Here is a 52,025-nt window from a genome sequence, read left to right as displayed (position 1 = left end):
CTGCACGCCCTATACACGACGATCCGACCGCTGGGCACCTCGGATTCTCCCGGACGCTGTCGAGAATACAGGAAAGGTATTACTGGCCGCGTCTGACCGCCGACGTCGCCCGTTACGTCAAGACATGCCGAGACTGTCAACGACGCAAGACACCACCGACAAGGCCAGCAGGATTACTACAGCCGATCGAACCTCCTCACCGACCATTCCAGCAGATTGGGATGGATTTGTTGGGGCCGTTTCCGATATCAACATCCGGGAATAAGTGGATCGTCGTGGCGACGGACTATCTCACCCGCTTCGCTGAAACTAAAGCTCTACCGAAAGGCAGCGCAGCCGAAGTGGCGAAATTTTCCGTCGAGAACATCCTGCTGCGACATGGTGCCCCAGAAGTCCTCATCACCGACAGAGGAACGGCTTTTACAGCAGAGCTCACCCAAGCCATTCTGCAGTACAGCCTGACAAGCCACAGGAGGACAACGGCCTACCATCCGCAGACGAATGGTCTCACGGAGCGCCTGAACAAGACCCTCGCCGACATGCTAGCAATGTACGTCGTCGTCGAACACAATACGTGGGACGCGGTCCTGCCGTACGTAACCTTTGCGTACAACACGGCGGTGCAAGAAACAACACAGATCACGCCGTTTAAGCTGGTCTACGGCAGGAACCCAACGACGACGCTTGACGCCATGCTGCCGCACGTAATTGACGAAGAGAACGTTGACGTCGCTAGCTATCTCCAGCGCGCCGAAGAAGCCCGACAGCTCGCCCGCCTGCGAATCAAGAGCCAGCAGAGGACCGACAGCCGACACTAAAACCTCCAACGACGCTTCGTCGAGGACCAGCCTGGCGACCGTGTTTGGGTCTGGACCCCGATACGCTGATGAGGACTCAGTGAGAAACTACTCCGACGCTATTTCGGACCCTACAAGGTCATCCGACGTATTGGCGCTCTGGACTGTGACGTCGTGCCAGACGGCATTTCGCATTCACAGCGGCGCCGCGCACGATCTGAAGTGGTCCACGTGGTGCGCCTTAAACCCTTTTACGGACGCTGACGAACTTCGTCATTTTTGTTCTTTTCTTTGCTACGAGTGCTTTTGTTTATTACCTTCGTTTGTTTGCAGCATCGGGTCGATGCTTTTTAAGAGGGGGGTATTGACACGTGTACTTATCTTTATCGAGCGACTACGTTTCGCCGCTTAACAACTGTAATCGCACAGCGAGGGATGCGCCTGCATGTATCCGACGTATCTGGAAAGTTATCGATGCTTCTACACGGCTGTCTGTTGTCGCCGAACCTTGTGTTATATCTGATTTCATCGCGTAACGCGAATGGTGTAGAACTTTGTGGAAGGCACGCGGGTCTGAACGATTAGTCTGGAACATTCGACGACTGCTCTATAAAAGCCGACGCGCTTGACCCGCTGATCAGATTTACGACGATCGCCGACTGTGTTCGCCGCTCTCGTTGTGCTTTAAGTGTAGCCTGTTTTGTGGGCACAGGTTCGCCCAATAAAAGCTAGTTTTTGCCTTTCACAGTATTGCTACTGTGTTCTTTGACGTCACGACCACGTGGCAATATATATATATATATATATATATATATATATATGCGCAACTTTGTAAAGTATGCGATACTATTACAAGAAACTGAAACATTTATTGCAGCTGTTCCAAAGAAACAGCTTTGCTATAAATTGGGTTGTAATTCTCCAAGGTCGCACACATCTGATGTCTTGTTTTGTTGTGAATATTGCAATTATTTACGTTGATTGTACTTCTTTGCGTATAACGTCGACAATGCCGCTACCTAAACTAGCGACACATTTATGCTGTAGACTTAAATAGGAAGTAAAGTTCTTTGTTGAATTGTTCAAATTCTGCGTAGCAAGTGTGCATTTTGTATGCGCGCTCTTCTGCTGCTACTGGACGGGATCCGGGACTAGTGTGGGACACTCATTGCCATTTGTCCCTGTATCATCGTGAGGTTTTATATATTTGCAAGAGACAAGTGAAAATTCGGCTCATTTTTGGGGCCCCCATGGTTCAGCATATGTGCGATTGATAAATAGGTCCCTGTCTGTTAAATATACATATAACTCACAGAAGCATTACCAGGCTTTTACACTTACTTTAATAGTAATTCGCAACACACACCATATATATATATATATATATATATATATATATATACATATATATATATATATATGGTTTCTTCAAAGTTCAGCACGCAGGACCTGACGTTACATATGCAGGAAAGAGACGACGAACCTTTTGGAAGTAAGAAGTGTTCAGTTAACGTTTTCGGCTGGTGAACCAGCCTTCGTCTGAGTACAGTAGCGCATGAACGGTTCATATACAGCTTTAAAAGCACCGTATCAAGAGCAGAGGGCGCACTATCTGCGCATCATAAATCATTATCGACATGACACGCATATTGGAATACAAAAATGAAATTCAGATGTGTTCAGGATACACTATATACAAATACAAGAAAAATAAATAAATAAAACATAAAACATGTCTGTGCCAGCGGTTACCATGACTATGCGTCGTGAAAACAAAATTACGTACATATACAAATACAAAATCGCGATGTCAGCACATGGCATCTCTAAGTGCAGCTTCGAATTATCTAACAATGGAGGTGTTAAGCGTGCAACTTCAACAAGTCACATGCATCAGAAAGCCACATGAAAAAAAAAAAAAAAAGAAAAGAAGACGCAATGAAACCATATATGTATTACACTGCGCGGTGAGTGTATGTTTGTGGTCAATCTAAAGTTAGACAGGTTAGTTTTCCTTTGTTTTCATTTATTCCAGGTGAGACACTGTTAAATTTATGAATAAGATAATATTCGCGAAGTTCGCGGTCATGGCTGGTGCGGAATCCAGATTCGAGTATTGTTACTTTGAGATTGCTAAAGGAGTGGCCCGGCATGTTAACATGTTTCGAGAGTGGTAGGTTTGGTTGGGATTTGGCATGCGATCTGTGATTGTTAAAACAGATCCTGAAAGGTGTTTCAGCCTGGCCTATGTATTGCATGTGGCAAGTATTGCACTCAAGCAAGCATGTTACATGAATCACAGTTGAAACTGCCTTTAATTGTGAACATCAATTGGCTGGCTGTGTTGGTGGCAGTCAATTTGTATGGGTCATACGAGGGCAGACTTTGCAACGTGGTTTATTGCAGCGGCTGCAACCGGTCGGGTTAGAAGTGGCGATTTCTGAAGAATTTAGTACGTCACCTATGTTTTTCGAGCTCCTATTCACGACACGAGGTGGCTCGGCAAAAACGACCTTGAACCTGTCTCTTTGGGCAAGAAGGTTGTAGTGTTTGCGGAGTACGCCTGAGACCATAGGGTTAGACGCGGAATGTGTGAGTATCAAATTAGCCGACTGGGAGCCACTGGGCTTGTTTGTGCCCTTCAGAACGTCCATCCGCTCGTGTCCTGCCGCATCGGTACGTCATTTCGTTTTCACTACGCAGTCATGGTAATGGTACCGCTGGCATCTGAGAGTCATGTTTGTATATATTGTATCCTGAACACATATGCATTTCATTTTTTTATTGCAATATGCTTGTCATTGATATTAAATGGTTTATGATGCGCAGTGTAAGTTCTAGCAGAGTCCTTCCATGTTTTTTCTGGTCACGAAACTGCCGCCTCAGTTTCATATAGCGCCAGCGCCCGCCGCTAGAGGCGCAACCGTGCATGAGAGGGCATGCGAACGCCGCTGCCGCTGTGGTTGTGTGTGGGGCAGCCTCGGTATTCTAGCTTTCTCAACTTCCTCAACCATCGCTTTAGTTTCACGTAACTATTTTTAACATTGAATATAATTAAATTACTGCCTGAGCGTGTCTTCTGCGATGATATGAGCGCACGGGACGGAAAAAAAAAAGCCGCTCATAAAATGGAGCTTGTGGTGGTCTCAGACCGAAAAAAAGAAAGATCTGGAATTTTAAGAGCCAGAACCGCGATACGATTATGAGGCACGCCGTAGTGGGGGACTCGGGATTAGTTTTGATCACCTGGGATCCTTTAAAATGCGCCTAAATTTAAATAAATGGGTGTTTTGCATTTCGCCCCCGTCGAAGTGCGTCCGCTGTACACGGCCGGGCGGTCTCGGTCCGGATTTCTTCTTCATCGCCGTTCGCCTCAACGCTTCGGTGGGCTCCGCTTTTTAATATTTGCCTTAAATTAAACACCGCGCATTCGCAACAAAACGCCAGTGGTCCCACTTATCACCAGATGAGTAAGCGCCAATTCTCCGTTGCGCATAGCGCCAGATTGTTCGCCGAGCACAGCTGTTCAGTTTCTGTTAAACTGTGGCAGAGAAGGACTCTGTGGGCAGTATCTTATAACGAGATCAAAAGAATGAAATTGCTATTGCAAAGGGCTGCTACCGTAGAATACTTCATGACAAAGAAAAGCGAACTGAGCTGCTCCATGCGCTTAAGATTTCTTGCAAAGCGATGCCATTTCTGAATAAGATAATGCAAGACGAACTTCGCTACTAAATGTCTTCGGTGCGGCTTTTAACAACGGATCAAGGCGAACCTGAAGTGTTAGGTTCAGTTGAAACTAGCTGTAATTAGGCAATTGCCTTAGCAAGCAGTCGTTTAGAAGCGTCAGTAAGCCCAGCACTTATTCACGCTGCTCGTGGTTTCGACGCAGAAACGACGAGACTAGGTATTTTGGTTCTTAATTCGCAACTATTTACAATGTGTTAAAATGTTGCAATCACCGGTCCTGATATTCTTATCATGGTCGAAAAATGAAAAAAAACACTTTATAATTCGATTAAGAAAAGAAATAAAACGTGTTGGTGCAAAAACAAAATACAAGCACGATCATTTATTTATCATGTAAAACAATGGAGCGAAATACAGATAGTACAGAGGCGTCCGGTCATAAATGGTCCACCATTCACAATGCAAGAAGTTTGTTAAAAGCATCTTTGAAACGGCGTTAGTCTTCAGCGTCGGCTTCTCACGCTCCAGGGACACGTCGTCGCCATTGATGTTGAAATTGTACGCAGTGACGATGTCCGAGGCATCAAAGTGTTTCGCGCACACACGCGTATACTTCGATTCGAAATTAAAACCGCCACTTTCCTGCCGCGGTATGGCCCGCTTCCATTTCTCGCGCTGCTCCTTGTTATTAGGTAAACAGAACAACGACACCTTTTCGGTCGTGCCCTTGTAGCCGGAACGGCACCCAGGCACGCAACACGTGTTCGGCATCGTTGTCCCACCCCGCCACTTCAACCAAACAGCCCAGCACTCGAAAAATAGCGCAGCACATGTACATAACGCACCCGATCACTCAGCTTGCCTCGCACTGCGCGCGCGTTTCGGTACGCGAACGATGCCCTCTGTGGCACAGTGGCGCCGCGTCGCGGCACCTTTGGGCAGCATATGAACCCCCCCCCATAGCGTGACGGCGGAGTTTCGTGACCAGAAAAACATGAAAGGACTCTGGTTCTAGTCAGCGTGCTGCACACACACACGCGCGCACACACACACGCACACACACACGCACGAAAAAACACGCGCACACACACGAACACACGCGCGCACGCACAGACATACACACACACACACACACACACACACACACACACACACACACGAACACACACGCGCACACACACACACACACACACACGCACGCACGACATTAAAGTCGCCACTGTAGGAACCCGCAAAGGGCAGACAAATCAGCGGATCTCTTAGGCACGTAGGGCCCTCTGGGCCGCACTTTTCAGCAACAAGGTAGCCTAGCCGTCTGCGGGATTGTCTTACTGAGCTATGTCTTATGCTCGGCTGCGGTTGTCGGAAGTTCAAATCCCTCCCCCCCCCTTTTTTTTATCTATGATTGTGTATCTGCGTATGACATCCTCCAGTGCACTACATCTGTAGGCTTGGAGTGGCACCTGACAGCGGCGAAACATGACGCGAGTTAGTGGGGCTATACTAATCCAGGTACAACTAAATTAAGAAGGCCCACTAAGCTTGAACAAAGACCCTCCCTCACCAGAACAGGAATTGGCCTCCCTAGTGCAGCATTCGGCCACAACCTCCCCAATGATACCTACAATTAACCAATGGCCCTGAGTCCCAGCAGCTGCGGAGCACCTGTCCAAGGTGGTGGAATACCTGTAACGCAGCAGAGGGTGCTAAGAATCTCTGGGTCCGCACAGTCCGCCAATGGAAACTGACCCTGTCAACCTTTAATTGCCGAACTCTGTCGAGTGAGGCTAGCTTAGCAGTACTGTTCGAGGAACTATCAGACATTGTTTAGGATATCGTCTACCTTAGTGAGATTAGAAGAACTGGTGAGGCTTATATGTTGTTGAATAACAGCCATGTCCTCTGCTATAGAGGTCTCCCTGATAAGACGCAATACAGAGTAGAATTCTTAATCCATAAGGACGTAGCGGGCAACATTGACGAATTGTACAGCATTAATGAGAGGGTAGCCGTAGTCGTAATCAAACTTAATAAAAAGTATAGATTAAAGGTAGCACAAGCCTACGCTCCAACATCCAGCCACGACGATGAGGAAGTAGATCACTTTTATGAAGATGTTGAATTAGCGAAGAGGAAAGTGCAAACTCGGTATCCAGTTGTAATGGGCAACTTCAATGCAAAAGTGGGGAAAAAGCAGGTGGTTGAACAGGTAATTGGCAACTACGGCGTCGATTTTAGAAACGCTAGAGGAGGTACTAGTAGAGTTCGCAGAAAGGAATAAGCTCAGAATAATGAACACCTTTTTCAGGAAGCGCAGCAACAGAAAGTGGACCTGGAAAAGTCCTAATGGTGAAACAAGGAATGAAATTGATTTCATACTTTCTGCCGATTCCAGCATAGTGCAGGGTGTAGAAGGGATATGTAGGATAAAGTGCAGTGATCATAGGTTAGTGGAGGGCTAGGATGCACCTCAATTTGAAGAGAGAAAGAGTAAAATTGGTCAAGAAGAAACAGGTCAACTTAGAGGCAGTAAGTGTAAAAGCAGACAAATTTAGGATGCTACTTGCAAACAAATTTGCAGCCTTAGAACAGAAAGATGATGATGATGATGATGATATAGAGCTAATGAATGAAACCGTAGCAAGGCTGGCTTCACAGGTAGCATCTGAAGTGGGAGGCAAGGCACCAAGGCAACCGGTAGGCAAGCTCTCCCAAATAACAAAGGACCTAATAAAGAAATGACAAAGAATGGAAGTGTCCAACCTGTTGGAATTTCAGCGCTGACACCCGTTATTGCAATCGCACCGCTGGCACGAGTTGTTGCAAATGGGTTGCAAGCCCCAAGGGTAGCGTTGGCCTGGCGGCCTGGGGCACAACTGGAAGCATCCGAAGGTCCGAGCAAAGCATGAGTCGACTGGTAACAAAACAACTTGTTTATTCTAGCATCGCAAAAGAGCGGGCGGTCAGGTCGACCGAAGTGGAGAGACGGGAGGGCACGTAACTCGACAGAAGAAATCGGAGCCTCTCTAGGCGTCCGGGAGCAGCTGCTTTTATACTCTCGGAGTCGAGGGCAAGAAGGAACGCCTCGTCACAGGCGCACGTGACGGCGCCACGGACACGTTGAGACGAGTAGGTGACGCATCCGCCGGGCCGGCGCCGCTCAGACCTCCTCGCTTCAGAGTTGGGGGAGCTCCTCTCCCCGGCTGCCGCGCTTTGACAAGCGTGGGCACCAACATGCACACACACACACGCGCGCACACGAAGACACGTGGCATTGGAACATGCCTGGGCGCGCTTGGCGGGGAGGCGTAGCGGCGGCGCCGAACGGGCCAAAATGTCCGCCGCTTTGAACCACGACCGGCTTTATAAAGCCGGTCGTGCTTTGAACGAAGCCCCGGCGTCCGCTGCATCCGCGCCGGCTATACCGCGCGTCGTAGGAGAAACGTAACAGACCGCCCCGCCGGGGGAAGGAGATCCCGATGGTCAGGGGACTGCATCCGCTGTCCGGAGGGATGTCGCTCGATGATGCTCATAACCGAAGTCGGGCGTCCTTCAGCATTTCTTGAGCGCAGCGCACAGAGAAGGCCTCGTTCTCTCGTTCAGGTTCACACAGGACACTGCAAAGTGACTTCGGGAGAGTTGACATTTTTGTTCTCGTTCCCGGCACGCGTTAGAACTACGCCGAAACTCAACCGCTCAGTCAGCAAGCACGAAACAACCCTCACTAAGCCATGCCAGGCTCTTTCCCCTTTTATACTACTGCCTAGTTCCTTACAGTAGTCTAGCAGCACTCAGAACGCGTCCACAAATTGGAAAATTGCACTAGAAAGCACGTCATCACTTTGAAACACTAAACAAAAGCAATATGTTAAACATCCTGCCTCAGGAAGAAAAACATCAGTAACAAACAACTCTGAGGCTGATTCCTACGTTAGGGGCTTCGACTTAAGCCATCGGCGTTACCGTTGAGACTCCCCTTTTTGTAACGCACCTCAAAGGAATATTGTTGCAAAGCGAGGCTCCAGCGCAGGAGGCGGCCATTTGTGGAAGAGATGGTCTGCAGCCATTGGAGAGGGCAGTGATCCGTCTCGAAGCATGCGAAGCGGAGAACGCAGCGAGCGACCGTACACTAGCTCAGCTGGCGAAAACCCCGTAGCCGCATGCGGCGCGGTCTTTAATGCCAACGTCACCCCAGGCAGACACAGCTCCCAGTCAGTTTGTTGTTCAAGCCACAATGCTCTCAACACGCGCTTCATGACGGAGTGGAGCTTCTCAACGGAATTCGACTGTGGGTGGTACACTGAGCTGTGTAACAGCTTTACCCCGCACCTTTCGAGAAAGGCTGTCGTCAAAGCGCTCGTAAACACCGTGCCCTGATCTGACTGGATTTCCGCAGGAAAACCAACTCGCGCAAATATGGACAGTAGTGCATTGACTATCTCAACTGAGCTGAGTTCTTTAAGCGGCACTGCTTCAGGGAACTTTGTCGCTGGGCAGAGCACAGTCAAAATGTGTCTGTACCCCGCGGCTGTTACCGGCAGAGGTCCCACTGTATCAATAACGAGCCGTCTAAAAGGCTCCGTAATGATAGGTACCAACTTCAACGGCGCCCTCGATTTGTCCCCTGGTTTGCCCACCCGCTGACAGGTGTCACATGTCCTCACAAAGTGGTCTGCGTCCCGAAAACACCCTGGCCAATAGTACTCTTGCAAGAGACGGTCCTTAGTTTTCTTAACTCCTAGGTGTCCGGACCACGAACCCCCATGCGACAAGCGCAACAGATCCTGACGGTAGCATTGAGGCACGATCAGCTGATCGAACTCCACTCCCCTGCGGTCTAGATACTTCCGGTACAGGACCCCACCTCTTTCCACAAAGCGAGCATTTTTCTTGGCGATACCTTCCTTAACAATGCAGCGTATGTTTTCTAGGCTGCCATCCTTTTTTTGTTCGGCTATCAAAGCCGACCGGCTGACTTTTAGCAACCTATTAAGTCCGTCTGACGTAGGCGCGATGAGCAAATCTGCAGATAGCTCTTCTAACTTTCCCGTGTCGGGCATTTCCTATCCAGTATCTGGTGCCTTCAACGCTACAGGCTCAATTTTATTCAGTTCGGGCGTGCTCTGAATATCAGCTTGCTGCGCCTCTGACCCTTTCTCATTGTTCGACAACGTCGGCCCCGCAACTACCGCCTTTGCAGCGAGCTCCCGAACCTTCGATCTGGTTAAGGCCTGAACGCTAGCCTCACCAAACAAAAGCCCCTTCTCGCGCAGGAGGTGATCGGACCTGTTCGAAAATAGGTACGGGTACTGGGGGGGGCAGCATAGATGACACTGCCGCCTCCGTCTCAAGTGCTCCGAAAGGTCCTTCAATAAGCACTTTTGCTACGGGCAGACACACGCTATGAGCTTCCACGGCTTGCTTGATCCATGCGCACTCGCCCGTGAACATATCGGGTTCTACGTAAGAGGGTGTAACTACATCCATCGTAGCTGCGGAATCGCGAAGCACTCGGCACTCTTTCCCGTTCACGAGGCGGTCTCGCATGTAAGGCTCGAGAAGCTTCATGTTCTCGTCAGTGCTGCATAATGACAAAAACACGACTTTTGTTTTTGTTTCTGGACACTGCGCCGAAAAGTGACCCGGCTTCTGGCACGTATAACACACGCGCGCTTGCCTCGTCTCGAACCGCTTTCTGCGTTCGGCTTCTGCTGCCGCCGTCTCCTTACGTTCGGTCGGACTGCTTTCACTCACATCCGCACTACGTGTGTCGCCCCTTGCTCTCATGGGTGTGAACTTCGGCCTCTCAAACTTGGAGCCAAATTCACCCTTTTGACCGTCCTTAGCTCCGCGAGCCCGACGCGTCACAAACTCCTCGGCTAGCTCGGCGGCTTTAGCCACCGTACAAACGTCTGGCCTATCCAAGACCCAGTACCGCACGTTCTCAGGTAACAGACTATAGAACTGTTCCAGCCCGAAACACTGCAGAACTTTCTCGTGGTCACCAAACGCTTTCTCTTCTTTGAGCCACTCCTGCATGTCTGACATAAGCCTGTAGGCAAACTCTGTATATGACTCCCTTTTGCCTTTCTCATTTTCCCGAAACTTCCGACGGAACGCCTCCGCTGACAGCCTGTACTTTTTTAGCAGACTCGATTTCACTTGGTCGAAATCCTCTGCCTCCTCTCTCTTCAAGCGAGCGACTACGTTGGCCGCCTCGCCGGGTAACAAAGTGAGCAAGCGCTGTGGCCACGTTTCCCGAGAGAACCCCTGCTTCTCGCACGTTCGCTCAAAGTTAACCAGGAACAAACCGATGTCCTCTCCAAGCTTAAACGGCCGCATCAGGTCAGTCATTTTGAACAATACCCGATCTCCTGCACCGTGTGCCTGACTTCCATTACGAGCGCGTTCCATCTCTACCTCGAGACGCTTCATTTCCAAAGCGTGGTCGCGCTCTTCTTTTTCTTTCTCTTTTTGTTCTTTTCGTTCGCGCTCCTGTTTCTCTTTTTGCTCTTTAAGTTCGCGCTCCTGTCTTTTTGCCGTCTCCCTCTCCTCAATGGTCTTAAGGCATTCCGACAGCTCGTCATCCTCAGCCTCTAACTCAAGAATAGCCCTCAGCAGTTCTGGTTTTCTGAGTTTGTCTGAGACATCCAGACCCAACTCTCTTGCAAGCTCCAGCAATTTCGGTTTGCGCAACGACTTCAAATCCATGGCTGCTCTGAATGCTGCTTTCTCTACTGCCTACTATTGTCTTGCCGCAAACTAACCCGGCAGCAACGACAACCACAATTACCAGCTCTGTTTCTGACACTAACAAAAGCCTGGCAAAACTCAGAAGAAGAAAGTCCCGCACTCACCAAACCTCGCAGCCAAGAATTCAGCGCAGTCGTTCCGCTGCAGGCAACCAGTCATCACACAGGGCTCGTTGCACTGCTCCCGGATGGTCGTTGTGCTGCTCAGCATACAGTCAACTGCATATCTTCGCTGCTGGCCATCGTTGTCGCGATCTCACCGCTGGCAGACAGTTGTTGGAATTTCAGCGCTGACACCCGTTATTGCAATCGCACCGCTGGCACGAGTTGTTGCAAATGGGTTGCAAGCCCCAAGGGTAGCGTTGGCCTGGCGGCCTGGGGCACAACTGGAAGCATCCGAAGGTCCGAGCAAAGCATGAGTCGACTGGTAACAAAACAACTTATTTATTCTAGCATCGCAAAAGAGCGGGCGGTCAGGTCGACCGAAGTGGAGAGACGGGAGGGCACGTAACTCGACAGAAGAAATCGGAGCCTCTCTAGGCGTCCGGGAGCAGCTGCTTTTATACTCTCGGAGTCGAGGGCAAGAAGGAACGCCTCGTCACAGGCGCACGTGACGGCGCCACGGACACGTTGAGACGAGTAGGTGACGCATCCGCCGGGCCGGCGCCGCTCAGACCTCCTCGCTTCAGAGTTGGGGGAGCTCCTCTCCCCGGCTGCCGCGCTTTGACAAGCGTGGGCACCAACATGCACACACACACACGCGCGCACACGAAGACACGTGGCATTGGAACATGCCTGGGCGCCACGTGCTGGGCGCGCTTGGCGGGGAGGCGTAGCGGCGGCGCCGCCGAACGGGCCAAAATGTCCGCCGCTTTGAACGAAGCCCCGGCGTCCGCTGCATCCGCGCCGGCTATACCGCGCGTCGTAGGGGAAACGTAACAAACCCAAGATAGAATTTGTGGAACTGTCAAAATTGATCAACAAGGCAAAAACAAGTGGTATTCGAAATTATAACGTGAGAAAGACTGAGCAAGCCGTAAAAAATGGTCGTAGCCTGACATCAGTGAGAAGGAAACTTGGCATAGGACAAACCAAGATGTATGCACTGAAAGATATGCAGGGTAATATCATCCGCAGTCTCGAAGGCATAATAAATGCCGCAGAAGAATTCTATGCTATCCTGTGCAGTACCCAGATGACTCAGGAGAACTCCATTCGGAACGATAATGAAGATACAGGAACTACTCCCATAACTAGAGATGAGGTCAGAAGGGCCTTACAAGACATACAAGAGGCATAGGTGGCAGGAGAAGATGGAATCAAAGATGGAGGAGACATAATGCTTGAAAAACTGGTGGCTCTCTATACGGAATGTCTCTCAACTGCAAGGATCCCAGAAAATCTCATGAGCATCTTTGGTTATCAGGTACAATGAGTGGGAAAAAACTTGGCTGGGCGTTACGTATTTGCGGACTGAAAATAATTGCACATAGAATAAAGAGTTAGTGGAATGCATAAGCGCTGATATTAAAGGTTTTGGGAATGGTGCTGAAAATATCCTATTAGGTGACATGAATGCCCAAATACAGGATTTCAATGGCTACACCGACAACAACGGGAAGTCAATGCTAGACCTTTGTGAGCAACATAACCTCGTTATCGGGAATACAGGGCCCAAGTGTGAACGGCAGATCACGTGGGGAAGTGGGAAACCGGCAATCAACCATTGATTTCTGTCAGACGATAGAAGGAATTAATAAGTTGAGATAAATGGTCATTGATGAGGAAGGGTATAGCAGCATAGGGAGTTACCATAAACGCATCATATTGAAAATGGGATATGTAGTCGGGAAAGAGAGCAAGGAGTGCAAAATGGCCAGTACGAATTTGAGCGCTGAACAAATAACAAATATAGTCACTAGAGTCGAGGAAGAACTTGGCAAATGGCCAAATAAAGAGTGGAAATATAGTGAGCTTCTAAGTGTAATAACGACAGAAATACGGAAAGAGAAACAACATATTTGTTGGAAAGGAAAAAAGAAACCGAAAAGCTGGTGAAACAGGGAGATACGGGAAGCGATCGCGGAATGACAGAAAGCATCCCGAGAACACAAGCAGGCAAAGAAGGCGCAGTTGCCGCAGGATGAAGTAGCCAGTAAATGGCAAATATGCCGGGAGAAAAAGTCTATGGTTCAAGTACTGGTGCAAGCAAAGATAGAAGGTGAAAGTAAACGTTGGTTGTCAGAAATACGTGAGAAAAAGAAGGCCGCATTGAGAATATTTTGGAACCACATAAAATTATTAGGCAGGCAGTCAACAACAATACAATAAAATATCCTAGACAAAGATGGAAACAAAGTTTAAGGGAAAGCGGCATTAAATTACATAAAAAAAATAACAGCTGAATCTTTCCAAGGCGATGACGAGGTTGTACTTGAAGAAAAAAGGAGCATGAAAGAGACCCAGGTGGAAAAGGAGCTCGTGCTGACAAATTGAACCTGGAAGAAAGCGGAAGAGAAAATTCCTACACGCACAGCCACAGGGCTAGACGAGGTTCCCGTTAGGCTGATTAATGAACTACATAGGACCAAAAAGTATAAGCAAGCTCTGGTGAAAGTAGTGGAAAAAACTTTAAATTAGATGAATACCAGACAGTTGGCGACAAAGTAGAATGAATTTAATTTATAAAGGTAAGGGGGAGAAAGATAGAATTCACTCGTATAGACCGTTGACTATTACATCGGTAATATACAGGCTAGCAATGCAGGCAATCAAATTAAAGCTACAAGCTTGGGCAGAGAATAATGGCATTTTGGGAGAACTTCAGAATGGCTTCAGAATAGGTAGGCGTTTGGATGATAACTTGTTTGTGCTTACTCAGTGCATTGAAATATCAAAAGTAGAAAGCAGACTGTTATATGTGGCCTTTTTAGACATTACAGGAGCCTATGACAACGTAGACGTGCAACATTTGGTGGGTTATTCTGAAAGGGGAAGGCTTAGGTGACGATTGTCTACAGCTTTTGAGAGAGATTTACCTAGAAAATACCGTTTGCATTGAATGGGAAGGAATGAAAAGCGAGGAGAAAGTTCATGTCAACGAGGGACTGAGACAGGGGTGCGCTCTATCCCCGCTGCTGTTTATGATGTGCATGGTGAGGATGCAGAGGGCGCTAGAAGGAAGTAATATCGGGTTTAATCTCTCATACAAACAGGCGGGTACAGTAGTAAAGCAGCAACTCCCAGGTTTATTTTATGCGGACAACATTGTGTTGCTAGCTAATAAGCAAAGCGGTTTGCAATGTCTGGCTAATATCTGTGGACAGGAAGGCAAGAATTTAGGTTTGAAATTTAGTGTTAGAAAATCAGGTGTTATGGTATTCAGTGAAAACAGTGAACAGGGAGTGACAATATATGGCCTGGAAATACTTCTGGTAAAAGAATATAAATACCTTGCTATATGGATAAACGAAGGCAATAGATATGTGCAAACACAGGAAAAAACAAAAGTAAAGGTGAAGAGAAATGAAGAAGCACTGAGCACTATGGCGATACAATAGGTACGAAGTCCTCCGAGGTATGTGGAAAGGTGTAATGGTTCCAGGACTTGCTTTTGGAAATGCGGTTGTTCGCTCTAAATCAGGCGTACAATCAGGACTTGAAGGGAACCAAAGGTCAGTCGGTTGCCTCGCATTGGGCGCTCACGGGAAGACTACAAATGAAGCTGTGCAGGGTGATATGGGCTGGACTAGTTTTGAAGTGAGGGAAGCTCGCAGTAAAATTGAGTATGAAGAACGGCTGACGAATAAGACAGAAAGTAAATGGGCTGGGAGAGTGTTCAGGTATCTGTACAGGAAAAACATTGATTCACAGTGGAGGAAAAGAACTAGGAAGCTTACCAGCAAGTATGCGGCCTGTAGGGTGGGCAACACAGCAACAAAGAAGGTCAAGTGGAAAGTCAGAGAGGCTGAATTAATCTCATGGGTGGCGGCAGTGGAAAAGAAACCTGCCATGAGTAACTAGTTAAGAGGAAAAACTGAAATCAGGAAAGAAACCGTTTATGATAACTCAAAGGGAAGCCCATTACTTTTCGAAGCGAGATCAGGATGCCTTAGAGCACGCACCTATAAAGCTAGATATAAGAAGGAAGAAGAAGGATGTGCTTGCTGCGGTAAAGCTAGGGAAACTATGAAGCATATTTTATTAGAATGTGAAGACGTCTACCCAGCGGTGAATTTAGGCACCACTGGCCTCCTTGAAGCCATGGGGTCCAGTGAGAGCAGTGGAAAAGTAAAGATGTCCGCAATAGGCATTAGTAAGAGGCGATTAGAGGATTGGTGGAATAAAAGTAAGGAAACGACAAAAAACGAAGATGTACAAAAGCACAGTTCGCAAAGGGGATCAGAAAATTTCGTTGTGGGAGTTCATAGTGCTTTTTTTTTAATTGTTGAACCTACGTAGGACATTAAGCAGTATAATAGCAAGAGCTTGGTGGAGCAACCTACGGCCCCGTTCCAAAGAGGACGCTCATAACCACGACCTACTGTATATATACAGTATATACTGTATATACTTTATACAGTAGGTCGTGCTCATAACATCCATCAATCCTTCCAGCCCCCAAAGCAAAAGCGTGCAAAAGCCCCAGATTTTCTCTCTCACCCCCGCTCCTACTCGCGCCTGCGCACGAATGGCTGGTGATCCCTCAAATGAACGTTTCGTCGTGTGCAGCATGTGTGCTGCAAGTTTGTTGCACTAAAACAGGCGATACCGCTTAATTCGGCTATAAGAGAGCGCGCATGTGTGCAGCGGAAATTATCAAAGGTTATTACATCAACTGGTCATTATGGCAAATTACGATGCGATAACATGTGATACCGTTTCTTTTATTCTGTTAATCTTGTTCATTATTGCAGAAGAAAACCACAAGTATTTTCCGACATTTTGTTCTTTATTTTCGCTTCAGAAATGAGAAATTTTTGGTTTTTCGTACAATGGCTACTTGTTTGGCTAATAATTAAAGAATTGAGGAATTCCTCCATAATTAAAGTTCTTTGGCGATATGTCGGAATTTTTCGGCTACTTTTTCTCCCGAAGACCTGGCAACCTCGCTAATGGAGGCGCAGGCAGCACAGTGTAAACAAAACGAAGCTCTTGCCATGCTTTATGGAAGGTAAGTTGATTTGCTGGTCTGTTTGTCTATGTAAGGTTTGTCCGTAGAACCTAGAATCGCAAACTTGTCCGCATGTCCGTGCAAGCTAGAACCATCAGTTTCGTCTGCGATCGGAATACCTGCTAATAAGGTACTGCTAAACGAGTTACTGCGAAACTGCTTGCAGTTGTGGGGCCGCGTGTTGTACCGTTTAATATTATCTAATTTAAATAACCGTTATCGACGATAGCGGGAACGCGATTCCTTATCATTCCTTTCGAAATGTGACCGTTCGTGACGATAGCGGGAACACGACTTAGCATTTGCGGAGGGCAAAAGGAATCGTTGCAGAACACGGCCTCCGCGCTACTGTTTCTGTCGGATGAGGCATCGCCGCGAGCTGGCACATTGTACACATGTCTGAGATCGTGCCATGTCTCGATACTCTTGGAATGGCTGTAGACGATGCTAGCCACCCACGCGAACGCATCGAAGAACCCGTGCTGCTAGCCCAGGTTCGTGCGCACAATGCAATCCGCGGCGTGCTGCTTGAACGAGAGGCCAGTAATTCACACTGCTGAGCTAATTCCGTTCCTATCGAGCGCTCTTATGTTCCCACGTTCAAACCATATTCATAGGTGCTTGTTTCAGTGTCAAAGGACTCGAAACGAAATGACGTAGAGACTACCCAAAAGAGCGTCACTCCTGGCTAATATCCCTGTCCAGCGGCAGTCAGAAATTTATTTCGGGGGGTTCAGTGCCGACAACTAACACTCCGCCCCCTCCTTTACCTCCCCCCCCCTCTCTCTCTCTCTCTCTCTCTCTCTCTCTCTCTCTATATATATATATATATATATATATATATATATATATATATATATATATATATATATATATGAGGTAAACGAAGACTGGTGAACGTGCTTGCAGTCCCGAGTGGGGAACAGAAGAGAGAAGAGAACGACGCTGAGATCATCAACCAGCCAGCCGCTCTTGCACTCACCTTCGCGACCTAAAGTAAACGGCCCCCATCATCCGTAAGGGTGATAAATGGTCTCCTTCGCGTGTAACAAAGTGGTGGAGGTGCTGGGTAGCGCTCACAACAGAACCGTCACTGCCGCAGCTTCGTTGAAGCCGTCGACTTGCCGGCCTCCCGCGATCAGCCGTGACCATCTTCGACATGCCAGAAGACGTAGCCGCTCCGAGGGCAGCGCCTAGCAGTCTACTGCCATACTACCGAGTTCCACCCACCTTCGGAGGCAAAACGGGAGAAGATGCCGACGATTGGCTCGTCCACTACAAACGAGTGAGCAAGTCCAACGGGTGGGATGCAACAACCACTCAGCTCACCAATGTAGTGTTCTCCCTGACCGATACGGCCCTCGTGTGGTACGAGGACCACGAGGACGCTCTTACGACGTGGAAACATTTTGTGGACGAGTTAAAGGCGTCTTTTGGGGACTCAGTCGCCAAAAAAAAGAAAGCGTTCGGAGCAGACACTGTCGCAACGGGCGCAGCTACCAGGTGAGACATGCACCACATATATCGAAGAAGTGTTAAAGCTGTGCAAGGTGGTCAGTGCTCGCATGTCGGAAGAAGATATTTGCTGAAAGGAGTGGCTGAGGATGTGTACAATTTTCTAATGGAAGGAAAGCCTCAGTTCTGTGTCCGACCCCACTCGGCATTGCAGAACTTTTGAAATGCTCAAGATGCGTCAGGTTGCGCCAAAGTTTGGTCGGTTGGAAAACGTTACGATGGTTGCCAGTGTGGACATGAGCCCTTGCCTTGAGCTTCCTTCGACTATCCAACAGATTGTCCGAGAGGAACTTTCCCGCTGCGAAGAGGTGTTGCATTTAACTGCTGACCACCATGTGTGTACACGTTACCTGAGACTATGACGGCGCCACATTCGGCCCCTTGGCAACCAATGGTTAGTGCAACAGCCGTAGAGTACAGTGCAGCCCTACATTCGAGGATGACAACATGCCCCCCGACTCCGCGCTATGACCAACGTGCTCAAAGCACGCCTTCTCGATGCCCGATGTATCATCGTGACACACGCCACGAACCAACCCACTACACGAGGGAAAATGATAATATCTGGTTCATCGACGAACAGCCAAGATTTCGACCTCTCCCAGTGTGTTACTTCTGCGGTGTCCCAAGTCATGCATAGCGGTTTTGCAACCAGCATATGACCACGTGGTATGGCCAGCGCTCAGAGTTTTCTCAACCCTCCGAACGGCTACACGGTGCCCTGTGGCCAGCGCACGTATCATCTGGCGATGAGTATTGGCCGAGCAGCTCCAGGAATCAGTCCCTGGCATCCGACAGGAGTTTGACATCCCCACTGCAACGTCATGCTCTCCCTTCTCCCTCACCGCTGCGTCGTACCACGTCCCCTTCGTCACTAGCCAGCGCGGCCGATGGAGGTGTGGTCACTGGAGATGTGCTACTGACAGAAATACCTCCTGTAGTGATGCTTAAAAACAGAGTGCGCGTTCTAGTAGATAATGTGCCTGTGATGGTTCTGGTGGACACAGGCGCAACAATTTCGATCATGAATGTCTCTTTTAAACACGTGTTAGGGCAAAAGGTTTTGTTTAAATGGGACGAAGATTCAAAGTTTTGTGGAGTGAGTGGCAAGCCGTTGCGACCTATTGGGGTGTGTAGTGCTGACATGTTTTTGGGAGGCCATGTTGTTACGACAGAGTTTGTAATTATTCCTCGGTCGACCCATGATGCTATTCTCGGCATGGCCTTCTTGCAGGAGTGTGGTGCTACTGTCGACTGCCGCACAGGGAAGGTATTCATAAGTGATAGGATTCCGTCAGGACTCCTGGAGAACCCTGTAGATAGCGAAACTACACTGTGTGTTTGTGGTGATACGGTCATACCTGCATCATCTACCGTTTGTGTTCCCATTGTTGCAGCACTGATTCCGACAGCTTCGTTGCTACTGTAGAACTGATGCACATTAACTGTGTGAAGAAGAATGTGTTGGTGCCTCATTGTGTGGCGTCGATCAAAGGTGGACACACTGGCTTACGGACCATAAACTGTTCTAAGGAGCCCATTATACTACCAAATGGCCTGAAATTAGTCTTCGCCAGGGAACACGCATCCTTATTAGTGGCTGAACTTGCAGATGTTCCGGAAGAGCCTCATGGCCACAGTTCGGAAACGGCCCTTTTGTCAACCGTTAATAAATCGCTCAGCACGAGTGAACGCTGAACATTAGTGGGTGTGCTTTCAAAGCACGTGTCAGTATTTGACTTTGTGCAGAGGGACTAAATACCTCCAATTCCCGCGCCTTGAACACGCCATACCATCAACACGGGTTCGGTAAATCCAATTAGACAAAAGCCATATTGCGTTTCACCATCAGAGCGCCAGATTATCAATGAACAAGTGCACAAAATGAAAAAGGGAGTCGTACAAGAGTCAGCGAGTCCGTGGGCAGCTCCAGTGATTCTTGTTAAAGAAAAAAGATGGATCTTGGAGATTTTGCGTCGACTATTGCCATTTGAATGCTGTAACAAAAAAAGATATGTACCCACTCCCACGTATTGATGACGCAATAGACTGCCTTCATTCCGCCTCTTACTTTTCCTCAGTAGATTTACGATCCGGCTATCGGCTCTTGATGCTGAAATTCTGTCGCCCTCTACAGGAACCTCCGATTCACTGACTCTCGCAGACGAACTTAGCAAGATGATTGCACCTGGTGTTCTTCTGGCACAAACTGCTGACCTCCGCCGTCTCTTGGATACATCGCAACATTTTTCACCTTGACCGCTGCCCTTTAGCCCAGATATTGGCGGTCACGCATTGTATTTGCACCGTAGACACCAATCCGATAGGCCGCCGGCTGTACCGTGTTTCATATGCTGAACGACAAGTGATACGGCGAGAAGTCAAGATGTAGACTAAAGGCGTTATCGAGCCATCTTGCAATTCCTGGGTGTCCGCTGTTGTCCGTGTCAAGAAGGACAGCATTTGGCGCTTTCGTGTGGATTACAGACAACTCAAGAAAGTCACATGCAAGGATGTCTACCCCTTGCCGCATATTGATGATGCCATGGACTGCTTGCCCGGAGCCCGATGGACCTCCGATCAGTCTATTGGCAAATCTTTGTAGATGACATGTACTATGAGAAAACTGCCTTTGTAACACCTGACGGCGTCTACCGATTCAAGGTTATCCCATTCGGTCTTTGTAATGTCTCGGCAACCTTCGAAAGAAGGATGGAATCCTTACTTCGTGGCTGTAAATGGTCCACATGTCTATGTTACGTAGACGATGTCATAATCGTTTCACCAACTTTCACGAGTCATCTAACACGTCTATTGGCTATTCTTGCTGTTTTCCGATGTGCTGGCCTGCGATTGAACTCATCCAAGTGAGTGCCACTTTGGACGTCATCAAATCACCATTATTGGCCATTTTGTCAGTGCCACTGGCATTCAACCTGACCCTAACAAGATTTGCGCTGCCCAGAACTTCCCTGTTCTGTCTACCACCGCAGACGTAAGTAGCTTTCTTAGGCTATGCTTGTATTTGCATTGTTTTGTAAAGAATTCCACCGAAACCGCTCGTTCACTCACTGACTTACTTAAGAAGGACGTTGCTTTCACATGAGGCCTTGCTCAAACCAAAGCCTTCGCCCTCATACGCTTGCTCATGGCATCCCCATTGCTGACTCATTATGATCCCTCTCCACTGAACTTCACATGGATGCCAGTGGCCTTAGAATTGGGGCTGTACTTGTTGAGTGGCAGCGTAATGCAGAGCGCGTAATCACATACGCCAGCCGCCTCCTGTCACCAGCCAAGAGGATTTTTTCAGTTACTGAACGGGAGTGCCTGGTGTTAGTTTGGGCAGTTGCCAAGTTCTGCCCTTACTTGTACGGCTGCAAGTTTTGTGTGGTTACTGGTCACCATGCCTTGTGCTGGCTGTCCTCACTTAAAGACCCCACTGTACGATTGGGTAGGTGGGCACTACGGCTCCAAGAATATTAATTTATATTCATATGGTGTTTTATACAAGTCAGGCCACTAGCACAAGGACACCGACTGCTTCTCCCGTCATGCTGTCGATCGCCCTGAATATGAAGAACGGCAGATTAGGCCAGTTGGTGGTTTTCTATAATGTTTAAAAAACAGCGCTAATAGTGTACACTGGACAACAGGATAGAGGATGGGACACAGACGGCGCCGTGTGTGCACCATCCTCTATTCTGTTGTGTGGTGCGTGTCCTTAGTGCTGTTTTTTTTTAAACATTATGGCCTTGAATATGATGCACATGATACCGACTCTTGCGCCCTGGCCATTTCTGATCTGCACGACATCTGCATTGAGCAACGGCATGATCACTGCTTACATATTCTGATTGATTGTCTCAATTGTGGACATTTGCAGCCCACGCTGTGCATGTTCATGCTCTGCGATGACGTTCTCTACCATTCCAGCTTACGCCCTGAAGGACCAAAATTTTTACTACTTGTACCACGCCATCTCCGGATATCAGTTACTGAGCAGTTGCATAACGCCCTTACTGCAGGCAACCTCGGCGTTTCACTTACTTGTGACCGCGTACGTTGCCGCTTCTGCTGGCCAGGCCTGTGTCGCTATGTGCGCCGCTACGTTGTGGCCTGTGTACTTTATGATTGTCTCAAAAAAACCTGCTGTGCTGCGTGCTGGACACCTTCAACTCATCGATGTGCCCTTGGAACCATTCTTATGCGTCAGTCTTGATCTTTTCGGCCGTTTTCCGACGTCAGAAACTGGCAATAAGTGGGTCGTTGTTGTGACTGATTAGGCGACCTGGTACGCAATCATGCAAGCTTTGCGCACAAGCTGTACAACTGAGGTGGCAGATTTCCTTTTACATGACGCCATCCTCAATCATGGCGCACCACGGCAGCTCCTTGATGATTGCGGCTGCACCTGGTCCCGAGTAGTTGTAGTCAAGGTTTCGACGAAAATTGGTCTGGTCAGGCATTGAAGTGAAAAAGGTTTGCAGTCACTGCTGTTTGACTTGGTCATTGACTGCAAACCTTTTTCACTCCTGAGTAGTTGAAGACCTACTTCCCTCCTGTTCTGTTAAGCACCAGCTTTCCACCGCCTACCACCCGCAGACAAACAGACTGACAGAGCGACTCAATCGCTCACTGACGACGACAGTGATTGGCCACAATATAAAAAAAAAGTAATGTTGTGTTTACAAATAGACGCATTTTTATAACGTATGTCAGTGACCTAGCTGATACATGACAAAATGAACAGTGCTAAAAACGGGGCCAAACAAAAACAAGACAGCGCACTATCGTCTGTCTTCTTGTTTGCAGGCCAGACTTGTTGCAGCCCAGGTAACAGTGGAGATAATCGTTGTTTTCCAGCCACATTTTCTAGTGAGTGGTACGGCCACAGCTGTGTACCGAAGGGGGCAGGCACTATTTTCCAAGCCGCCTATCACTCAGTCGTCCTTTTGGCGTTCAGGGCATGCTGTTAAGCGAACTTTCCTGGCCTTTTCCTATGACTTTTGAGCTGCTGCTGCTGCAGCTGTTTCCTTGTACGCCATGTTGGGCGGGTGGTTCAGTCTGTACGTGCATGGCAGGAGCATGACAGAGAGGATAGGTGACGTTAGAAACTCGGTTGGACTTTTGCACTGCGTCGAATGTGCACAATGCCCTCTAGAGCTTTCTGGGCGTCACCCCAGTACCCTCTTGTACGATGTAATTATCCATGACCCCCCCCCCCCCCTCGCAACAGCATTGCAGAGACTGCAATGCTTTCTACCTACATGCTATCGTCCAGAGGGGAGGTATATAGAACAGTAAAGAGGAGCGGAGACAGGAGGCAAAGAATGGGTAGAAACGACACAGCCACAAAACTCTTGGCACTCTTCGCTCGCAACTTGTACCCCTGTCCTTGATATATTTTGCTATGTACAAATCAGCATTCTGTAGGTCTTTCTTTCCTGTCCTGTTTTTTGGCCTGTTTTCATTCTTGCCAGCATGTACAAACTAGCCTAACTGCAAGCTGTTCTCAAGTCTATTAACATAATGAAGGTCAGAGACATAAGAAAGAAAAAGAAGAAAAAGGAAGGGGGTGCTTATTATGCATTTCCAAGACAAGCAAGTCGTAATATTTTCGGAATGCTTTTCTTCTGCTCAACGTGATTGAGGATTCGGCCAAGTACCAGAAATGAGAAGCTCTTCGACGACACGAAGGCTTGGTGGGGAATGACAATGCTTTGCGCAAGCGCTCGTCCCATATATATCTGTGTGTGGAATATTTAGCGTTGATCCTCCCATACCAGTTGTGGTTGTGTGATCTGGATTGAGGTAGAGGTGCGCCATGAGTGGGGCCACAATATTCTGTGCATGGGAGAGAGGATCGCCCCATGAGAACCCCCTCCCCTCCCTTCGAACCACCACTAGCCCTCGCCTTGCTTTCACATTCAAGCTTTTCCTTTCATCCATGTTACTCTTTCAGATCCCACCGCCTGAAACTTTCTGTTTCGTGGGTAAGGGGAGGAAGGGGTTCTACCAGAAAATTTGGCGGGGGGGGGGGGGGGGTTCGACCCCTCCTGCTGGCTTCACCAATGCCCTGGTCGCACAGAGTATCCTCAATGGGCATCAAATTTCTTCAGTTTAATTGGCTTCCATGTGTAAGCTGTGGAAGGGAGCCAATCCCGACTGAAAGTGCCTTGTGTGACTGGGGTGTTAGTTTACTCAGAGTAGGCAAGCTCATTCTTTATAGATGCTTTTCGCTGAGGAGTGTGCTCTAGAGAAACAAAATGACACTTCTGGTGGCACCCCACATATTGCCTCAGTGAAAGCGCTTGAATACGTAATCATTACCGTGTCTGCCTTGGTTCTGTGCCATTTGCTGTCCTAAATGGAACTGGGTTTTCGCAAATTCCCACTACTTCATTCATGCTGCAATATGTGTAGTGGTGGAGTGAAGACGTGTTCAGTAAATGGCTGCAAAAATAGGGACTGGCATCAAGTTAAGGAATGGAATGAATCTGTGTGTCCAAGTTCATGCATGGACTGCTGCTGCATTTAAGAACTGCCGGCATTGCCGGCCCTTTGTGACGCACCGCTTTTCTCGAAGATAAAAAAATTACCTCATCTTCCGGTGTTGTAATGCTAACCTCCCAGAAAACGACTTCAACCCCGAACGTCGGCGAGAGTGAGTACCGCTCGTTACATTGTGACAAAGGGAGTAGCGCCACTTTCTGGCATAGCAAGTTTCTTGTACGTTATCTATGCACATCCACCTCAACTCGTACGCAAACTTACGGCCACTCTATTGCCCATGTATCAAGATTGCATGAATTGGTGCACTCTTCGTTCAATGCGCAGAAGCGTAGGTTATGCACTACATCGACTGCACACAAATGTTTGAAGCTGAACGTTTCATGGCAATCCACAGAATAAGTGACTGTCATATATAAACTGAATAGTGAAAGACACTGGTCCTAATTTAATTCAGAAACACAGAAAGTTTTGGACAGCTGGGAATACATCTCTAGCCCCATTTCTAGTACAAACACCGTATACAGTGCTTGCACTGTTTGGACAGGGCGCAATGAGCTTGGAAAGTGCTTACATGTCCTCTGAAGCTGTGGCCAGAGCTTTGTGTTGTCTACCCAGTCACCGTCTACATTATCTGCACCGAAACAACGGTTTGCTGAGCCGCACCAGCATCATGCATTGTAAACAAGGAGGCAATGGCGGCAGCTGAGGCAAACAGTGGGCACGTCACCGTGTGGTAAAACATGGTGGTGCTCATGGCATCGCCTTGAGAAGGGTCTATAATGCAATGCGATGATCTTTTTGTTATGAGTCATTGAGTACTAGTGACAGATTGTAATGAGGAGTTGCTATGTCATAGAGCTAGTACGTGAATTTCCTGGTCGAGTCTCCAACTGTGTCCTGCATTTGCCTCAATTTCTCTATTTCTAAACCTTTGTTCTCGATAATTGTATTGATGCCTTAGACCTTTGCGAGCATTGAGGCCAAACTACATGTACACTTGCTGTCGTGCAAAAGCTCGTGCCAGCGTGCCTTGCATTTGCCGTGCCTTCCGAGTAATGGCAGTTTGAACTTACAGGATGCATGCCAGGATGCACCCATTTGGCTCACTTTTTTCTCTTTGTTGTCATTGTTTTGTATATTGTGAAGCAGCCAGTGCACCAATATTTCTCCGGAGAAGATATCTGTGCTCATGCCGCGCTTTGATGTGTACAATCTATGCTGCACCTTTTGTGCATGTTTGAGGCGCATGGGTGTGAGCTTTCGTGCTCGGGTGTCAATACGTGTAGTTAGGCTTTTAGTCTCACTTAAAACAAAAATCAAAGTGAGCAAATGATGGAGATTGAATTTCAATAAGCAGTCCTATCTAATGCAGTTCAGATCACTTTGTCACACAGTTCACATGGCTAGGTTCATGGCTTTATGGGGGTATCCGGTACATGAACAAAAAATCACCTCTATGAGATGTCCTGTTGTAAGAATGCTGAAAGATCCGAATGTGGTACAACAGCAAGTCACAAAATTAACTCTTGATTGGGTGAGCCTGTGCCCACAAAAGCAAGTTACAAACGGGCATAATGATAGTGACAAGCCCATCCGTCGATCATCGAAATGTAACTTGCGGGTCAAGCACTTCAGCTATTTATGCATGACTCGTTAAATGTTCCCATGTAATTGTTAGCGTTTGCATGCCTTCAAGATTGTACAGCATTATTCACATCATTCATGCAATCTGATTCTGATGTAAACAGGGGTCACTGACAACACAGACAGCAGATAGAATTTACAGTAATTGATAACGTTCTGATATATGCAGGTGCACCCCATGCTGCGCAATAACTTTAATAGTTGTGAACAAGTGAAAGGGCGGTCACCAGAAAATGATAAACAAGTTCATGTGTCAATATTTTTATGGTGCTGCACAATGCTTTTTGAAACCATAGAGTCTGCTTTTTTTTTTTTTTTTTTTTTGAGCTCGCACTGCTGCTTGCAGATGGAACATTTTTCTCCTGTGCCTGAAGGAGTTTGTGTTTTTGAACTCACATCGTTGTCTTGGGTTGTTGGGAAAACAATTGTGATAGGAAGCACGCAAGTCGTCCCGTTTTCATGACCCCTTTATACAGTCCATGTGCAGAATAGATGGTCCCATTGCCACTAGCATGTCGTATGGTAGCAGGACTGTTCATACTGCGCAGGCTGTGAATCATGTTGCATCGGGACTAGGAGTGGCTTCCCTTCAGCCAAAGTGCGCCATTGTGTGCATTCTTGCCCCAGAAAATGGTCAGAAGAAAGCATATCAGATAATCCCCCCCCTTCAGTGACACATTGACCAGTTGATGCACGGCACTACCTCACATTCCTGCACCAATGTTGAATAGCACACCTTTCTTTACAGTTTTACCCATGGTGGCATGTTTTCTGCATTTGTGCAGAACCATGACCTCTTTTCTTTTTCCCAATACCTATCTGTTGTTGGGTGTGTGCTTGGCTTTGAATGTGGAGCTTTATGGCGCTGTCAATAAACAAAGTGTTATTTATCTCAGCGGTGCAGGCAAAAAATAGAGATGGAGGACATATTGTTTATTGACTGTGCCATAAAGCTCCACGTTCCACTTTGTTGTTTTCTTGGTGCCCACAGATGCGTGTGTTTTTTTATCTTTTCTCTAGTCCTTTGAACTTCTGTTGTATATTAAACCTGTAGTAGTGTGCAAAACCTTCCACTTGGCTAAGGTCCCCATCTGTCATTGAAATTTCTCATACCAGCGCATACTACATATTTTCACTACTGATTCATATTACGGTTTCCTTGTGATACATTCTTGGAATTTTGCAAATACTGTGAGAATGAATTATGATGGCATTACGTGTTCGAGAGACTATTTCCAAAACTGTAGCAGTCTGGCATAATGCAGTACCAACATTCTGAGCAATTTAACTTACAGGACCGAGATTCGAACTATATCATTTTGTTCACTACTGTAGATAGAGTTAAATTTGTGGAAAGGTGGCACCTTGTCTTATACTGTAGCAGCATTTGGCACAACTTCAGTTGTTGTCTGACCACTATTGGACAAGGGAAAAAAAAGAAAGTATCTGTTTTTGTTCCCGTTATCAATTTCGCAAACATGCATTACTACTGTCTCTGGGTGCCAAGTTAGCAGGTCGTATGTGATTAGGGGCCATCCCCATACAAGAATCCTGACAGAATGAGTGTATGGATCTAATAAGGTGCGTTCTGTAGGTAACGAACGAAGAATTATTCTTTTCAATTTTATTCACCTCAAAGCCAGTGGTCAGCCTATATTCTGCATCGACCTATGTTTCGGTTCTCACAGTACATTTATATGCCTAGAGCAGGGTATGAAATCGACACTCCTGTTGATACAGTGAGAGCGTGCACCTTCCTGGAAGTACAGTAGTTCTTTTTCTCTTCGTGTGCCCAGGTGCAGAATGGAAGCCGACTCCCTCATGGATTCGTGAGCCTCTGGGGTGGTGTGGCCCAGACATTGGCTGCTTCCGTTATACTTGGTCTTTATCTTTTGACCATCTCATCGCTGTGGCAGCTCATTACGAAGCAGTGGGAGCATGCAATTCATTCATTCATTCATTCATTCATTCATTCATTCATTCATTCATTCATTCATTCATTCATTCATTCATTCATACTGGTACCCGTTGTGGTAACTCATTGGCTACAGTGTTGTGTTGCTGTGCATGCGTACATGGGTCTGATCCCAGTGGTGGCATCGGCAGTCCGAGGGAGGCAGAATGCAAAAATGCTCGTGTACCATGCATTACGTGCCTGTTGAAAAACTCTCAGGTAATAAAAATTGAACCGGAGCGTGTTACTATTGCATGCCTCATAACCAACTATGCAGTTTCGGAATGTAAAGGGACACTTAAGTGAAGCAGTAAATTAGTTTAGAGTGATAAAGTGTATTTTGAAAACTCTTATTTTCATTACATGCATGATAATTGGTTGACGTCAGAAGAGAACATAAAGGTCGGAGCTCCATCTTTTGAATTTCATGCTGATACCTCAGCACCAGTATAGCAATGTAATGTCACGAATTTGAAAGCATTTTTTCATATTTGGACAGTAAACGTTCCCAAAGCTGGCCATGTTCAATATTTGCTTCTTTAGAACATGCTATAGCCCATATTTATTTATAAATAATCAAATAAGTGCTAGTAAATGCCGTCAAAATCGATGTTGTCATAGCGATTTGGTGCCAAAACTTTAAGGCAGTGTCAACACCTATCTTTCTTGTTTCAGTGTTTTCTGGTTTACCAAGCATCTTGCCACGGTAACGTAATGTTAGCATGAAATTACAAATAGAGCCTGTTTTTCATGTTTAGCAGTGATAGCCGATTTTCTGCCTGGATTTTGAAATTACTTGTCGAAGTCAGTTGTCCCTATGATTGCTTATTGCTGTGGTAATCTTATCCAGAGCTTGCAGCCAGGTGGGGGAACAACATCCACTTTTGCTGTTGACACAAAGATTGTGTTTCAGTGACCCCCAAAAAAGGTATGCAAAACTGGTTTTAAACAAAATATACCGTATTTACTTGAGTATTTTGTGCACCCCTCAATTATCACCCTGGATTTTGAAAAGCTCCAGCAGAACCCATCTCACAAGGAATGTCAATGGGACTGCGATTGGCATCGAAGCAATGTATCAACGAACTGTATTGCAACTGCTGAAGCGTGTTGTGCATGAGGTGTGTATGCAGCCTGGAGGCTCTCTCTCACTTCTCTCGGGACACTCTGCATCATCTAGCGCCACAGCAGCGAAGTCTCCATGCGGTAGCATGTGTGCTCAGAGAAGGTTGATTTAATATTTATGGCACAAGTTCGACACTGCCTACCAGTGGAGAAATTTTAATAATTTTTTTCTCTTTGAAGAGCAACACATACACGGTGACAGAAGTTGGTGTAAAAGAGGCTCATTTAAGAGCGGCACGTACCCTGTTACACATAGCTAATCGCACTAGCCAGCGTGGAAGATGTTCATTGAAGAGTGGCACATATGTTGAGACACATACCCAGTGACCCAAATTCACATTAAAGGGGTGGCACATGTCTAGGTTCATATGTGCAGTGATCCAAGTTGGCTCTTTTATGACCTCTGTTCATGGAAAAGCCAACTTCCATTGACACATATCCACTGCCACATGTTGGTGCAAAGCAGGTTAACTGATGAGTGGCACATGGTGTCACGCACCCGTGACCTGTGACCAAAGTTGGGCCGACGAACCAGGTTCCCTCATAACAGCATGCGCTAACCATTAGACCATGGACTATGCAGTGACCCAAGTGGTGGTAAAACTGTTAGAGACATCGACAGACAGGCATAAAGCTCCTGAAAAGTATGTGTAGTTCCCTAATAATGCTAATCACATTAAAAGCTTTTACTTGCACTCCCTGACCTACCCTGCAGCAGGCTGTCAGTGCGCGTGGACAGGGTGGGCTTGGGGAGATTGGCATGGCTGTGACGTCGCCCGTGGTTGCTATGCCAGCACTGCATTTGCTATAGCTGAAGGCATGAAGTGGGGAAGAGTCACTTGTCAAAGTGAAGCCATACAGAAAAATCAAGCGATGCGCACTTTTTTTTGTTATCTCCATTTTCTGTATTGGAGGTGAGAGGATGCAGAACTTCACTATGTGGACAAATCATCAACAGCAGTGGTGGAGCAGCCTGTGCAGCCATTGTTGATTATGGTGTGGGGTGTGCTTTAGGGTCAGTCGTGCTTTAATTGACGCAGCTTCAACGAATGCTCCTTTGATGGGGTACTATAACTACATGGCCAAGTTTAAACTTTGTCTAATGCACTTTGCCGAGGAAAACGGGAACCGTGCTGCTGCCAAGAAGTTCAAAATCACTGAGAACCACATGTGCTACTGGTGAAAACAGAAGGCTCAGATCACTGATGCAAGACTGGGAAGAAAAGCATTTCGGAGACCCAAGCAAGGAAAGTTTCTCGCTGTTGAAGAGGGACCCATCAAACATTTTCTAAAAGATAGATCCTGCAGTCACACTGTGTCATGCGAGTTGCTGCAATTTCAGGCAAAGAAAATTGTGCACGAAAAAGGCATCCCTGCTTCATTGTTCAAAGCAAGGAGAAGGTGGGTGACATGCTTCATGAGAATTCATCACCTGTTTGAGATGGACTACCCTCTGTCACTGTTTGCCCAATGACTACAAAGAAAAGGTGGTTGCTTTTCACCGTTTCATGATTGGACTGCACAAGGTCGACAACTTTGCAATGTCACAGGTCGGGAATGTCAATGAATTACTGTTGACATATTTGACATGCCACCTAGCACCACGGTGTGAAATATGCTTCCTCTACCTCTGTAAAAACAGTGGGCTGTGGGGAGACTGTGTTCAGGTGTAATGCTTGTGGTGATTGCTGACGGGTGCAAATTCCTGCCCTTCGCCATTTTCAAGTGGGAGACATTGCCAAAGGCAAATATTCAAGGATATAGTATTCATGTCCGTGTTCGCTGAAATGGATGGATGAATGAAACATTAATGCTTAACTGAGTTGACATTCTCTGGGAAAGATGACCAGGTGCTGTGCTGTGACTGCAGCAGGGTGCCTAGTTGGTGTTTCTCAGCTACAAGGGCCATTTTGCCAACAGTGTGAAAGAAAACCTGTCAGACATTAAGACAAGCTTGGCTGTTATTCTTGGTGGCCTAACATATGTCCAGCAGTGTATGGCTCATTGAACAAGCCTCTTAATGACTATGTATGTAAACTGTCTGTGGAATGGATGGCCAGCCGAGAACATGGTCTCACTCCTACGGGGAGGATAAAGAGGCCTTCTCTGGAAACAGTCTGACTGGGTACTACCAGTGCAGGGCGTGGTATCGCCCAACATTGTAATCCACAGCTTCGAGAAGACCACTAGGGTTGAGGATTGGGCGAGTTGGTATTGCATTCTAAAACTGGTACAGCGCAATAAGGAAAGGAAAAGAAACAAGCCACACTGTTCCTTCTTCTGGCCGGCTTGGCTTGTTTCTTTCTTTCCTTGTTGCGCTGTACCAGTTCAAGAAGACAATAATAATATTTGGGGTTTTACGTGCCAAAACCACTTTCTGATTATGAGGCACGCCGTAGTGGAGGACTCCGGAAATTTTGACCACCTGGGGTTCTTTAACGTGCACCTAAATCTAAGCACACGGGTGTTTTCGCATTTCGCCCCCATCGAAATGTGGCCGCCGTGGCCTTCAAGAAGACAGTGCTGTTGAATGCGCTCAACAAAATGGAAGACAACACCACTTGGGATGACCGTGCAAAATTGGCAGCAACAATGACGGCTCAGAGTTGGATTGCTTTGGCAGACTAAACAGAGAGGTTCTATGCGAAATAAAGACCTTTAATTTGGGGTGTGAAATCTGCTAGTCTCTTTTAGGTAGGTCCCGCACTAACTTACCATTGTATTGTTACGACCGGAACACGGCTGAAATTTCTAAGCACGGTTTATTGGCACTTATCATCAGTCGATCGTCTCAGCAGAGCTGCCTCGTGGAAGTCGGCAGGTTAACACTGTTTTGCTCAGTCAAGTAGAAAATGTAGCAAAGTTCTTCCTTCACAACTCCACACCTTCACAAATTCTACTGCATATATGAAAATTTAGCTTAATCAAGCTTGTCCTTAGGGGAATGCACAGCAATGTTGGTTACACATGCTGTTGGCACAAAATTGGTACGGAACTGACTTGAAACCCATGTCATATTCAGAATTTGTTTGAAGTGGATAAGTCATGCAAACTCACCGAATACAGTTTGTAAATTCCAAATTGTGCCATTAAGTAATTAGTTAAATAGCTAATGGGTGCAACTTTCGTATTTATTCGATTATGCATTCCGATAACCCGTGCAAGTAATGTCTGCCTGTTCGAGTGATCTAACTTCAGGATGAATTGTCCTATCGTGCACAGGTGAATTTTTTTTTAATTGTTAGTTTTAAAAAAGCTCTAGGTGTACTTTCACTGCTGTAGAACCTTGTTCATATGTCTTGATAGAACACATTAACGAAAAAAATGTACTACCCAAAGTCATTAAAACCTTAACAAATTCAACTGCAGTTGAAATCTACAGGAAGCGTTGCGCATTCATTGTAGTTTGAGGCACCGAGCTGTTCGGGTCTGAGGCACCTGAGACTTGCGTTGTTGCTTTTGCGGCTTGAACGTGTTTGCGTTTGCACTCCTCGAATTCGGGTCAGCAGCTTTTCTGGGCAGGCATTTGGCAGGAAGTTTTCGTGTGCCCCCTAGTGAGAATCAGTTGCCTCATGAGACATCAAACTGGTGAGACACAAGTGACCGAAGACGCGCTTTTTTGTTTTCCTTTTGCATACCGTTTTAAACTCAAATGGAATCGAGCTGGTGGGCAGTGCTGGAATACAATGCTGCCAGAACAAAACATGATGCTCATTTCAAGCCGGCTGCAGCAAGGAATGGCAGTGCGTTTGTGTTACTGCCTATTAAAAGTATGCAGTATGCTTCTAGCAGCACTGCGCCGCGTTTGCTGTGAAACGGATAGGTGAAGATGCTTATCGCATTAGTGTTATCGCAATAGGGTTATCATGTTAAGTGCAACTGTTTGGGTCATTTTGTGTGTTTGTGATTGGGAGCATTAGCACCGAAAAAATCATATGGAAAGGGATCATATCAACAATGTTCTACTATTTTTGGTGGCCAGCCAATAAGCAGTGTTCAGCCTATTTTCACTGCTGCCTTCCCCTGCTGGAAGGCCATCATCGATTATGAAACAATTGAATAAGTTTTGTCTCATCATCATGCTGCTGCTGTTGAAAGCTTAATAAGTGGCTTGTGATGCGGGTGTTCTACCTCTACGCCACCGCTGCACCCAGCGGTGGCGTAGAGGTAGAACACCCGCCTCACGTGCAAAAGGTCCGTGGTTCGAATCCCAGTGCCATGCAATTTTCCACTGGATAAAAAAAAAAAAAAAAAATCCGCGTGTTGATAAAATTGCATAAACAGGCCTGGAGTGTGGCCTGATCCTGGTGACCAGAACCAGTAATGCACTCTCTCACCAGAGCAGGATTGGCCACCCTGGTGCAGTACTTGGCCACAACCTCCTGTATGAACACAACAATCAAACCGCGGCCCTCAGTCCCCAGCAGCTGCGAAGCAACTGACCACGGCGGCGGTCAGACCTGTGACGCTGCAGAGGGTGCTAAGAATCCCTGGCTCCGGACAGGCCGCCATTGGAATATGAACCTGGCAACGTTTAACACTAGAACGTTGTCTAGTGAGGCGAGTCTAGCAGTGAGTGCTATTGGAGGAATTGGAGGGAAGTAAATGAGATATAATAGGGCTCAGTGAAGTTAAAAGGCCAAAAGGAGCATATACAGTGCTAAAATCGGGCACGTCCTGTGCTACCGGGGCTTAGCGGAGAGGCGAGAACTAGGAGTCGGATTCCTGATTAATAAGAACATAGCTGGTAACATACAGGAAATCTATAGCAGTAACGAGAGGGTGGCAGGTCTTGTTGTGCAACTTAATAAGAGGTGCAAAATGAAGGTTATACAGGTCTACGCCCCTACATCCAGTCATGATGACCAGGAAGTCGAAAGCTTCTATGAAGACGTGGAATCGGCGATGGGTAAAGTCAAAACAAAATACACTATACTGATGGGCGACTTCAAAGCCAAGGCAGGCAAGAAGCAGGATGGAGACAACGCAGTGGGGGAATATGGCATAGGCACTAGGAATAGCAGGGGAGAGTTATTAGTAGAGATTGTGGAACAGAATAATATGCGGATAATGAATACCTTCTTCCGCAAGCGAGATAGCTGAAAGTGGACGTGGAGGAGCCTGAACGGCGAGACTAGAAATGAAATAGACTTCATACTCTGCGCTAACCCTGGCATCATATGAGATGTGGACCTGCTCAGCAAGGTGCGCTGCAGTGACCATAGGATGGTAACAACTTGAATTAGCCTAGACTTGAGGAGGGAACGGAAGCAGCTGGTACATAAGAAGTTGATCAATGAGTTCGCGGTAAGAGGCAAAATAGAGGAATTCCCGATCAAGCTACAGAACAGATATTCAGCTTTAACTCAGGAAGAGGACCTTAGTGTTGAAACAATGAACGACAATATTATGGGCATCATTAAGGAGTGTGCAATAGAAGACGGTGGTAACTCCGTTAGGCAGGATACCAGTAAGCTATCACAGGAGACGAAAGATCTGATCAAGAAACGCCAATGTATGAAAGCCTCTAACCCTACAGCTAAAATAGAACTGGCAGAACTTCCGAAGTTAATCAACAAGCGTAAGACAGCTGACATAGGGACGTATAGTATGGATAGAATTGAACATGCTCTCAGGAACGGAGGAAGCTTAAAAGCAGTGAAGAAGAAACTAGGAATTGGCAAGAATCAGATGTATACGTTAAGAGACAAAGCCGGCAATATCATTACTAATATGGATGAGATAGTTCAAGTGGCTGAGGAGTTCTATAAAGATTTATACAGTACCAGTGGCACCCACGACGATAATGGAAGAGAGAATAGTCTAGAGGAATTCGAAATCCCACAGGTAACGCCGGAAGAAGTAAAGAAAGCCTTGGGAGCTATGCAGAGGGGGAAAGCAGCTGGGGAGGATCAGGTAACAGCAGATTTATTGAAGGATTGTGGGCAGATTGTTCTAGAGAAACTGGTCACCCTGTATACGCAATGCCTCATGACCTCGAGCGTACCGGCATCTTGGAGGAATGCTAACATAATCCTTATCCATAAGAAAGGGGACGCCAAAGACTTTAAAAATGATATACCGATCAGCTTACTGTCCGTTGCCTACAAAGTATTTACTGAGGTAATCGCAAATAGAATCAGGAACACCTTAGACTTCTGTCAACCAAAGGACCAGGAAGGATTCCGTGAAGGCTACTCAAATATAGACCATATTCACACTATCAATCAGGTGATAGAGAAATGTGCGGAATATAACTAACCCTTATATATAGCTTTCATTGATTACGAGAAAGCGTTTGATTCTGTCGAAACCTCAGCAGTCATGGAGGCATTGCGGAATCAGGGTGTAGACGATCCGTATGTAAAAATACTGAAAGATATCTATAGCGGCTCCACAGCCATCGTAGTCCTCCATAAAGAAAGCAACAAAATCCCTATGAAGAAAGGCGTCAGGCAGGGAGATACAATCTCTGCAATGCTATTCACAGCGTGTTTACAGGAGGTATTCAGAGACCTGGATTGGGAAGAATTGGGGATAAGAGTTAATGGAGAATACCTTAGTAACTTGCGATTCGCTGATGATATTGCCTTGCTTAGTAACTCAGGGGACCAACTGCAATACATGCTCACTGACCTGGAGAGGCAAAGCCAAAGGGTGGGTCTAAAAATTAATCTGCAGAAAACTAAGGTAATGTTTAACAGTCTCGGAAGAGAACAGCAGTTTACAATAGGTAGTGAGGCACTGGAAGTGGTAAGGGAATACATCTACTTAGGACAGGTAGTGACTGCGGATCCGGATCATGAGACTGAAATAATCAGAAGAATAAGAATGGGCTGGGGTGCGTTTGGCAGTCATTCTGAGATCATGAACAGCAGGTTGCCATTATCCCTCAAGAGAAAAGTTTATAACAGCTGTGTCTTACCAGTACTCACGTACGGGGCAGAAACCTGGAGGCTTACGAAAAGGGTTCTACTTAAATTGAGGACGACTCAACGAGCTATGGAAAGAAGAATGATAGGTGTAACGTTAGTGGATAAGAAAAGAGCAGATTGGGAGAGGGAACAAACGCAACTTAATAATATCTTAGTTGAAATCAAGAAAAAGAAATGGGGGCATGGGCAGGACACGTAATGAGGAGGGAAGATGACCAATGGTCATTAAGAGTTACGGAATTGATCCCAAGGGAAGGGAAGCATAGCAGACGGCGGCAGAAAGCTAGGTGGGCGGACGAGATTAAGAAGTTTGCAGGGATAACATGGCCACAATTAGTACATGACCGGGGTAGTTGGAGAAGTATGGGAGAGGCCTTTGCCCTGCAGTGGGCATAACCAGGCTGATGATGATGATGATGTCACACTGGGCATTTTAATTTCATTACATTTGAATCATATTCAGTGCAACGAGTGCCATTCGACCCGTGGTGTTGCTACACAGAAAAAAACTAATGTCATTTGGTCAAGATATCAGTGGCAATCGTGAAAAACATGGTGAGAAAAGTAAAACAAGGTATGTATAAAATGTCTGAAAAGGTCAATCTATTTATTTTAACATAAATATGGGCATTACTTCACTGAAATAACAGGCATAAAAACTCCTAATTACACAATGTGTGGCCAATATAAGCCAAAGCAAAGCTTAGTCTCCTTTGTAGCCATAGCCAATAAATTGACTGACATGGCAGTGCTGATCAATGGCACTCGGTTGCAGTAGATGAAATGGCTAGTTGTGTGCTTAGCATTGCAAGCAAAGCATACTAATCAGAGGAAGAAGCTCGGATCATCGGATAGATGCACATGCCATTTGAGGTGCCGAAAACACCATGCATACAGGCGCTCGATTGTTTACCGTATGGCCGTCTAGTAAATCAACGGCTGCCAGATGCGTCTGCGTCTGTTTATCAATATCATGTACCACCATGGGGGAAGCACATTACTGGCGTTAATCATACAGCCAACACCTGCATCACTGCCTTGACGTGTTTTAAGCAGCTGCACACCCTGCCAGATGCTATGTTTGTTTGTATGCGGAATATTTGGGAGCACGGCAATCACGGCACGCAAGCGGGCATGTGATATGGTATATTTGTTTTTATGTTGTAGGCATGTACAGTAAGCAGAAAAGCACTAATACCTAGTAAATACAAAGTCCTTAATCAGACGTTTTGCAAATCATTCTACAACTTTCTAATTGGAATTTCTTGCCTAACTCCGTTGCATCAGAAGTTGGTTAATTAATATTGACTGATTATGCAAGTAAGCAGATACAAAAAATAGTTCATTATGGGTAGTAGGTGCAAACACACACAAGAAACAAGTAAGGAGGCACACAAGATTTTTGTTTCTTGTGTGTGTTCGCGCCTACTACCCATAATGAATTGTGACCGACTCGCCCAACAAGACGTCCTTTTGAACAAAAAATAGTGTTACTTGATACAATAGTCAGCAACAAGCATTTGGTCGCATCATCTTATAGAGTATCGACATATTCTTAAACTCTGGCTAAAGTTAGCTGGGACACCCTGTATACTGTATATAAACATTGAATTCTACTGGTACTAATATGAGGCAGAAACTTGAGGGTACCAAAGAGGCATGAGGAAAAGTTAGTTAAAGACTGCACAATGAGTGATGGAACGAAAAGTGTTAAGAGACAAGAATATAGCAGCGTGGATTAAAGAGGAAGTGGCAGTAGCTGATATTTCATTTCAGACAACGAAGTCTCGGATGCAAGGGCAAAAGGCAGATGTGATCTGCCCGATGAGACCCCAGCACCCGAATGCACGTACTTGTAGCATATAGCCATGGAAACAAGAACATCATATACTGCCGTTATATATATAGAACACAGTTTTATACAAAGTAAACAAACGGAACAAGGTGCATACCTTTGCAATCATAGAGGAAAATTCGTACACGCAACGAAACACCAGGAACTTAAAATTTCTGTATACACAACCTATTATTCATTAGGACAGGAAAGGAGGTAAGCTTTAGCATTCTTTTTCAAAGAGTTCAGGGACACACATTTCTTAATCATTTCTATGGCCTGTGTATGTCTTTTGAGAAGACTGGGAATCAAGTATGAAGGCCTTTTGGTTCCATAGTTGGTCCACACATGTGGAATTCTGTATTGGTCGTGCCTTAATTTATAAGGCACATTACTACTAAAGTGCAATTAAAGATATCTAGAAGGATGGAGCTTGATTTCGTCAAAGATGTAATAGAGCAATTTCAACTCATATGTAATTTGTTCATTTTTACAATGGTGTATTCTAAAAAGTGCGAACCTGTGTGTTCATTCATTCATTCAAATAACTTTATTGAGTGCCCTACAGTATTGTTGTATGAAAGATTTTCGACATATTGTATTGCTTTTTTCTGTACAGATTAGTTTGGTTGTAGGCGCAAATCAGCATACAATAGTGAAGATGTGAATGAATTAGGGTGTAGTATAACTGTCACTTCAGCTATTTGGGAACAAGGTTTTTAATTTTGTACAATTCACAGAGGGACCTTGATATAATACGTTGTAACAATATGTTGGCATGAATTTTGTTAACATGCTGGGACCAACTCAAGTGTTCTTCAAAAAGGATATTGTAGTTGACATTAAGAGGAAGAAATGGAGCTGGGCAGGCCATTAACGCATTGGGCAGGTGATCGGTGGCCAATTCGAATTACAGAATGAGCGTCAACAGAATGGAAGCACAGTCAAGGAAAGCAGAAAATTTGGTGGGATGGTGAAATTGCAAATTTGCAGGCACAACTTGGAGTCGGCTAGCACAAGACAAGGGTAATCGGAGGTCAGGGCAAGAGGCCTTTTTTCCTCCAGGGGACATAAAAATGAGTGATTACAATGACATTATATTGTCAAAGCAGTCTTGGCAAAGCTGTAGGGATGGTAATTTTCCAGTTTTCTTATTAACAGTTTTTAGATGGCACATAAGCGAATAGTGTAGGCACCTGGTAGTTAGTGGAAATAACACGAATGCCAGAGCCTCTGGGATTTTCAGACTGTCGTTGGTGCCACCTTATCCCGGAGGTCATGCCCAGGTTCCATGCTGGTTATGAGCGCTCCATTTTCTGCTCACTTAATCTCCTTTGCTAATGACTGAACCAGTCAACACGCTTTATTGTTTCTTTTTAGTGTCCATTTAAAGTGTTTCAGTGCTCCCTTCCCCCAGCATAGAGTAGCCAACCAGATGCCTTTCTGGTTAACATCTCTTTCATTTCACTCTCTCAAGGCAAACTTGTTCGGCGAGTGGTCCAAGGCAAACTTGTTTTAGGGAGTGGTCCAGATAGTAGACACATTTAGTTGGCCTTAATTTTTGCGACATGCTGTTTTCACAAGAAATAAATGCATTATCGTGCCTCTTGACATCTACTTGTCTTTCTCACTTGGCACCGAGGAAATAAGGGACAGAAGGATTTTGCATGCCATCCTAATTTATTGCTCAGGGCCGGTGTTTCTTTGTTCCGTACTCTCTTTTATATGTAGCATATAACTAGGGTTGTGCGAATAGTGATTATTGAGACTGAATCGAATATGAATCAAATAGGCCGAGAAACAAATAGTATATCAAATACTTTCGAGTAGTTTTCAAATGAGAAAGAACTTTTATTGCAATTAATATAAAACGATGTGTTGCATCCCAGTATTTTCAAATTTAGGAAGCTTCTGTCATTACACAGTACATTATGACATTGTTTATTAAAAGCACAAATGGAGCATTAGAAGAGAACAAGTAGTTTCTTCACATGTACAGGGCTCTTCAGAGAGTGCAAATGTTTGCTATACAGCCTCTAAAGTAGGGCTACCTAAGTGATGTAGCGTGTTCCACTGTGCAAGTTCTCATGTTTTATATCTATACTATGCCTGTGGGGGGTGAAAATTTGCATACCTTTGCTCCAATTTTATGTTTGAGTGCAGTCTACATGTGGAAATATTTGAAAAATATTATAAAAATGTTTGCATTTACGAATGTTGACTATTTGATTCGAAGACTGAATCGAATATTCGATTCAATTCATTATTTGCTAGTTTTGAATATTTGCACACCCCTATATATAAAGCTATGAAGACTGGGGAGACTTCTTTCACTGCTTGCATCTGCTACCAAAAAATAGTGCACCACAAACGAAAGAAAGACATTGGCATACATCAGTTATTGTGAAGTAACATTAAGGCTTGCATTTTTGTGTCGCTAATTATGATGTAAACATTACATGGAAGCCATTGCAGATCTGAACCTACTTACTACTGAACAAACGGAATGGCATGTTTCTGCGACCAGCAGCCACATCGAGCACAGATTGTACTCGTGACCAAAACATAGTGTATTGTTTATGGGAAGCACAAAGGTGGACAAAGAATGTATAATTTGACATAACCCTATGTACACTTGTTCGAAGATACGAATTAGTGTTTAGGCGCTTCAATTAGTAATGAAGCTTCCCTCCTGCATCTCTCTTGCTGACCATGGCTGCCTGCTGCTGCTGCTCGTGTGTTGTCGCTGAATAGCTCATGTTTGGCTGTGCAATGGTGGCGCCATCTAGGAGCGATGGCTCGCACTATGCCCGCAGCAGTGCAAGGTTGAGGGGGGCAAGCCGGCCTGCGCATGCGGGTTGTTGTCCGCTGTTGTAGAGGGCGAGGGGACTGCGACATGGAGAGCTGCTGTGAGATGGGAGAGAGGGCACCGGAGGAGGTGGCCTGATGGTCGCGCATGCATTGCACCGCTTGGCAACCACATGGGTGGTCGCACCTTCACCTTTAAGGGGAGGTTGGGTACCACAAACAAATGGTGCAGAAAGCCAGCTTGCCTGTTTCAGCTGCTGTAATGCCGGTTGCATTCAAAGGTCTATTGCATTCTTCGCTAACATCAATTAATCATTCGGTTTCACTGAATGAACACAAACAAGTGTTTCAGCACTCCTTAGGCATTTACTGAAAGCTTTGCTGTTGTATTCCAGTAGGGCACGTTGGATCTGCTGCATTCTTTTTTTTTTTTTGTAAAATGTCGCATATCAGGAACAGCACTGAGAATACATGGAACGAAGCTGACATAGCCGCACTACTTGCATATCTTTCAAAGCATTGCCTGCTATTTGCCAGCATTGTCTGCTAATGAGAATTCAGCAAGCTTGCAAGCATGCATGTTGCATTTTTCAGCTATTTTGTTTTTATTGTACACTTGTACAGCGATAATTCTGCAGGACTTATAGGAATGTGATGTTTGCCAAGCATGTTGCAAAATGGCACGTGACCTGCTTCAATATATGTTAAAAAGAAGTTGTCAGTTTACAATGGGGGGTACATTGTCAAAGGGAAACCTCAATGCAAGGTTCATACTTTCCTGGCACTTTAGTTGCAAGAGCCAAGTAAAATTATGTTGATGTACTGTGTAGGATGCTGCAGGCATCTGAGAAAGGAATTATGCACGTCGGTGGCGAGTTCACAAAGGCCATGTTTACTTGTCTTTAATGTTGTGGGTCGTCTCCAGCCCAGGCATGCTTTTTGCTTGCAGAACATCATTTTTGGTTCTAGTTGCGCCATAACTCTACGCATTGCGCAGGGGCTTAGGAAGGTGCCAGAACCACTAACCACATGTTTACTGCATAGCTAAGCTATTGTGCTTTTGCAAGAGGGAAAGAGTTCATGCGTGCTCTCTCTCTCTTTTTTTTTCCCCATTCGCAATGGGCTGTGCTGCTCGTGAAATTTGAATCCAACCTACCGTGGTAAAATTTTGCCTATAGCAATGCATTCCACTTCACTGCTGAGACAGCCAGCATCACAATCACTTTTAATTTTAATTTATTGCTTCACAAAGTTGTTATAAGTTTTGACAAATATGAAATACAAAACGAGGTCCCACAGTGAATGACTGTATTGGGGCCTCCTGTCAAGGTTATATGATAGGCATGATTATACGACATGATAATACTACATTCTGTTGATACACTGTTGATACGCAATTAAAACAAATATCAGAGGAAGCAAGTAAAAATGAAATCCACAAAAAATGAAAGAAAAAAAAAAACTAGGTAAAAATTACAAATGCAACTATGTAGCTATGTATATCACTCGTGAATTATGCACACATAACGGACATACTTTGATGCAGTGATCACGGATACAGTGACGTAAACCTAAAATGTTCACTGATATTGGTCAGTAAACTGTATGGTTATGACGAATGTTGGGTATAACAAACTTAATTGTGTACAGGATGTAACTTCGTTACAAGTTTTGGCTGTTGTATGTCCTTGTTAGTCATGTAACGACACTCATGGCAGTGTCTCATCAGATTAAATATCTGTTCAGCCAAGTGGTTCTTCAGCACAAAAGTAACACACTACGCTTTTCACAGGGCTACGTTGAAGAAATAGTGGCTACGTTGCCACTATGTGGGAATACAAGGATTTTTTTTTTTTTCTTGCACCTCTCTCTTGGTTTTTGTTACATGGTTTCTTTGCTTTGGCGCGTCTATGTACTACTGCTCAAGCACTGGCGCGCGCACAGGTGGGCAGCGGTTTGGGTTTTGTTCCGCGGGCGGCTTCGGCTTCTTGTGCTCGCAAAACTGATGGCTATCTCGTTACTAATCGCTGGAAGGGTGACCGCCTATTACTCGCACGTTTATTGCTCACAAGGTTGCGCATACGTGAAGGATGCCGTCGCGCATGGGTTTCCTTTTTTTGGAGACACAAAATATAATCGCTTCTGGTTGGTGATAAGATTAAGGATTAGCGGAGTTTGTCACACGTTTTGCTTTTTTGATGGGCACACAACCACACAGATTTCTTGAGTGCAATCACCTGCGCAGTTCGATTATGCTATGGACGTAAATATTAGTGTAAGAGCCGGAACATTTGAGACTTGCAAAATATTCTCATGTGCGCATTTTCTAAGCCTTAAACTGTGTGTATAACAATGCATCAAGTTTTCGATTCTTATAAGTTTATTTCCTTTTTTTATTGTTAATATATATATATATATATATATATATATATATATATATATATATATATATATATATATATATATATATATATATATATATATATATATATATATATACCAATGCAAAATATTTTTTCTCTCTTTATGATCACCCTGGAAAAATTACGGTACATTTTTTTCTATATAGGTCCCTCTGAAAAATTTAAATCTGCAAGAAAATAAGATCGACCCTGGGCAGTCGCATATGGCGAAAAATATCAACCCTGAAAGGGTTAAAGCTACTCAGTGTTTTTCTACATTTTCTTGGCCAACGTCTGACAGCAAACCTGCCTCTTGCAGGATTTTAGCAGTCATTAGCTAAACAGCACTTGGTAGAGTGGAGAAATAGCCGAGTAGATTGTGAAGCAAATGGCGTAGGCTGCTTCTGGAAGATAATGTGAATTTGATTTTTTTGTTTTCAGCTGAACTGTTTGGTAGGTGATGTACGTGTCATTAATACTTGATCTCTTGATCTCAAATTTATATTACTGCCTCTGTCTTTATATTGCTTCATTGTAATGGGATGATCGGGTGGGTTAAAATACACATTGCCGATAGGTAGTGAACTGTGTAGGTCTTTTAACAAGGCCATGCCCAAAAACTTGCCTGCTGGAAAACTTTTGGATGTTGGGCGATCATCTCAAGTGCCGTAAATTTTTTGCAATAGAGGAGGACAGGAATGTTGAAGCTGAAGAGAGAGGATGGGTATGAAAAAGGATTAAAAAAAAGGATTTGTTATCTGAACATCACTTATGTACTCTACTCACTTTTCTAGTTACTTCTCCAGATTTTGTTGTCGTGTTGCTGATTGAAGCTGTTATCTACTAACTAGCTTTCGTCTCTAAGGATTTGACATTCTTTGTGCTATGTTTGAACCTCTAATTGCTAGTATGGCAGAGATTGTGTGCTGCACTGTTATGTAACTAGTCATCTACCTTTTTTTTTTCAGGAGCTGCATGACATATGCTGGAGTCCCAAGTTTTAGGATTAATTTTTTTGATCATTTTTGCCCAAATTTGTCATTTAATACGTACAAGTATGAATCAGCAATTGTACTTAATTTATAGATCTTGGGATTAACCACAGTGCTTGTACACGATTTCATGTATATATTTTCATCTCCATGTTTGTTTAGTGCAGCTTTTTTAATGCTATAGACTTCAGGGTAGTTAATGAAAAGGTAATGTATAAATGGTAGCCACTGCTAAGTTTTAGTGATGCAAGTTTTTTGCTGTTGTCAGGTCTCTTCTGGATTTGCGGTAGTACTGTGTATGTTGTGTGCCTGTGTTTAATGAAGGTCCCTGTGAGAAGTGCCTTTTGTGAAAAGTGAATCTTGTCCGAAGATCTGTCACAGAAGGGTAGATGTGTTACCGTCTATTGCAGCCATGTTTGGGGTTGCAGTCACGGTGTGAGGTAAGCAGGAGTGCCAAATTTCTTATCACCTGCCATGGTCGGTCAATGGCTGCGGTTATGCTGGTGAGCATGAGGTTGCGGATGTGGTTTCCGGCCATAGCGGGAAAATACAAAAGTGCTCATCTGCTGTGCTTTGGGTGCACAATAAAGAACCCCAGGTGGTCAAAATTGTCGTTGTAAAATTTACAGGGCGCCTTTATGCCAGTGATAGCATTGTGATAGCATTGTAAGCAGACGTGACACCTTTTGGTGTTGTCTGATGAAAAATGTGTGCTGATCCCGAAGGCTTTGCAGTGTAATGCAGCATCTCTAAGCACTAGCAGTCATGAGGGAATAATGCGAGAAATTTGCTTAGGACACATGTGCCATACATTTGAAAGAGCAACTTTAGCTTGAGAAAAACATTCATGTGATCTTAGCCTAATAATTTCAGCATTGGGCAGCTGTGCTAAAAGACAGGTTGGATCCCACTATCGGTTACGCATTTTTTAGTGTTAAATGCAGACTTCACCCATTTTGGGGGTACCTAATAGAAAACTAGGCACGTTGAGTGCGTGTGAGCAAGTTGCAGTGTGCATGAAATTGCCAAAGAGATAAGAGTTACAGAAATGAAACATTGATAAGTGAATGTGTGCGGAGGTACAGAAATGAAACATTGATAATTGAATGTGTGCAAGGTCACCTGTGATGAATGTGTGCACAGACATCACAATCTTAGTACGATATTGCATACTTAGAGACTGAGTGGGGCTAAATTCTGACCTAATTCTTCCATTTTCAGTATGCCTTAAACTCATTTGCTGCTAGCTGTAACTTTGCATGTCATGGTTATATCAGGGTTCGACTCAAAGGCTTCCACAGAAGGGAGTTTTAGAAATAGTGTACCTCATCTATGTGTATTCGAAGTCCCATGCCCTGCTTCTATTCTTTTGTGTACTTCTTTTTTACATTATTTTATATACCTTATGGTTTGTGTCCCCTAACTTTGGGTGCGCAATACCTAAAGCTCGCTCGTGGCCTTTAAGCCCATGTTGTATGCTGTACTGGGGGACTAAAAGTTGGTAGAAATGCTTAACGCTTGGCTCAAGCCACAATGTAAGAATATTATAAGAGATGTGTGAACGGCGGTGCCTCGCCCTGCTGAGGGCGCATCGACAACTTGCATGTGTTTTGGCCATCCTCCGAAGGGCGGCGCTATATGTTAGGGGCCGCCAGCTCATTCTAAAGGGTGAAGCCACATCGACATCACTTCATCGTTCGTGTTTGTTGCATGCGGTTGCAAGTACTTCTGTGCGTTGTGCTGGTATACGTGTGTTTCTTTTGCACGGTTTCTTATGGTATTAATCGTTTTGTCAACCTGTTCACCCAGTTCTATGACAATCGAAACAAGTTTGAACGAGACCAAACCAATCAAGTGCGAGTGAGAGCTGATGTGAGCAGACGATAGTACGAAACGAGCTGTCAGGTGGGTCTGCATATTACCAGTTTTCAGTTTGCACATCAATGAAGGGGCCGCTCTCATTGGTCTCCGCTGTTCGGGGCTTGTGTCTCATTTGCCAATGGTCCCAACATGAGTGCGCCATTTTACGGAAACTATTTCAAGTGCACGCAAAACCGGTATGCTGGGATGGGTGCCGTTCCCACACCTCTCATAATATTCTTACACCGTGGCTCAAGCACTGTGCTGTCCTAGTACAGGCACTAGGAGCAACATTTTTGATGCACTGCACAGGCTTAGGGAGAGCAGTGAGTGGGGCTTCCAACACATTATCTGCTGTGGTGCAGGTGCTGCGATGACATCTCAGCTTGTCTGTTCATGTGTATTAGGAGCTGATTTGCAATTGACATCAAAAAATGCAAAAGACACCAGAGAAAAATGTTATATAAGTTGACCAAGTTGTTTTTCAAATCTCTATATGCATTTGTTTGACAAGAAGGAAGAGCTTGTTATTAGCAGAGAAAGAGAAAAGCTAACTTTTTTGAAGTGTTGTGTCAAAATTGTGGCATTAACGACGTAAGGGTGGCATAGTGAACTTTGCTGTATTTTCATGTACTATTTTGCCTTTCCTATGCCAGTTGAGTTTGTGTAAGTTGGCTGGTTGATTCTCTTACCTACCTTTAAACACCATATAAGCCTTTGTCTCGCCAGACTCTTACGTGAAAGGACACTGTTGAAATCTACAATGTAATGGGTGGCTAGTGCAAGAATTTTAATGTAGCTTCATCTCTCATCTGTTGTTTTTGCTTTGTTCCTTGCTTTACAGGCTTCTGCTCATTGTAAGGCTGGTCTACTCATTACAAAAGTTCAACATACGTTACTAACTCAACTTTATGTTTCTTTTTATTTGAAAATTACTGACCAGCAATGGTTTAGTGACTTGGCTATTGGCAGTGATGATCAAATTTCTTTTCCTCGTCAAGTCGCCCTGTGCACCAGCAGACGGTAAAGCAGAATGAGTGCCCACTGTGCTCTTTGGAAGTGTGCAATTCATCTATTGTGCTTCCACTGACGTGTGCATCCATCATGGCACTGTTGTTGCAGTTTGTTCTTCACTTGTTTACAGCTGAAAAAGATGGGCATGATGCAGCCATTTCTAAGTGTGGTGCCATTTGGCATGGCCAGTGTTGCGAAAGCACACATGCACATGTGCTTCGTGATATAGCTGCTGTCAAGAGAAGGTAGCAAACTGCTGCAGTATCTGTAAAGTGTAATTCACCATGGCGTGAAGGTTCACATATTTTGAGCAGATTTAGCACTCCCTTTGTTCACAAGATAAACTTGTAGTGAAAAATTTGTATTTCACTTGCTTTTATTGCTTTCATTGTTGCTTCCCAGGCACTGTTGCTTTGTGCAGGATCACCTGCCATTGTAGATAAAGTCTGCTTCCTGAATTTTTGACAAAGTGGTTCTCCCATGTTCTTTCCAAATATATGAAATATGAAAGTGAAGAGCATTTTTACTATACTTGAAAAGTTCACTGCATTTCAACTTTTATTTTCCTTGGCCATGTTTTTCTCTGAATGTTTCAGGACTCGTATGATGGTATCACGACAAAAATTATTGTCTGTGCTTAACTATCTTGTTGATAGAAACAGTTGGATTATTGTGGTACTGTCACCCATAGATTGCCATTTTTTCTTCTTGCTCTTACTATATTAGTGTGCTTTGTATTGCTTTTATTAGTGCAAAGCTTAATAGTTATTTCACTAATTAATACATTGCAGAATACCATTTTTTAAGGAATCCTAACAGTTGTCTTCTGGGCCTTAATATAACACATAAGTGCTTTGCTTAGAATCTCAATCCTTGGTCATTCTTGTTAGGGTGCAGCACTGTGTGCATGTAATATTTTCATCTCCTTTGTAAGACAAATTTGCAATATCTTGGGCAATGCTAGTCTCATATAACGGACACCAGAGTTTTTTGTTGTGTTGTGTACTTTATTGTGGTGATGTTCTGTAAGATATATGTTGTAACTACCTCCAACTGTGCTTCGGCATATTGTTTACTAGCATTCTTTGGGCCAATTACACTTTCATTTTAGCTTGAGCAAATTGGTTCATAAGTAAAATTCATTGTAATAAAATATCTTCTGATCTGTTATCTTCTACAGTTCAAGGAATTTGCTGATGAGTAGCAATGAGTGCACTACTGTGTAGGTCATGTGCAGTAGTTTTACTTTTTATGGTGTGCACGGTCTGATATTTTCTCTATGTATCAAAGCTGCATTTATAAGTTCACTTAACATACCTGTCACATGGAAGGACTTTATGCCGTTCATATTGAAAAACGTTTGCATTTAATATCAAAGACAACATTTATCGTTGAAGTAGTAGAGAACTGATTAAAATGTATTTCAAACATAATGTGTGCTCTTCATCAAAAATTGCCATCAAGTACTTATTTTGTTGGTAAACAAAGGCACTAGCAGTTTACATGGTTACAGACTATGTTTGCACCTTCATTGTGCTTAGACATGGCAGCTTCTTTGCTGATAATGCATTTAGTTTGCCGTTAGTTTGAGCCATGTTTCTACTCAGTATGAATGATATTCATGACAATTTATATAAACATAGTCAAAAATTTGGACATGATCACAGTTTAACTAAAAGTAATCTCAATAACGTGATGCAAAATTTAGTAACACAATTTGCACTTAGGAATATTTTTAATGCTTTTTATTAACATGTCATTGCTGATTTATGCATATTATATGTTTTCTCTACTGTAGCACTGCATAAAAGCTAACATTCAAATCACAATATCATTACATACGAGTGTTGTCAATCTGTTAATTTTTTTGATGACCTAGTAATGAGAAAAACTCCTTGCTGCATGCACTCAAGCTTACTAGATTGACATATCTGTGTACACTATTTTGAATCAGCTTTATATAGAGAGCTAGGTATTTTACTTCATTGTACTTATTTGTGGCAACTCCGATAGCTGCTGCAGAAGGCCTGCAGTATTTTTAAGTTTAATTTATGCATAAGGAATACATAAACTAAATTGATGTGCAAACTTGTTATCTATTCACAGAATCTGAGGCCAATGGCTGCAGCTTGGACCAGGCCCAGATGTCACTTGATGCACTTTCGAGGACTTTTGAGCATGTGCCAGGAGGTATCCCAAGCATGTCTCTAGAATTTGACTCGTATATGCATGTTGCAACAAGAGCCGTCCAGGACCACTGCCCACCCAGGAGGCGGCGGGAGGCTCAAGTGGGCGATAGAGCGTACAAGTGTCGCACCTGCCCACTCGAATTCACACAGAAGGCGCATCTGAAGATACACAGGCTCACACACATAGGAGAACAGCCCTTTAAGTGTGCTTCATGCCCTTACGTGACGGCTGATAGATGTTCCCTGGTGACTCACGTGCGCACCCACACAGGCGAGAAGCCTTTCATGTGCAAGCAATGCCCATACACATGTGCCAGGAAGAGCCACTTGGCATCGCACATGCGTACGCACACTGGTGAAAAGCAGCACAAGTGTGCCATATGCCCGTACGCATCTGCCTGGAAGATAAACTTGACACGCCACATACACTTGTGCCATGGCGGAGCGCAATTGCTGCCACGAGACCAGCTCGGTGAGCAGCAGGCGAATGTGCAGAGGTGAAGTGCTATGGCAGTAGGTGTTCATTTGAGTGCTTCTTGCTGATGCAGAAATGGAGTCTTAGAAGACTCTGGTCCCTCCCTGCTCGTACTTAAGAGTTAAGGTCTATATGCTTTAAGAGGGAGCAGAGTATCACGTTTAGGTTTCTGTGCAATGCTCGTGCTTGCGTTCTTCAAGCAGTCATATTATTGAGAAAGCAAACACACACTACAAGAAACCGCCCACAAGTGTGCAGCAAACCATCTTGACAATGGTAGCTTCACCACCACTGTGCACCCTAGCACCTTGTTTTGTTGGCCACTGCACAAAGTCCCACTAAAATTGGTCTCTTCTTTAATTCACTGGGAAGTTGATGGGCACTTTTTTTTCACTCACCATTGTGCTGATTGGCTGTGCTGTGAAGGATTAGTGCTTGTTGTGCTTCAGCATATTGTATGGCAAAGGATTCTGCATTAAGCAGTGCATCAGCTCATTAAACAGCATTTGCTGTTAGAAAATAGTCTGACTACAGTCACTCAAGCTTTAGTTTGCAGTCAGGTGTATTTGACTCTCAGATGAGGAGGGTCAAGCAAAACTTCATCGTCAAGCACAACTCGCACCGTCAAGCACAAACTTGACGTCGCCACAACTATTTTTTTTCCTTGCGAGCAGTACAGCAACTCCGTACTGATTCTGAGATGCGCTGTACCAGTGTGATCTATTCGCATTCTAGTTCAGGAGAATTAGTGTTTCTGTTCTCCAGCAGGTGGAAGTGCAGAAATAACTGCTAAAGGGGTCTTCATGCAATTGTTTAGAAGCAAGGGAACTGAGGGTATATTTATTTCATCATATGACTGGTATGCAGAGATTTGCAGCAATACCTTTTTGCTTTGGTGCATGAAATCATAAATCGTGTCATGGGTGGGAAAGCTAGTATCTAAGCTTTCTCTCGTAAATTGAAAAGAAATGATTGCCCGAGTGCTTAATCACTTCCTTGTTTACATCTGTATGTGTGATTATGTCAGTTTAGTCATTCTGGGTAAAGCCTCAGCACTTATGTAAAATTTGTAGCACTGCATGGTGAATGGATCTCTCTAAATATACATAGTTGAGGTGCTGTTTCAGTAAATGTGCATTTGACTTTTCTTTTTTCTCAAGGAACATTGTCCAGTATGACTGTGATTAAGGTCAGCTTGTGGGCACCAGCCCCACTTATGGGCAGATGGGTGAATAATCCTGAGGTTCAGTATTGTCATGGCACAAGAGCCGATTGTGGTTGAGTATGGCATGGACCCAGCACAATTTGTTGCATGAGCTCTGCCTATGTTGTAACACTATGTATAAGGTCATTAAATGTTCAGGGCCTCAAGATTCTTAAAGCTGTTATTTTCAGACAGTGCATATATATTTAATGTCATTAAAAGATGTGGCAATGTGGTCAATTCAGCTAGTTAGTTTTCCAGCGTAATTTTCAAAAATGAATTTTATTGCCTAAAAATGGAAGCAATGTCACCGAAAAGGTTAGTGTTTGTACTCGAATCAAAGTTCTAGCTAAATAAAAAAGATTGTGTCAAAAAGTGTAGCTGTCAACAACTGTAAAATTCAAAGTAGTTGAAGCAAAGTAGCATCTGTAAAGTTTGCACATAAGTTGTCAAATTAAAAGCTATGACAATCTTAGAAAATGAGCGAAGAAACACTAGTATATGTCCAGCATGAAGAGAGCAAGCTTATTTACAAAAATTGATTCTGACCATTGTTTTCTCGGTACACACAATATTGCCGTTTGTGGTCGATTGGCTGTCATAGATTAGCAGACTTCATGCTTATATGCTGGCAACCTCAACATGTGCAACTGCAGTTACTGCTTGGTAAATTGGGTGCTGATGCTGAATGTAACGGCTGTATTCATGCCCTACAGTGCATGAAAAACAGATCCCCTGCAATTTTGTCATTTTTGAGCATGAAGGTAACCCACGGGTCGAAGTTACTATGCGCACTGATTGATAATCTTGTTAGCTGAAATACCAAAACTGTAGCAATAGATGTTAAAATGTTTATTTCAAGATTTTAATGTTTTAATGTGATAATTCTGGATACTGTTTTATAAAATGTAAATAAAACGTTTTTTGTATAATGATCCTCACTTGTTGCCAAACCTTAATCACTCGTCCAGCACTTTGATACCAGCCCAGATACCAGCAGCATACAGAGCAAGCTCCTTACAAATTTGTGTGTTTTAACTACAGTTGGGTGCGTCACGATAAGATAGCGAGGATAGTTTTTTGTATCGAATCTGTAAAATGATTTTCGGTTGCTAGAAGTGACAGATGATTCAGAACATTCAGAAG

At 44.9% G+C, this 52,025-nt stretch overlaps 1 protein-coding gene across 1 annotated transcript; it reads left to right on the top strand.

Annotated features, from left to right (window-relative positions):
* Positions 1–16,404: 16,404 nt before the first annotated feature.
* LOC142592650 (uncharacterized) lies at positions 16,405–51,815 on the top strand. Its single transcript, XM_075704209.1, has 3 exons — positions 16,405–16,412; positions 27,884–27,968; positions 49,118–51,815. Exon 3 carries the CDS (start codon positions 49,156–49,158, stop codon positions 49,699–49,701), a length of 546 nt encoding a protein of 181 aa, XP_075560324.1. The 5' UTR covers positions 16,405–16,412; positions 27,884–27,968; positions 49,118–49,155; the 3' UTR covers positions 49,702–51,815.
* Positions 51,816–52,025: the final 210 nt, after the last annotated feature.

This window comes from Dermacentor variabilis, chromosome 9 (genome assembly GCF_050947875.1).
Source record: "Dermacentor variabilis isolate Ectoservices chromosome 9, ASM5094787v1, whole genome shotgun sequence".
NCBI classification, from domain to species: domain Eukaryota; kingdom Metazoa; phylum Arthropoda; class Arachnida; order Ixodida; family Ixodidae; genus Dermacentor; species Dermacentor variabilis.
The sequence above is the reverse complement of the archived record's forward strand: the minus strand, read 5'-3'. Positions and strand labels throughout refer to the sequence as shown.

Excerpts from the sequence above, each read along its gene's own strand:
- LOC142592650 (XM_075704209.1), top strand. The coding sequence starts at position 49,156 with ATGTCACTTGATGCACTTTCGAGGACTTTTGAGCATGTGCCAGGAGGT.